The sequence below is a fragment of the Musca vetustissima genome, unplaced genomic scaffold, assembly GCF_032173495.1.
Source record: "Musca vetustissima isolate MV318-11 ecotype Yass unplaced genomic scaffold, APGP_CSIRO_Mvet_v1 utg6013, whole genome shotgun sequence".
In the NCBI taxonomy this organism is placed as follows: domain Eukaryota; kingdom Metazoa; phylum Arthropoda; class Insecta; order Diptera; family Muscidae; genus Musca; species Musca vetustissima.
In genome coordinates, this window is record NW_026889308.1 from 855234 (window position 1) to 927322 (window position 72089).

The following is a 72089-nucleotide window of genomic DNA, read 5'->3' on the forward strand; positions in this document are numbered from 1 at the left end:
TATAAATGCTTTGTAATTAAAAGAAAATAAATTAAAGTTTAAAAATATGGCAACCTACAATATGGCATGTGAAACAGCTGTTCATTGTTTTGTTGCAATTTGATGCAACAACTACAACGGAGAATACAACAACGAATAATGGAAAGAAATCTGCGATTGACTAAATTAATTCAGTTTATTATTTCACTACATACTTGTGTGTCTTTTTATTTAATTTCGATATTTATTTCCCCATATTCTTAAAGTGGCCTGCTATTTTATGATTTGCTCCTACTCCTTTATTTCTTTCATCAAATCATGCACACGACAATTTAAAAAAAACATATTTTTTTGTTCTTTCATAATTTTTATTTTAGTTTTTCACTATTAAGCGGCCCATCAGGCAAATTTGGTTTTTCCATAATTTTTAAAATTTTTTTCTTGAGAGACAGAGAGACAGATCCTCACCCAAAATGTCTGTATTTCGCCTCCAAAATGCATCAAACTCGACTTAAATAGTCTTTATTACAGGGACCGAAAATAACAGTTATTTTTTAAAATGCGAACAAAAAAATCTTCATGTTAGAGACATGGGACACCAATAGTGTCATATACCAATAGATTCGTGTTGAGGAGCCCATTAAGGATATTGAGTGATCTTGAGAAAACACTCTCAGTTCCCATGTTAAGGATTATTTTTTAACGGAAAAAATAAACGTTGATTTTTAACTGTTAAAAATGATTTTTATTTTTTCCGTCAAAAATAAAAGTCTTTTTGGGATTTTTATTTTTTCCGTCAAAAATAAAAGTCATTTTGGGACTTTTATTTTTTCCGTCAAAAATAAAAGTCTTTTTGGGACTTTTATTTTTTCCGTCAGAAAATAAAAGTCTTTTTGGGATTTTTATTTTTTCCGTCAGGAAATAAAACTCTTTTTATGTAAAGAAGTTTATACAACTTGTAATCAGTTATAAAATTACAATTTATAAATCTCTGTCCTTATTACAATAAGTGTACACATAAGTAATCAAGATCAAAGGTAAAAAATATTTGTTATAAATTTTTAAAAAATAGTCTAGTGTACCAAATCATGAATATAAATTAAAGAATCATTACCCTGACTATTAGTTCAAAGGTTATATAACTGGTACCAAACTCTATATGTTTATTTACGTAAAAAGACTTTTATTTCCTGACGGAAAAAATAAAAATCACAAAAAGACTTTTATTTTTGACGGAAAAAATAAAAGTCCCAAAAAGACTTTTATTTTTGACGGAAAAAATAAAAGTCCCAAAAAAACTGTTATTTTTGACGGAAAAAATAAAAGTCCCAAAAAGACTTTTATTTTTGACGGAAAAAATAAAAATCATTTTTAACAGTTAAAAATCAACGTTTATTTTTTCCGTTAAAAAATAAATAATTAAAGTGGATTTTTTTTATTTAGGTCACATAATAACAGTTATTTTTTACCTGATTTGATATAAGTTATAACCGTTACGGTCCCTGCTTTATTACCTTCATACATTCCTTGGCAATATTTGGTTCAGCATGCATCGTTTATTGGTTGTTTTCCAGTTAAAAATTGGCTTACTATCATTTATAATATTCTAAATCGTCATAGAATAAGTATTGTGTAAATATTTTTCATAAAAATCGTTATTACTTATGTTTTTGTAGTCAACTCCCTTTCAATTTATTAGCGAAAAATTTCGCACAAAATGTCATTTCATTCTCCTACTCCCTGTAATTCAGAATACCTAATTTTTCCCCAAAGCGGATTTTTTCGCTTTCGAACTTCATTCAGAATAAGGCGAAAGCGAGAATGCGAAAAAATTCACAGGACAATGTTGTTCAGAATAAGCCGAAGGGGAAGAGCGAGTAAATTCACATGGAATTGACATCTAGAATAAGGCTGGATATAAATTAAAATTGAATTGAATGTTGACAAAATATTAATATATTCGTTTTGACATCTAACTTATTTTGTATTTACATCTAACTTATTTTGTATTTAGCGTGCATTATAATAGCAGCTATTATATTGAACTTATAATTTTGGTGTTCTTGATTTATAAACAGAAGAATTTATTTTTTTTTTTCATTTATTTGTTAGTTGGTTTGTTCTCTCTAAATTAAATTATGAACTAAAAGCCATTAACTAAAACTTATGTAAATAAAGAATAAAAAGTTAAAGTTCAACGAAAAATGTCAGTGCAAAAAAAAAAAATAGCAGTTCATTCTATATTAGGTAAATCTAGGTAATATATTTTTTCTGTGTCAAATGTTTTACATTATTTCATATCTATGGCCATGGTACAATTATAAAAGGTAACAGCAAATCCCAGCTGATTTGATTCCAACGTAATACTAGTGTCAATATGAATTTGACAAATTATGTTTTTTAAAAAATCACCCAACAGGAAAATTGGGATCGCATACAATTTGAAATTGTTCTTTATTAAATGTGCTCCTGTATTCAATTTATTCAATCTGCCTGCTGGGAAAGTTTGAGGAAGCAAATCTTTCTTCAAGGAATAACTCGCTATTCCCAGCATTTTCATATGTGTTACACATATATATGGCAATGGCTCAATTATAGGAAAGATGTGGAATAGATAGAAATATAAATTTGATAGATTTTCATTCATGTTTTTCAATTTTTATTTTGAGGATTCGAAAATATTTCATTTTCAAAATAAAAATAATTTGATGATAATTTGTTTGTTTGTTTACATTTTTCTGTCAAATGAGTAGACACTAGTAGAACTTATAACAACAAATTTCCATGTGGTTGTTGTATCGTTTTTTGTACAACAACACTTGCTGTTACCTTCTATTATTATACCATGATCTATGGCTAGTATTTAGTAGAATATCCTTTGTTTTTTATTACAGCACTGCACCGTCGTGCCATAGAGTTTACTAAATTTTGACATCTCTCCAAAGGGATATTTTTCCATGCTGATTCTACCACGTTCTACAAATATTTTTCATTTGTTGGTCTAGCATTGAGGTCGGGAGATTGGGCAGGCCACTACATAACATCTATACCATTATTTAAAAGCCAGGCCTTGGCAGCAATGCTGGTATGCTTCGGGTCATTATCGTTTTGGAAAACCCATTTAAGAGGCATGTTCCACTCAGCATAGGGTTTCATAACATTCTCAAGGATATCGACATACATTTGGGCATCCATGTTTCCCTTTATCCAAAATAAGGGCCTGTGCCATAGTATGAAAAGCACCCCCAAACATTTCCATGTTTTACTGTCGTTAAAACATTTCGTGGATTATAATCCGTATTGGGCTTTCGTCTAACATATTGACGACGACCTTTAGATCCAAAAAGAACCACTTTGGTCTCGTCAGACCATAAAATGTTACGCCACTTAAACAAAGGCCATTCAAGGTGCGCTTTTGCAAATTTTAATATTATGAGGGTATGTATTTTTTTAAGTAGAGGTACTTTTCTGGGAGACCTAGCGTTCAAATTGTGATGCAGCAAGAGTCTCCTGATTGTACATGCATGAACTTCAAGGTTAAATTTTTGTTTTAATTCTGTAGCAGATAATTTGGGCTCGCTTCTGACTGTTCTTAAGATTGTTTTTTCATCAAATTGAGAGATTTTTCTATTTCGCCCACGTGTTTCTGGTTTGGGAGACCATTTTATGGCGTTAGAGATCATTTTTGCAGAACAGCCAACCACATCTTGTATAAATTTGTAAGTTTTTCCATCAGAAATCAATTTTTTTATGAGTTCTCGTTTTTCTTTTGTACAATGTTTTCCGCGGCACATTTTTGAAGACTTTTTCACATAAAGTGCACGTATTTGGATTTTTTATAATTATTTTAAACCACAAATATGTTGATCACAAAAATAATTTAAAAATCTGACTATTAATGCGCTTTTAAACGTTTTCACACTTCACTGCTATTATTTTGCAGGCGAACATAAGAGAAAGGCAAACAAAAAATAACGGTAAAATATTTCAGATTATTTTCATTCTATAAATAGCAATGCCATAAAGTTTAAAAAATATAGAAAGAAATCAACTGTTAACATTATTTTAAAAAATATAGCGAATATATTAAGAAGCTGTGTTGGACTGCTATTAATTTGCACGCTACTGTATGTATGTATAGGTTTCAAAATATGAGCAAACTTTATACTCACCTGGGGCGGACCTGTGAGTCCCATCTTTGGATTTGATCTAGGCTAGGTATAGTTATTACGATGTATAATGTTTGGATTATACTGAATATCGCGTCGCTCCATTTGACAAGGCGTCCGTGTATAGAGTATTTATATTTTGGAAATTATATAACGTTATATAACGTTGGCTTAGCATGTAAAGGCAATAAGTCGATATTAAGTACGTGTAAATGAGAGGCAAGAATTTAAACAAACTAAATGCAAAGGAACGTATCTACAGAAAATTGGAAACTAACAGCCTGTTTTTCTATTTCGAACAAAAATCAATGCGAAAGAAAGTAACTCACTCACTTTCGTTTAAAAAAGCGTTTGGAAGCTGTCGTTCGTTTGCCGACTAAATTAAATGTAAATTTTTACAACAATGTTCAATAAATGAGAGGCAAATGGGAAATGAGAACAAACTAAACAAATACAATCAAATATTTGAACAAAAAAGCAATTATCAAATGAAATTTTTCAGTATTTATACAATTTTATTTTCCAAAAACATGAATGAAAAATCCAAGCGATACCTGTAAAACATGTTCCAAAAATTTTTATTTTGTATAGAGATTGTGTTGTGTGAAAATGCTTCAAATTTTGGTACATAGTTCGCGATTTTGCAATTCATTCGAAAGCTATAAAGCAAGTGAGTGAATTTGACATTCTCGTTCGCACGAGGACAGCTTTTTCGTCATACAAAAACCCAATTTGTAAAGAAAAAAATATACGTTTACGTTTTCTTTCGAATTGTTTATCGTTCGACTTCTTTTGCCTGTAAAAAGTTTTTATCTGAACCAAAATTGATTTTCATTCGTAATGAAAGCGAAAGAAACCTTTCTTTCGAAATACATAAACACGCTGTAAGTTTTTGTGTTATTATTGTTTGTATTATCATATTTACACATAACATTTCAGACAACTTACCGCCAAAACAGTGAGTTTATAAATGAAAATCAAACGAACGTAACTTTAAAGGCATGTGTTTAAATGAAATATGTGTAGCGATTTTAGCCTTGTATTGAGTTGTAATGTTTTTAAGTTTTTATGTTAGTAAAACTTACTATACTTACGACTCGCTGTTATCACGATTTTAAAACATTTTTAATAATTTCTGGAAAATGGGGCTCCAAACATCCTTTTCGGCGAGTCAAGTGATGATTAAGATTGAAAGATTTATCAGTAATATTAGCTAAACTGCAGGATTTCAAGAAATCGTAATCCGAATATTTTCAAAACTCTTAAAAAATCCTTTTTTTGTGTCGCACAGTGTGATTTTTGTTATCCGTGGCTATTGGATGTATCGCCATTACCTTTGCGTTCCGCCCATTTGCAATAGGTTGAGGTCTAGCTGACTGCAACATTATTCGTAAGACTCCTCCAATTTGTTTGAATGAAACAACAATGGCAACAATTAAATGTTTTGTTTTCATTTTATTATTTCAGATACATTTTATTTATTTATTTATTGGTTTGTTTTCATTTTTTTATTTTAAGAATAAATTGAATTTGTTTATTATGTTGTAGTTGTTCTTTATGATAAATATGTATTTGTGGTTGTTGTTCTCCTCAGTTAGTTGCGTTAAATTGTATTGTAATTGGATTTGGTTAGTGAATAGAAACATTAACGTGTCTATAGATATGACAAAACAAAACAAACAAAAAAATATTAAGAAAAAATAAATAAAAACTGTATGAACGGTATCAATCTAATCAATGGAATTAGTTGTGTAACTTGATCCACTAACACTGACATTTACAGATCCAGATACAGATCCAGATACACTCGAAAACGAACATTGATTATGGAAGATTAGCTTTTTGAAGATTGTCGCAAGTGTAGTGTCATTTTTAGCATCTAAAACATAAATGGACAAATCTCTTCTAACAACTACAGTCCACATTAAACTGCGGCAAAGCATGCCGATTGTGTTCAACGCTAGATAATTAACATCCATTTATTGGCTCATACAATAAAATTTAAGTTAGTTTACGAAGAAAGCAGTTCTGAATCGATTTAATTGAAATATTCAAGCAAAATATTCCCCAAAACATTTCAACTACACGTTGCACAATAGTTCGAACATTTGTATCTTTTTCGCAACTGTTGCACTTGGCAAAAAAAAAAAAATGTCTTAAATAGTTATGCTAATGAAGTCCGAAAGGAGTAAAATTGTCTCGGTCCGTAAATCTAGTTTGTATTAAAAATTACATATTTTATATGGGAGTGTAAACACGGCTGCCGCACTTTAACGAGGTTGCGTGAATGCTAATAATTGTTTGCGCCTAAAATGCCGCCTCACTTTGTTGCTCTTTAATTGTTGCAGACAATCCCAGTCGAACACGAACACTGCACTACAACATTACAGGCGTCATCTAAATATACATGTCTTTAATTTCCATTGCGAAACATCGTCCGGCGTATTCCGATCAGTTTAAATAAAACAGTTGACAATTCAAAGGAATAACAATTATAAGAATAATGAGTCACGGCTGTGAACATCATTTACAACTTGTCATAACACACACGGACACTATCGAGCACAGTCAACACATCTGCATATGTTAGGTTGGTGTTTGGATTCCTTCTTTAGGCAACCCCAACAATAATTACAAGTCTCTTAGACAGACTATTAAAACATTTCTGGATGCTGGTATAAGGCCTAGCTGTATTGAAATAAAAAGAGTAACCACGATGCCAACACTATTGCAACTTCGGTCTGGGTTATATGCATGTGAGTATATGTCTATGTAGGAGAGTTTGAATGTATTGCTGTGTCAGATTCTGTTCTTTGGGGGAGTGTTTGTTTTGTTTTCGTTTTCGTTTTGGTTTTATTTATTTATTTTGTTATAATAAAAGGCAAAATATTGTTTTTTGTTTTATTTTTATGTTTTCTTTTAATTATTATTGAAAAAATGTTTCATTGTTTTCTCTTAAATGGGATTCTGAATATATTTCAGCGTGCATTATACCTTCAACTCCTCTACATTCCTACTGCTACTACCGTTTGTTTCTTACATATGTAACATAATAATAGTAATAATAATATTCTTCCTCTTCTTCACTTTTGTTGTATTAATTTAATAAATTTCCGCTTTCTTGGTTTCTTTACTTGTTTGTGTGTATAATAATTTTTAATAATAATGGTAATAATAATAATAATAGTGATAATAATAATGCTAATTAAAAAAGTTTAACCATTTTTTGTTTTTCATTTCATTTGTTTTCTCGTATGAATTTTTACTAAAAACTTAAAAATATATTTGTTTAACAATAATATATGTATATATACATATGTATGTAATGTGTATGTATATATAAATATATTCATATATATATATATATAAATTGTAATAAATCTTTTATTTTAATTTGTTTTTCTTTCTTCATCTTCATTTTTTCTTACTCCTTTATTTCTAATAACGTATGTTTGTGTTTATATATATATATATATATATGTGTGTGTGTGTGTGTGTGAATGTTTTTCTATATATTACCGTATAAACAATGGGAATCAAACATATTCGATGACAACACTCCACAACAATAACAACGGGAATTAAACAGAAAGCTTCATTGAAAAGAATGGATTGAACAGCGTGCAGCAGCATCCATGGAAATACAATTCAATTTTATTTCATTCTGGAGATATCTATCCAAGCCAAACTCAATCCATCAATATCCGAAGTGTGAAAAAAATAATATTACATATCATTCCATTTCGCATGACTCAACATTATCAATATTTAGATGAAATTCGAGATTTGAAATGATGCATTGTTGGCCGATATTCAAACATCTTATCAGTACGAGGCATTGGTCGCCCAACGACGAAGGCGTCTGAAAATAGACAACTTCTTCTGCGGCGCTAAATCTTGGCCAACAATCTAAATTCGTGTCATCTACGGTCATTAACGCAATTCCGAGCTCATTATATAGACATTTTTTATTTTTATTTTGAGAAATCAAAACATGATGCTTTCGACCAGGGTTTGTCCGAAATACATTGGCAATGGAAAAATTCATACTTTAGCATTTCATGTTTATCTATGGCAGTCATGTTTGCGAATATCGATGTGAAGTTGACATCTCGTCTGGTAATTTCGATAACATATTAAGATTCGCATGGTGTGGTCTGGGCAATAGTTAACTGTATTGCAAGGTTTGGTGGCAAAGCGGAAGTCGAATAACATTTGACTCCCACCGTCGAGAAGTGAATGTGTCTGTGGCATGTATGTTATATTGGATTTGTGTATGAATGTATGTGTGTGTGTGTGTGTGTTGTGCTGAATGACATGGTATATGTGGTAATTAGGATAACATTTGTGTGTGTGTGTGTGTGTTTGTTCGTTTTTGTGTATTAATAATCGCTTGCATTGCCATCAATCGTTAGTCAATTTCACAAAAAACGATAACATTAAAGTTTTTTCTTTTTCCTTTTTCTCTTTTTGCAAATGGTTTTGTTGTTGGTTGCTGCTTGATTTCACATAACATATACATTGTAAATGTAAATATATATGTTGTATATGTATGTGTATATAATATTAATTTAAATATGTATATATCATTGTTTTCATTTTATTTGTTTCTTTATTAATAAATTTGATTTAAACTAATCTTTTTGTTGTTGCATTAAGGCCAAAAATGTAATGGAAAATGTTAATGTAATGGAAAATATTAACTAATCAAAGAGACGAGAAACTAAAATACAGAGCTCGAGTTTCTGCTGTGTTTTGTTTGTGTGTTTTGTTTTGTTTTGTTTAATTTAAATTACTTTCTAGAAAACTAATTTTTAACGCTTTGTTTGTTGTATCCCTTTCGCAATATTTGTTTCGCTTAAATAGTGGTAAATAAATGTATGCATGTGTGAATGTATATATGTGGGTGTGTGGTGAGGGGGAGGTCTTGAGTCAGGTATTAGAACTAGAATAAAATTGAAATTCACTCGGTGTCCAAATGCATTTTTTCTTTTGAAAACTTATTTTATTCTCTCCTTGAAGGAGAGATGCAACAGCAAAGAGTTAACAGTTAAACAACATTTTTGCGTGAGAAGTAACATGTCGGTGCTGACCACTGACTGACCGGAAACTCTGATTTCTAATCTCCGTGCATTCTATGAAGGCTAGGCTAATGGAAACTAGTATTTCGCCAGGACCAGATTTTGTTGAATATTTCAGACTATTCTTGGGAAATCAATAGTTTTAAGTACTTATAGACACCGTTATGGCCCAGATCAAATGCCCGATAATTCTGGTCATCAGCAATGTGCATTTCTTAATAAAACTAACAATAGAGGTAAGACCCTAAACCTAAACGATTTGCTAGCCGAATGTCTGGGTAAATGTAAGGCTTATGCCTGCAAAGCTGGCTTGTCGTGTGATACCCCGCCCTAGAAGAAAACTCTGAAACACCCACCCAATACTTTCATTGGTCCGAGAGGTGGTTTACAAGGTGTCATTCGTTTGTGGGAAGGAATGATCTCTGGGATTTCAACAAAGAAAGTAATTATTCGAGACTGCTATTGCTGGAGATCAAGTGATTGTACTCCCGCGTGGAGTATTTGGTTAAACACATAAATAAGGGTATCACATGTTGAGATAGGCAGCTAGGGTAATTTAGGGAAATGTGGAATCAAAGTTTATGTAGTTGAGTGTGTGTGTGAGTGTTCTTGTATGTTTGTGTTAGGCATTCTGCTGGCCTGTAAATGAGCTTATTTTCTTTGATATTTTATAAAGATTTCTTAGTTTTTGCTATTGCTGTAGTATAAGTTGTTGTTGATGATGATGTTGTTGCTGCTGCTGAGCTTGACGTTAAGATTGTTGGTGTGTATTAATAGATGCTGAAGATGAAGCACAATGTTCCGACTGGGGGACTTCTACGATAGCTGTTGTTGCTGTTACAGATTCTTCTGCTAGGTTGTTGGTCACAGATGATGTTGTGGTCGCTGCTGCTACCGCTGTTGGTGTTGCTGTGGTGGTGGTATCATCGTATACCTGCTGCTGTTATGTGAGATCCTGGGGTGAGTCTATGGAGAATAGTTCCTTGTAGAGGGCAGGGAACACGACATTGGGATGTTGTTGCTTGAATTTACTCAGCGCTTCCATGTGCAGAATCGAAATGTCACTACAAGAGCGTTGTGTGAGTTATTTGGAAACCAGTCATTTGAAGACATCACTACTTACCGGAAATTGGGAATATTATTGAGTAATGTATCCAGTACCGTCACATCACCCTTGAGCGGAGCATGATTGGCCTCAAGTTCCTGCCTTATTGCATTCATACTTAAGTTGAAAAGCCTCTGAATTTCCGTATTCCCACGAACGCCATTTCGCTCTATAGCATGAAAAGATATATTGTTATTAATACGTCCAGCACAAGCCCGCTAAGTCGTCACTTACCTGGCCACAGCAGGACCAAACTTTGATACAGAGCCAATTCAGTTTCAGTCAGTTTTAATTCGGCTATGGACTTAGCCGTTTGGAAAATGCGTGACACTAGTCGCATTTCCTCAGAGTCGGATGTGTAGAAGGCTTCCTGGGGCAGCATAACATCTCCATACAGAACCGCATTCTGTGAGAGATCCAACAGCCGAGACATTCGAACAATCGCCAGCTCAAATGACCCCGTCTTTAATAGAAGGATCTGGACACAAGGAAGGTAAATAAAACAAGAAGAGGGCGTTATGAAAATTTTGCCTAAACAGCTAATGACTGTCACTACAAATCACCTGATCGTCCTGACTTAGACGCATAAAGCCTGGTATCAATTTGGCAAATTCGATGATATTCTGTATCATTTGAGTTAGCTTCTCCGCACAGTCCAGCCACAGCTCCTGTTGGCCCAGATTCTTATAATAAAGTATTCTTGAGATGTCCTGATAAACGAAAATGCACATTAGAAACATCCGAGTCAGTTCATTCTCCGACCTTGACCTACCTGTGGTTTCCTAAACATTTCGTGCACCACCTCCAGCTTGGTGTTGGTATTTGCATGGGCTTCCGCTAAGGTTTTTATGAGAACGTCGTTTATGTCACCGTCTGCTGAGTTGGTAACATGCAAGAAAGAAAAAAGAACCAATCAGAGTTGTATTAGATTACCTGTGTCTTTTCGACTTGAGGAAGTCTGTATAATGGGTTTAGACTCTATGCATCAAGACCAAGTCCCCGCATTGAGAGACAAAATCTTGGCAAAGATTCCAAAGATGTGCCCCCTATAGCAATGGGCATTGTCCTGCTGACAATGACGATGATGCTGATGATGATGGCGTTTTCCGATACACTCTGATTCCAAGTGTTCGTGTGTGGGTGAAAGAGAATAAAAACTACTGAAATTGTGTTAAATTGTATACTACCATGACTGATAAATTCGGGATCCATCATCGTACTTCGCGGTTCATACGTAGTACTGTCCACATAGTCTGCGGATATGTCGTATGCCATTGTTTGCTGAGGCGTCACCGAGGCCGAGTAGCCATACGGACTGCCATAACTGACTTCATTGCTCGAGTAGCCGTAGCTGGACAGAAAAGAGCGAAAAGACAGGAGGTTAATAAGGGCTTTGCAGGACGTCGATTATAAATACGTCTTACCCATTGTAACTGTGGTGCAACTGGTCGCTACTCGACGGCGTCTGTGTATCGAATACCGATGAATCGGGCGCCGCATCACTCTGTGCTCGCATCTGAGCTCTGTGAAATCTCACCTCGTCTTCGACTTTTTCTCTTTGTTTCTTTGACATTCTGCCGAATTTTACAGCTGGAAATGAATAAGTTAGTTGGCAATATAACCGATATATGAAGGACCGACTTATATTCGGTCTACCCCACCCTCCCTCACTTACCATCTCGGCTCATTCCCAATTTGAGGCACTTTTGCAGTCTACAATATTGACACCGATTGCGATTAACACGATCGACAACGCATTGCTTGTTGCGGGGGCACTGATAATTAACCACAGAACTCTGCGATCGCCTAAAGAAACCTTTGCAGCCCTCGCACGTGATAACGCCGTAATGGACACCTGATGACTTGTCTCCACACACTTTGCAGGGTATGATTTCAATTTGAGCTGTGTGAAAGAATACAAAGGAGGTATGAGTAAAGCTACAACAAATACAATACGGCATGCTAAGGAAATATTTCATCGCAAATATCGACATACGAAATTGCCGAACATTGTTGGCTACCTAATGAGTTGATCTTGTAAATTTTGAATTCCAAAGTTATTTGGGACTCATCTTTAGAGTTTCCTTTGTTTGGGACTTTAGAGTTTCCGAATGAGGAACCAAAAACAAAACAATAAAATCGAATAAAAATCGTCTCCAATAGCTCACACAGAAGTTTACCCTAATTCATGTGTGTGTGCGTGTTTTAGTTCTTGTGAGCGAGGGGGTCCAACGGAAGGGACGCTAAAGGAAAAACAAACATTTAATAACGAGAAAAGAAGAAATTTTGTTTCGTTTGTGTGTAAACGTGACAGATGATGAGTGTGAATGAATGTATGTACACAAACGAACGCAAACACACATACACACACTTATCTAAAGGCACTCGCATTAAAATGTATGTCGGTATGCTTGTTGGTGTGGCTGTGTGTACAAGTGTCGATGAACTTTTACTCAGAATAATATCCATATCATCGCTAAATGAACAAACAACAACAACAGCAACAGCAGCAGCAGCTACAACTACCACAAGCCCCCATATAAATTTCATTCTTGTTGTTGACGAGGAAAAACCTGAATAAAACAACAAAAACAATTGGCCCGCGCACAACAAAAACAAAAAGAGGAAGATTTACATTATTACATGATATTTCATAACTTTCTCTCTCGCGCTCTACCTCTCATCGGTATATGTTTACCTACATATATGTTTGTGGTTTGGGGAAAGTTCTCTTAGCATGTGAGAGCATTAGTCTCATACTGCGGCGTATGGCATAGAGCGCGGTAATGTCCCCAAATGTGAAGAGTAGTTCCACATATGCGAGAGAGATGGAGAGTTGTGAGTGTTCTGAGAACAGCGAGAAATGTTACTCCAAATGGGCTGCACGTATGTATGCCGAACGTCTCACGATTGTATTGACCATTTATTTTTGTGAGAATTTTGTTGTTGTTTTTTACAATAGCAAACATTGTTGTAATTTTCTTCCATTGGGTTTCTTGGATACATCATGATACACATTTATTTTGATATTTTAACGAAATGTATACTCGTATTTGTAGATGTTTCTTTTTATGGGTCTGAGACTGTTCTCAGTTTTAAGATGTATGTGCTAAAAACCCCACTGGATTATTCAGTTTTCAAACTAAAGGTTTTACCTATAAACATCACTTGATCGAATATTACATTTTCAATATTTAATCAGTTTTACTGCTTAAATGTTGAAAATCTTGTAGATGGTTTACTTCTTTGATTTGTTTCTGAATGCAATTGGAAAGAAACAGTAGCTGCTAGGAATCTATGGAGGGAAATGCCAACCGTAGTCCTCTACAATCGGTATTATGGCTAAATAAAATATTTTAGTGGATCCAAATAATTATTCTCAATAAATGTAGCTATATTCTCATTTCACGTATTTTTAGAAAATATTAAAAACTTCAGTAGTGTTGGCGGTTTATTTGGGATACCATTTGTATTTTGTTTTTGCAAAACAGTCTGGCTGAATCCCATGTTTGTTGTTTTTATAAAAAAAAACAACTATTTATTAGTGGGGAATGTATGGCATTGTTTGCCGAGGGGTAAGGCAGGGAAGACTATAGTTTCGGATCACGCCACTGATCCTCATCAGTTCCCTTAGTTTTTTGTTGGGATATTCTCCCCAGAAGCCTGACTATTTTGCAAAAACAAAATGCAAATGGTATCCCAAATAAACCGCCAACACTACTGAAGTTGTAGACGCAGGCACGGTTGAACTGTTTGGTTTGTTGCTGTATACTAGCAACACCAACAAAGTCGTTGTGTGCATTTGTCGCGATGTGACAACACACAACAGTGGGAAAGGTATGGAATTGTTTGTAAATGCCTTGTTAACCTCGAAGTGAGGCTCCAGCGAAATTCTCATACAGTTTATGTCGTTGGTCAGCTAAGTACTTCGCTTTGTTACAAGAGACATTTGGGTATGAAAGATTTTTTGTATAGAAGCAATAGCTTCTGGGGAGAATATCCCAACAAAAAACTAAGGGAACTGATGAGGATCAGTGGCGTGATCCGAAATTATAGTCCTCCCTGCCTTACCCCTCGGCAAACAATGCCATACATTCCCCACTAATAAATAGTTGTTTTTTTATAAAAACAACAAACTGGGATTCAGCCTGTCTATTTTGCAAAAACAAAATACAAATGGTATCCCAAATAAACCGCCAACACTACTGAAGTTGTAGACGCAGGCACGGTTGAACTGTTTGGTTTGTTGCTGTATACTAGCAACACCAACAAAGTCGTTGTGTGCATTTGTCGCGATGTGACAACACACAACAGTAGGAAAGGTATGGAATTGTTTGTAAATGCCTTGTTAACCTTGAAGTGAGGCTCCAGCGAAATTCTCATACAGTTTATGTCGTTGGTCAGCTAAGTACTTCGCTTTGTTACAAGAGACATTTGGGTATGAAAGATTTTTTGTATAGAAGCAATAGCTTCTGGGGAGAATATCCCAACAAAAATCTAAGGGAACTGATGAGGATCAGTGGCGTGATCCGAAACTATAGTCCTCCCTGCCTTACCCCTCGGCAAACAATGCCATACATTCCCCACTAATAAATAGTTGTTTTTTTTTTATAAAAACAACAAACTGGGATTCAGCCTGTCTATTTTGCAAAAACAAAATTATTAAAAACATTAGAAAAGATGTCGTTATGATTCGCTAGGCGAACTCGAATTCGAACTAACAAAATCAGTAGGAACCTGTTGTCGTCAAAACCCTCCAAATATAATTTACAGTAATATTGCTTAAGTTGGACATTTTAAAATTCCTTGAATATTATTATAAATTCCATTTTATTGAGGATAATATCAAACAAATAATTATCTATGTACAGGATGAAGATGGAGAGGATAACAGGTGACACGTGGTCAAGATGTATATGTTCTTACACATCCTAACGTCAAGTAAGCCATCAAATGTTGCTCCCAATTGTGAGTAGAAAAAACAACTCGAAAAGAAAGCTAGAATTCAAAACAAAAAAAAAAAAGAACACACTCTGTGCATGCACATAAACACATGCAAATGCGATGTGCTGTGTTCGTATATATATAAACTAAATGTACACAAATTCATCCACTCGTACATAAATGCCTTTATGTTGTTGGTAATCTGTACAACAACAACAACGACGACGAACAAACGCCAGAAACAGCAACAATGGCTGTGCAAAAATATAGGTCAAATTGTCTAAGAACTTTACTATGCTGCTGTTGTTGTTGTTTTCGTCGTCGTTGTTTTTATTGCTATTGTTGGTGCTTTTGTTGTTGTTGATGATGATTCTGTTCGAAATGAAGCCACAGCAAGTCTAATGCATTCGGCAGCATGTATGCCTGCAACCAACGCACATAGCCCCACTGCTTCCCCAATGTAGGTCTTTTTAATGCTTGTGTGTGCTGACTGCATCTGTGAATGTGCATTAACACACTACTACAGGCACGTTCATAACATTTCCAATTGTGTGTGAGTGTATCTGTTGTGTGCCAATGCATCGCTTGTGTTGTGGCTCATTCAGGTCTCAATGTACCGTTCGTTGCATCTTCTTTTTGCCACAGATATTGCCATCGACCGACCGACAATCCGATCGACCGTAACTGCTGCATTTCGATGCAAATGCCTAGTGGCAACGAGTCCATCCATACATGCCTACATCCCATTAAAACTGGAAAGCAAGGTTTAGCTTGGAGAAGTGGGTAGTGGAACATCAACCGCGGCCTGTCTGTGGGTCCGGCTAATGCAATCAAATACAAATGCATCAAATTGGCAGCGAAAACGAAATAAAAACAAAATGGAAAAACAACAGACATGAACGTGAACTGAGGAGAATGCAATCGCGCCAAGAGTGGGACGGCTGGTCAGGCACATCGTCAATCCAGCAAGAACGAGTGTATCTGCCCGAGCAACAACACTATCAGCCTGACCAGCAAACGAGAAACAACAACATGAAGAAGGATTGCGGTTCATCGTAACACATTTCGAGGTATCTACACAACTGTGCTGCAAACATTTGGTTCACACTCACACATCTGTATAGTGTTGGATAACTGTAAGTGCGTATGTGTATGCACTCAGCGATGTTTGCGAAAATTTATGAGTTCTACCACTTCAGCGCCAACAAGCAAAACACCTTCATCACTGCAGCCAGTGTTGCCACATCAGGCGTTTCAAAAAGCACGCATTGGATTTCCACGGGACGAAGATAAAGTCTAAGTCGCCGCAGACCACGTAGATACCGCGTTGTTAAACAAGTCGACTGGATATGGTGCAAGTGTTCTGTAGTTCGGCATGCATTAGCAGGCGACAATATTGTGTACTGACATCGATAGATCAAATTGTCTTTGTCGCCTTAATTCAATATGCTACCTAATTATTTAGACATGTTGATTGTACCACTCCTTCATACCGACGAAAGTTTCTAGTTTTATTTCAAAAAGTAGTTGCGGATTTTTTTAAGGGCGTGACAGTCGCTGATATTATACTTTAAAGAGAACATTTTCCTATCAAAAGGAAAGGATTAGTTCTTCCTTTGTGAAGTGTCATAATATTTAAATATATATTTGTAAATCATTTAATTTAATTAAAAATATAGCTTCCTGTAACAAAGTATAAATTGTATAATTGTTTAGGCTCGTGTCTAAATTCATGCATATGCGTTGGATTTTATTCGTCCCAAATGTTAAGTAGCTGCATTTCAATGAATATTACCCAAATACGCATTGCGTTTCAAAATATAAAGTTGAATACTTTTAGCATTGACAGAAGGTATTATGGATTTTTATTTATTTTTTTAACAACTCCAGTCAAGATTTTATTTTTAAAAAATGTTTTCACACATTTTCGCGTTTTCAATTCAACAAACCCTAGAGAGGAAGTGGGTATACATTATTTAAAAGTAATCAACTCTAATCTTATATACCTATACTAAATCATCAAATGGCACACTTTTAATAAACATATTTATTGGCTCGGAGACTTCACATATTCTCAGAATATTTAGATTCAGTAAAATTTTTGTTATTGTGAAATAGTCAGGCTGAATCCCAGTTTGTTGTTTTTATAAAAACAACTACTTATTAAAAATACTGGATTATAACGTTCAAGATATACAAATTCGACTTTCAAATTTGCAAGTTGGAGATTATTTGCTTCGGTCCAACTGAGGGGCGCTCAACCGATAAAAACAAGCTCCAGATTAATAAGGAAGGATATTCTACGGACTATTTTCAACTGTAATTACTAAGTCTCCAGAAGTAAACGATCGTATTAATTTTGATACCGGCTTTCTTTCTTTTTGACGACGTGTGGTAACTCTAGAAACACTAACACCACTACTCCACGACGACATCTACGTACCCAACCAGCACCATCATCATTTTGAGTGACGAGCATTGCACAAGCAAGCGACCAGCAAGCAGTAAAGCAAAGACTGGCTGTCAGCACAGAGTCCGATTCACCACATACCTACTTCGGCAATGTTCGCAAAACAACATCGTAAGTGGGTCAACGCGAAGTGGGGTCATTGCACCAACAGGCAGAAGCAGCGACAACAGAACACACAGCACCAATGAACCCAGTCCCCACAGTGCACACCGTAAGAAGCAACAACACACGACGAAAACAAACAAAGTGAGCAAGGCAGTGGGGACACGAAGCTCTACAATGGATAAATGCACGGATGGCTTAACTGTCGGTCTGCGTCGTTTGGGTAGGCAACTGACTCGGCAAGCCGCCAACCAACTGCAACATTTTCCTTCTTTACTCCTAGCTGTCTCTCCCCCGCCAGGTATATTCGCTTGCGTTGGTTGTTACTCTGGTCTGGTGCATGTATGTGTGTCTGAGTGTGCGTGCGTTTGTTTTCATTTTTGCATGACTCAATAAAAAGAGAGCCAAAGAGAGAGCATCTATGAACTCTTAAATATTAGTTTTTGCTCTCTGAGACTTAGTTCACTCACTTGGTCGGTTTTGTCTGTCTCTTAACTACAACAAAGGCCTGACAAAGAGCCCAATCTATTGCTTGCTGTGCTATCAAGTGGAGTGCAGATACTGTTGTGGTGATGTCTCGGTTAACGGTGTTTCACTGGAAATTGTGTTATACCACCAATCCATAACGTTAACATAACTCCGACTAACTGTTTGTGGCACTCAATTAACGGAGTCTTTCCTCTGTGTAACCTGTTCGTTCCTTTCTTGGCTTCAAATTGGCAATCAATTGGAAGAGTGAAGCGGAACATTTTTGTGACAGAGATATGACAGAGGTTTACTGTATTAGAAGACATTTGTTTATGTGAATGGTTGGCCCAAAGCAAAGCAATGTGCCGAACCAAATGATTTTGGACATTAGCTCAAAATGCGAATGAGAAGTCAACGCTCAACGCCAGGGAAGAAAGATTTTGTTTTCACGTTTACAGAATTCGCAGTATGAGTAATATTTGAAGACCCGAAATTACTCATACGTTAAGGTATTGCGTTTTTGAAACAAATTCAGCATAATCTAGAAGTAGTCAAACAAAATTCCCAAAAATAATTATTATTCTGTTCCCATACTGGAAGGAACTACTAATTATTACTGTTTGTTTCCAATATCAAAAAGTTTCAAATTTTATCGTATATTGTATATTCTTGCAGATGCTAGGCCAGACTTTTTATCATTCCAACATTTTGTACAAATATAGGCTACATTTAAAACACAGACTCTAAAATTGTAAGTACTCCGAACTAGGGCCAGATTGATCATAAATATGCAATCAAAAACATCAAAATTAGAATTTGTGTGGAACTGGAAAACAGAACAACAGACAGCAGCAATGGCTTCATCACATGTTCCCTAATTTTATTTCACTTAGTATTAATGTTTAAACTAACACTAACACGATTACTATCATATACATATGTACGTACATATTAACGAATGTATGCGCAAAGTTATATCCCGCCAAGTAATACAAGGTTTATCGCTTGATGGATTTCGCAAGAAGACCAACATTTCATAATAATAATTGCGATGTGTACTTACAAGCTTGTATAGAATAATTGTCTGTTGGTATTTTCACACGCATACACATGTGTGTGTTCATGCCCGAGGCCCATACGAACAAATGTACGTGGATGGACGGACTGACAATCAAGTTGTAGTCATCAATGACAAGCGGTTCAAAGACAACGACTCTAACAATAAATGCATTCCACCAAAGACTTCTAAACGGCACGCTGCACAGAAATATTGAATACATATCTATGTGCGCAGATATATGTATGTGTACATACGTACCTTATCGCCCATTGCATCAATCTTGGTGAATGAAGTTTAATTCGAAGTTTTCCACCCTAGCCCCGAAAATGAAAATAATCAGAAGCACAAAAAAGCTCTCACAAGTTCGAGGTACGATTTGATTAATGGATCTGTGGCAAAATAGATGTCATGCATTACATTACACAGACCCATACGAAGAGTGTGTGTGTAATATCGTGTGTGTGTGTGTGACGTTGTAACCTGAACTAAGCCAACTATGATAATAGTTTGAAGAAACTAGTTTGTCGTGTTGTCTATTTCGGTTTCGCCGAAATCGTTTGCAGAACCGAAACCCTCTGAAATCTTTCAGGGTTGTGTGTCTTTGCCACAGACAATACAAATACAACAACAAGAAAACTAAAATACAATTACAATGTGAATATCGAAAAACCGAAACTTTGGAAATTCTAAGAAAAATAAGTTCAACTCTACGTTTTAAAGCCCCAATAACCGACCGACACAGCGAAGCCAAAACGCATCGAAAAAAAAACTAATAGAAAAATTTGTTGTTTCATTTCGAGAGAACGGTGAGACAAAGGGGACGTCAGGACGGCCGTTTGGAAAACGTAGAGACAGACAACTAGTCATACAACCACCGATGTAAAATAGACAAAACAAAACCCAAAAGCACAACAACAAGTAGTAACATCCACAAATAGCCGCCACAAAACTGCAACAACAATGCAGACAACATTCAGTCAGCAGCGGCACCAACATTGCCAGCAACAAAGTACAATATTTTCCATTGTATACAAACGAACACACTCACACACGTGTGCGAGGTATGTGTGTGTATATGTTGTTTTGCTGTTTTCTATCTAATATCCGTCCTTGGCTCGTCTGTTCAACTTTGTCCTACTTTTGCATTAGTTGGCTCTAACAAAATTTACAACGACACACAGACACACATCCCCACTATTCCGACTAGAGCTGCATGCCATGCAATAGACACGAACGCCAGCAGTATCGCAACCGATTCGTTGAAATCTTAAACAGAAACATAATACACACATTCGCACTCGGCTGGCCACTCGTGCTGCAATCGTCACTGTCGTCATCACTACTATATTTGAAGCCCAATGCTGGTGCATGCCAGGCATGGAAATTGTGTTCGTAATCAGCTCTACCAGCAGATCGATTTGTACTACATGGTGTGGGCCAAATAACGTCTTAACATTTTCAAAAACATTTTTCGTTCCTATCCGATTTGGTCACCAAATTATAATTATGGATTCTAAAATCCCATCCCTGGCCATAACTCCTTCTTCGCGTGAATAGCATAGCATGCACACACAATGTTAATTGTCGATTTGCACATTTTAAAACGCACCAAAATGCCCGGCAAATGTACCGAGTGATTTGAACACCGCATGTCACTGTATATTTTCAACACATCAAAATATGACATCGAGAATATACACACACGCACACACAATGCTCCAAACAATGCTAGTGTTTCGACCGCCCAAAATTCACAATATAGACCCGCTTAGAGGGACCACACCCACTCACTCGATTTCAAATTTCGACTATTGTCAATGGGTTGATTAATGGACACACAATATTTTTAAGGTTTGTAACTTTACATACATACATATTTGTTGAAGACAAACTGTAAAAGAACTGGACCGACAGACCTCATTTACATGGATTCGCTGTTGAATACTCAATTCGCATCCATTTGGGTCAACCCGATTACTACCTTTGAGGGTTTCCGTGTGTACTAGACAACGGACGCACACTTTCAAATCGATTCCAAGTTGTCTGAACCTGTTTGGACAATAGACACTTGAGATCTTGAAACATCGCAAAGGATATTTTAAAAAAACTTTGAAAATCCATTTCACTAAGAGTATGTACGGATTATGTGGTGTAGCATGGTATCGTAATGTGGTAACTATACAATATTATATGCATTTATTTCAAAATGTATTAGAGCATTATTTTTATAAAACTACTATATAGACTTCATTTCCAGTAAATATTCCACAAGTTCATCATCCAGTGATGGATATGCTTAATGTTTTTTTTCGTTTTTGGGGAACCGCACCACAACTAAAATTTGCTAATTCTCCACAGCGATTCAATAACATTCACCGGATGCTTCAAAAATCCTAACTTATATATGCCAGTCTTGTGTTCTATCTTTCGTTCTTTCGAATTCTAGCCCACTTTATATTTCCCTTCTTTTTAGGATCAAATACGATTCAGACAAATTGGTATCGATTTACACATGTCCATCCGTATGTCTGACTGGTGCGAACGATAATTATTTCAATTTCATTCAAACTCTGCACATTGTAATATATCTTCCAAACTTAAATTAAGTTTCAAGGTGGGAAATATATGTTAAATCCTTCGGATAACTCCTCCACAAGGGGGTCAACATTCGGAACATTTGCAGATCCATTATCAATCGAATTGAGTTGTAAACTTTGTACATCGTTATACTTTTACAAAGTCCAAAGACAGGATGCATCGGTCTATTTCTTTTGGTACCTCTCCCACAAAGTGTCAATATTTTGAAAATTTGCAAATCCGATATCTAGCGAAAGGGATGTCCGTTTTGATCAAAATTAGCACTAATATATTTACCAAACCTTCATCGGGTAGCGTTTAAAAATATTGAACTTTCATATGAAGCTAGTGGTGTATTCGGGTTGATTCTTAAATTCACATCGCAATATTTTTACCAAACTCAGTTCAAGACCTAAAATGGCCAATATCGGTCCACTTCTTCGGGCATCTCCGACAAAAATTTAAACCGAGTATTGTTTTCAAATATAGTAGCGGGTTAAAGAAGCCGAAACAAGAAGGTGAAGTAATACATAAAATAATGTATTTAATTATTTACGGGAACGTGCGGAATAATAAGAGGTTCAAATCTCTTTCAAAATAAAATAATAAAGTGAAGTTTAGTATTGACATCGATAAACATTTGTATTTATGCAACCAATCGAAAAATAAATCTGATCGCTAGTAGTAACGACAAAGATCGTCTACGAGTAGTATTGTAGCCATGGTACAATTCTTTCCGAGAACATTATCATGTGCGAGAGGAGTGGGCATCGTCTTTTCAATCAATCGATCTTTCCCATCCCTCATCACAAATGGTCGCCCTCAAATCTCCCATGTTTGGGTTTTCGAATTTAATGAGGAACATCTATCCATGTAGGAACGTCTGTAATTGTTTTCCGATGCGATTGCATTTGTTTGAGTATCGTTTTCTCTTCGTTTGGACGAGCATTTGTGTGTGTGTGTGTGTGTGTGTGTTTGAGTTTTGTTCTTTTTCTTGGGTTGAATGACCCCCGAAAAGTAATTTTTTGTTGATTTTAGAATTTTACTATGTGTCGCTGCTTTGTTCGGCCGGTCACTCGGCTGTATGAGAAACGTAGCTGAGTATAGTCGATAGAGGAGCGTCGAGTCTGTGAGTTGGCTAGCTAGCAAGTGTTTTGTTGTTGGGCAAATGCGTGCGTGCTTTCGTAAATGTACTCATAGCAACGTAATGATGTGCGTGCGTGAGTGTATGGCTTTCATTCGTTGCCTTTCCCTTACCCGGCCGCTCACAACGTTCGGTCGTTCGTTCGTTCGGTCTGTTTATACATGTCGTAACTAGTGTTGTCGTTTAAATTCTGTTGGCCTCTCCCCGCTGACTTTCTTTCTTTCATCGCGAGTGCCTCTTTCTTTTCGTTATTTGTTTTTCGTTTTTGTTGTTTATTCATTTCATTATTATTTTGGAAACGATTCTCCAAGCGTTGTCGCCATAAACATTCGCATCCAGATATAAATATGTATGCATATTCCTGTCCCCCGCCTCCCCTTTACCAAGTCCCCACATACAGATGTTAATGTTGTTTCTCTCTTTCTCTGACAACGCATAGTAGCACGCACACACACGCACACAATCGTATACATGTCGGGGAGATATGTTCCCCGGGGTGGCGTGGGGAAGGGCGGTTAAGCAATCAAACCAACTAATGGCGTTTGATAGTGAAACTTTGTTGGTGTACGCTTTTATTTTCGTTGCCATCGCGTTTCAATTGTGGTCGTTTTTGTTGTTGGTATATTTTATGTTGATGTAATACGAAGTGCTTTTATCGCTGGCTGCCAGTGCTGTTGCCGTCACTATTTGAAAGCCCCCATCTTGAGTTTGCTATTTACGCGCTACAGAACTCTCACGGTGCCTGTGTGACTTTTGTTCGCCTGTGTGCGGGTGCGTAGCTGGGTGAGCCAACAAAGTCGTATCTCAGCAACAAATTCGTCACCTCCAAAAATGTTGGTGTGAGAGTATTTCTTTCACTTTCTTCGTGCTCATTATACGCATCCTCTTCGTTGTACGCTTTTTGATAGTCAGTTATAACCAGAAGGTTTTTGCATGGAGATATGCCAATATATGACAACCTTTGCCAGACCTATGTCCAACATTCACAATCATATGGCTTTGCTTTCTTCAAAGCACATAACTAACGCCTTTGTGTATGTGCGTGTGTGTGTGTATGTTTTGTTATTGTATTTTGAGTTTGTTGTCTACATTTCTCTCTTTCTCTAATATCTTTCTTGTATTGTGTTTTTAGTTCCCGATTTCTTGTTGTTGAAAACCAAAAACGTAATTTTCTGTTCACATCAGCAGCTACAGATGTCATAATAATGGACGCTGTTGACTGCGTCGTCGTAGTCGTCATCATCAACAGCCAGCCGACAGCTTAGCATATTTAGCTCAGCCCGCATGACTGATTAAATGCGTGAAGCGAGAATAACTGTAAACTGTGAATGGAATAGAAAGACGTGGCAGGCAGTAGGGAATCGTTCTGCAAGATGAGCCTAAATCGTACCTTTTCTTCAGCATTCCCAAAAATCGGAACAGAATTCAAATTCATTGGTGCACTTTCAATTGATCTGTTTGGATTTCTTTAGAAGACCTCGGAGTTTGGCCAAGAATTATCGAATTCCTTTAATCGGACACTGTGGAACTGAGAGGCGACCATAAACACGTATTTCACATCTACCGAAATATTTTGGAAGTAACGCCTATCCCGTGACCGATTTATAATGGTGCATTACCATATGTATTTTCGGGAGGACAAGAAATAATTATATAATTGGATGAAGTTATAACATGACGAACACGAGATGTAATAATATATAATTAAGATTCACTATGAAACACGTGTTACTCCCTCAATACAGACTTCCCTACCAAAGTCGTGATTAATTGAATTATTAACAAAAATGTATATTTTGGTTACAAAAACTTAAATTCGAAATTCCAAAATAAGAAATATTATTCAGATATTTGAAATGCTAATTTTATGGAAAAACTGAAATGGAACATTGAAATAGGACATGTACTTAGCACAAACTTGTTTGAAAGAAGCAGGATATAGCATAGGACATTGTCCATGAATACTCGACTGATTATGTTCGGATAAAAACTGATTAATATTATTAATCCAACAATTGATTTAATGTTTGCCATGTATCGGCATGGAAACAGCAATTTCGGTTAAAATAAAAGCATAAAAGAAATAATCAAAACACTGTACTTTGCTTTGTTGCTATTGTTTTTTTTTTCTTTTGGAAGTTTCCATTGAACTTCGTTTACGAGGGCTACCGGTATTTGGAGAAATTGCGACTTTCACTAGTTTGCGAGGCGGCTGTATGTGTGCGTGTGTGACTTTATGGTAAACTGCTTGCAGTTGTTGTATTTTTAAGCCCATGTTACGTGTAGCGAATTGATGTACAAAACTGTAGAGAGGGAGGTACGTTTGGTCAACTGCGCACATTGATACATACTTATAAGCCAGCAAAAGAAATGAACGAGGGTGGAGATTGTAAGTTGCGACCACTAGCAATCGACTTAAATTGGCAAAAAAATCAACTGACATGTCGTTGTTGATTATCTGCTACCGTTCCACTGTAGGAGGCTGTTATTTGTAAATTGGGATTTGCAATGGCGAATGACCTATGAATGGCACTGAATGATTTCAATTTAATTTGTATTTAATTTTTTCATTACTTTTAGCTACTCAGAGCTACCCAGTCTGATTTCTGTACTTTCTTATCCATTTACATATACAATTTGAAATCGACTTACGACTAACGAAATCCATATGTTTACACATACCTATAATTATGATTTAAATATCAGGCTCGAACCTAATCCAATGCGTTGCGCACTAAAATACCCACCTTTTCACTATTATAATGTTTGCTGAACGTCTGTATTACCCATATACGCAAGGACTTTATTTACATGTGTTTCAATTGAAATCAGCGAAAAATTATGATTTTTTTTTAAATAATCAAAAATGTTTACATTTATAGAAACACAAATTTTTCAATTCCTGAAATTCTATTTTCAAAAAATAAGAAATGCAAAAACGCATTGTCAATGTTGAAAATTTTGAACTTTATATTTTGGTAACATTTGGGTAACACTCATTGAAGGTGAATAAAATCGTACGCATACGCGTGAATTTAGGTACGACCCTCAATCAGCTGACGTTTGTTTGTATACATACAACATTTTTAATTCGTGCCAGAAATAGTAGAAAATACATGCTAAGCAAAATAATTCTATTAATTGGTCCGTTCCAGAACCTGCAAGAATGAACAATTTTTTAGAATTTTTATCGGAAACCACAAACAACTTGTGAAAACAGTTGGAAATTTTGGTTCATTGCGATTGAGATGTATTTTTTCGTAGGAAACCGAATTGTATTAAATTTGTGTGATTAATCATGGTAAATGTAGCCTGATTAATCATAATGAAATGTTATATGAAAACCCGCATTCATATTATATATATATATATATATATGGATAATAGTAAGGATAGCATTATTCTGGATAAGTTGCGATTGGGCGAGTTGTCGTCAACATCTATCTACCCATATTCTGCACCTGGCAACCTACCAGGCTGTCAATCAGCTAGACGTTTACCTTTTATCGATCCGCTTGAGTTATTTTGTCCTGGTGATTGTACATTGCTCTGTCCCAAGGTGTTTGCGTGTGCTTCCAGTTTGGATGTGACACTGTTCCACATATCAAACATACGTTGCGTATACATTATAGTTTTGGTTTGTGTTGTTGCGCGGCGTTGAACGAAAAACGAAAAGAGGCCGAAAATGATTTTATTTGTCACTTGTTGTTATTGTGGTGTTTGTTGGTTTTGATTGTTGATGTTTTACCGAAAAACGTTAAAACTGGATTTGGTTTGGTTAGAATGCTTTAATGTGGCGTATAGTTTTGCTGTTTCTGTTACAGTTATAGTTGTTGTTGTTGTTGCTGTTTTTGTTTTAATTTTAATTTAAAATTTTATTAAGGCATTGTAATTATTATTTTCTTATTTATTAACGAAAAAACAAAACAAATTTAATTTGTCGTATATATTCTCGCGTTATGTTATTTTGTATTATTATTTTTATTTTTTTTTTTTTTAATTTATTTCTTTTTATAAATAAATGCTGTTTAACTGTTGTTGTTATTGGTATCTTATTATAATATATGTTTTTGTTGTTGGTCTAAATGAAACATTTGATGTTTGTTGGTTGAATTTGAAATTTTCTAGAGTGGTTTTTGGGCCATTCGGAGGCCTTATAACATTGCACTTGTGTTACTTGATTGGTTGAATGAAGATCATCAAAAGGGGGAGGGGGCAGCTGGCTCAGGTTGTGTATGTGTTTGAGGGGGTGTGTGAACGTTTTGTTGTTGCCTTCTGTTGCGAATAGTGCCAATTCAGTCAGCGTTTGCAATTAGTTTGTGGCGTTTCAAACTGGCTGGTTACACTGTTAGATCTGACGTGAAATATTTATATCACAGTCCACTATTTATTTATTTATATGTATATAATATATATTTGTTTTATGTATATTGTTGTTGTATATAAAATTTAGCTATTTTTGTTTTTAGTGATAGGTACAATTTTGGTTTAAATTTTGTTTTCGATTTATGTATAATTTGTATTAAAAAACGCTAATTGTCTCCTTTTTGTTTATATAAATAATCTAATTAATAATTAGTTGTTATATTGTAATTAATTTTATTAATATTATTATTTTTTTGTATTTAAGACACTTGTTCTGATTTTTCTCATATATATATATTTTTCTTATTTTGTTACTTAGATGTATATCCTTTAATCATTTTCTAAATTTAAAGCCTTTAGTGAATTTTTATTTATTTATTTTTTATGATGAAAACAACAAAAACAATCAACGATAAATCACTTCTCCGTACAAAAGGATTTAAATAAAGGGTGTGTTAATTTCGGTTATTTTTTCTATTTTAGTTTTTTTTAATTAAGCACTTATTTATAAAAAAATTTCAGTTTCTTCTTCTTATTTTTATGATCTTTAATCGGTTTTTTGGATTGTGTTGTGTTGTTTGTTGTCGCACTTTTTTTTGTCTTTCTTTAGTTACGAAGTTTTAGAAAGTCTCAGCTAAATTTTGGTAGGATTTCAATTTGATTTTTCATTAAATCATTGAAATGTGGTTGTTGCTGCTGTTTTGTTTTGTTATTGCTCTGATCGCTATTGTTGTTGGCTATTACGCTGTGAGGATGGTTGTTTTTGTTGCTGTTACAGTTGTTCGCATTTAATGCTGTAATAGTTTTATTGTTATGGTTGTGTGTTGAGTTTTTGCACTTTATCACTTTCACTGCGGCGGCTGTTGTTGTAGTTGTTGTCGTGCCAATGCGTTTGGTTGTTGTATTCAAATGGTTTGGTTTGTTGGGTTGTAGGTTGGCTGTTGTTGTGTCTCCGCTGCTACAAATGTTACTGCTGTTTGTATTGTTGTTGTTATCATTATTGTTTAGTCGATTTCTCCGCTTTGTTTGATTCCAAATCAAAATATCCAAAAACACGAAAATTTCACGACAATTTATTCCGGAAGACATTTGGTGGAATTCGTAACGAAATGAAATAAAAATGTGTGTGTTTTTGGGTTTGTTTGTTTTCTTTTCTTTACGCTTTCTTGTGTGTTCACTCTCGTTCTCTTATACTTTCTTACTCATGAACCGAATAAACAAAACAAAAAGACGATGACGTTGCTTTCTTCTTCGCGAAACGCTTTAACACCCTTTCTTCGACTCGCAATGTTATTGGTGATAATGGTGGTGATACTTTCTTGTAGTTGTTGTTTTTCTACAAGTCTCAGATCCGGCACAATGGCATCAAGTGCCAACAATTCTTCGCATTGTTGTTAGTCGTTGACACAGTACAACCAGTAACGTTCATCAAAGAGCCCATTGTGAGTTCAAAATGTAAAAAAAGATTTGTTTAATTTTTTTTTGTTTTGTTTTGCAGAAGAAAAAATACACCAGAAATTGAACGCCAAAAATATGATATTGTCCACTATAGAAATTTTGCCAAAAAAAAGAGAGGAAGTAGAAAACAAAAGGGTCAGTCATATATAGATCTTTACAATGGACTGAAACTACTTTGGAACCAACTAATAACTGTCTGCTTAAATGTTATCATATCTAGCAGATTTCCCTTACGGACATTTGTTTGCTCTCAACGTCTGTATTTTCCACGATGTTCCCTCTCCCTACAGCGCATGCAGTGAAAATCATAAAATTTTTATTTCTTTGTTATGGACACCGAATGCAGAGGAGGTTGGTAGATTTGCCTCCCCCAGTGAAGTTCGTGCACCGCCCTGCCCTGCCCACTATACATTCAATGCTCTCAACACCCTCCACTAGTTACAGGAGGCCTGTTCTGTTTCTCTTATATATATATTTCAATATGTGTGTGTGTGTATAGGTTTTTTCTTTTTTGTTTTGTTATTGGTGAAATGGGAATGGAAAAAGTTCTATGACCCATTGAGCTTAACAATATTTTGTGCCGATGCCATTATTTCCTAGTCGTGTTGTTGTTTTGTTGCTGCTTTCACTGCTGAATGAAAATACAAACGCATGTCGCCACAGTGTATCGGCACAGTATCGAGTAGATGTCCCGAATTTGAAAACCATTTAAATGTTCAATTGTACGTTTCCCACTACTTATTTTTATTCTGAGACCTGGAAAACTGAAACCTATGGTCATGTGAAGTATGCCCAATAAATGCATTCGTGGGCCCAGGCGATTCAACACGCTTTTATGGAAAATGCTGCTACTTTTGCGAAGTTTTTGACGAAAGAAACAGTGATTCAAAGCACTGTTACATCGATACATGCCACATTTTTAATGCCACTGCATACCGGTATCAAAATCGTGCCTACATCGAATCACTCGCTGGCACATAGATACGGCCATTCATTCATTCCCATCCACCGACTGACTTACATTACAAAATATAAATAACCACAGCATGGCTTAGTGCGGCATGACAACGCCGATGATGACATACACACCGACAGGAGCGCTGCGGCGCAGCGTGGAATGAAAGGCATCGGCGAATTCCATGGTGGTGGAAAACTGTTATACGAAAACGTGTATGTACCCCAGAATGGACGCATGCATACGTCATCATTGTTTCGTTTAGACTTCATTCTCTTCCTATCTGCGGCAGAGACATTGCACTCGCCGGCATGAATTGCTGAGTAAATATACGGAAAAGCTATACATAACACCCCTTAATATGTGACAAAGACAGCAAGCGAAGCCCGCCACGATATCATCGGAGCCAAGGAAACGAAGATATTCCTGAGTGGGGATATTGCTTATTTTTAAATCGAAATTTAGCTGAGACAAAAAACAACAACAAAAAATATGCCAAGTTACAAACCTTAACAAGCATTGGTATTCATTTACCAGCCCATTTAAAATCTTAAAAATAAAAAATCGAGAATGGGGGGGGTTCCCTTAATATGGTTTTTTTTTTTTTTTAAATCGAATTTACTTTAAGAAAACTCTGTCCTTTTCGAATATTAATGGATGGCTTGGGATTATACTTTTCAATAATACATATACACAGGTGTTCGTCGGCAGTATCCAGTCATTCTAAGCAATTTGGTCCGTTTTAAAAATGTTACGTAACATACTAGATGCGTATCGAAATCATGATCAAGTTTGCGTTATTTGAAACCAGGAACTACTCTCAATATTTAATCCAGTTCCATGTTTATATGAAAAAATCAACCCTACATTACGTAGGTTGAAAGATGTCAGCAATAATCACAGAATGGTTGCTAAATCTGCGTACTAAACTCGAAAGGCATAGATTTGCAATATGTTCACGTTGATACAATTTTGAGAGTTATTAACATCCTGTCAGGATCACCAAACATTACTTTATTTAATTTTAAAAATGTATTCAAAAGCTAAGGAATTCGAACATAAATAAAATCTGTTGTAAATTGTATGTCTGTGATATTATTTGAGTCGTTTGTTTTGAAAGTGGTTTAAGCCAAGCTGTTCTTATATTGAGATATTTAAGGGTTTGTGTTTGATTTGAAAATATAACGTGATATGTTTTGTAAAATCTACTAGTGATCCGAGATGTCTACAAAAATATGAAATGGACTCAAATCACTTTCGAAATAGACGACTCATATCTGTGTATGTGTTTATGTTTTTTTTTTTTTTTGAAAAGTTTGAAGAAATGGTTTTCGTTTTGTAAAAAGGAGAGCCCGGAAAAAATTTGGTAGCAGAATTGAATTGCACTTGGCCGACATTGCTGTAAGTCTGATGTGCGGCTCTAAGTAAAATTATTCTCGAGTAAGAGATCTTGCTTTTCAATGAGAATGAAATTAGACAACAATGTGGATACAGAAGCTTCAGGATAGCTTCTGGGCAGACCGTTTTGTTTTCACACATATAAATTTACAATGACATACCCAATGTATACACATATGTACGTACGAAAGCGCTGAGCAATTTGTCGGAATATTCATATTCTGTTTGTCTTGCTGTTAGAGTAAAAACAAATAATATCCTATCTCACGACACATTACTTGGCAAAAAGCCTTTTCATGTACATATGGTGCAAGGGATTGAGGCAAAATTGGTCATTCTAAACGACACATTTATAAGAGATTTGTAAAAGAAAAAGCATGCGAATGCAATTGCAATATCATTGTTCGGGTCTCGTTTTCCAAACAACAAGAACAAAAAACAGCATTTCAGACAAACCAAAAATGAAGGCAAAAACGTTGCTCCAGTGAACTTTGTGAGCCATTCATGGCGATGTGTGTTCAGGCAGTGGTAGTGGCAACCAGCAAGTGTGTCTCTGTGTCTGTCTATCTGTCAGAGAAAGCAACCAAGTTTGCCAGAAACTGTAATAATTTCCCGTTAGATGGAAGACAGAGCAAAAACAATGCAGAAGTAATGAAGAGCGCCTGCGTTTTGGCTGCACAGAGTACGGTTTGCATGACATGTTGATGATGATGATGAACGGAATCGAACAGCAAAAGGAATGGCAGAAACAAGAGCATAGAACTGTTGTTTTACAAGAAGCCAGCAATGAGCGCCCACATAGGCATCGGCAGAATGACGGAGCCAGCAGCATATATATATATATATATATATGCTGCGCCGGTTGCCGGCTCCGTTACGTTGACAGAGCTAAGCCCCACATTTTCTAGAGAGAGGGGAGCAGGCGACTAGTCGAATGCTTGTTTGGCTGACACACAGTATGAATAGAGTGAGCGTTTGCATTTGTGTGTGTGTGTGTTTAGTATGTAACTATGGTAGTGTGTGTGAGTGTTTATAGTTAGAACCGATAGTCGTTCGTTGACGCCGAAAAAGACCAATGACCTATGCTGAGTAAGGTACTTGTTCTACTAACAGTAGAACACAACTATTCATACACTCACACGTACATGCACTCGTTCGCCCAACACAGTCATAGATAGTGCCGAGCACAAATCATAATAATAATAATGATATCGTACGGGGTTTGTCTATTTGTTTTTGTCTCTGACTCTATTTTGTTGTCGGTCTGTCTGTCTGTTTGTCAGCCACCACTCTCCCGAAAATTTAGAATTTACAAACATATGTGTACTTGTGTGTATTTAAATGTGCGTTCACCGCGGGGAGGGGTAGGTTTTGGGGAGCACAGTTTTGTTCATAGCTTTATGTTTGTTTCTTTTTGTAATTTTCACCGAAAATAGTGGAATCAGGGAAATGCCGCTATCACTCATTAAACAATAAAAAAATACATCCATCCACACATGTTTCCATACCCCCCATTCTTACAGATTACAGTTCGTGTTTCAGAAATGTCTAAGGGAACATCTGAAAAACATGGGAGCAAAATGCATTCGGCGATTCTAATGTTGGGATCCAAAGAAGTTTCAGTGGTAACAATTTCTGAAGTTTCCAAAGTTATCATTTTCCACAAACGGTTCATCGATGGTGGTGTTATCATGTGTATGTAGCTATTCCTTTTGGATTTATGCCCTAGTAGTTTTTCCTCTGGTAATCTTTAGTGCCAAAAATTAGATTTTTTGAACATCACAATAAATATTGAAAAGGTGTCCATTAGTGTCCAAAATTATGTTTGTAATTGTTTTTATGTGCACGTATTGTTCACAGAAAGGTCCGGAATATTAACTACTATATACATGCAGGCTCGTGATTTACACTAATCCATTTACAATAGCTATCCAAGAGATTGATTTGTCGGTTGATTGGTCGGTCGTTCCACTTTTAACTCGACAAGGAATATGTGCTTTTTCGTAGATTCACACGCTTTTCACAAGGACAATTAATTTATTCCAAATCAATATTTTTATAATCACATATTCCGGAAACGGTTAAACAGTATTCAATCGTCAGTTTCAACACTGGCAAAGAGATATTTTGAAATTCGCGCAAATGCAGGTTGGAAGGATGCAATGGAAGGCACGCTGCATCGAATTCCTTCGTCACTTGCACTTAGAGGACGAACCCGAGAACGAAATTGAAATTTAGTTTTCTTTGTTGTAGTTGGATTTGTGTTAAACTTATTTTTCCAATTTTTTTATTTATGCATTTTTTTTCTAATCATTCACAATGGACAAAAGGAAGGCATTACGTCACTTCCGTCATGCACTGGGCTTTAGTGTTGGTGTTGTTTTCTTTGTGGTTTCTAATGATTTTGGGAACTATTTAAAACAATCATATTTTATTTGTTTTGTTATTCTTTTTTTTTTTTTTTGATATTTTGCTTGCACTTGCACTAGTTTAACATGGAACAATTCCGAACCGTGCCCATCGACAAACCGTGAGGGATGTTTTTTCGTTTGAGTTATTATTACCGGGTATGTTTTTATGAAATGTTGTGTCTGGTTGGAGGTGACATGGGTTACAGTATTGTTATAGTTTTTACAGAGTTAGATTTTCCTGGTTTCGGCTTTTGCGTGGCATGCAGGCATCCCACTCTGGATGAAGAATGAGTAGTGGTGCCGCTCAAGTCGCGATATTGCTGTAGCTGATATTAATGATGATGGTGATGGCTGTGATGATGGTGATGATAATGATGATGACTACGACGACGACGACGGCAATGGTGGCTGGTGTGTAGTGCGACGATTGTTGGTGGTGGCCCGACAAATAGAAAAAGAAACGCGGCGTAGTGAAACACAAAACAACATAACCGCGATACGCTCAATACGAAGTGTAGCCAAAGACTGCCTCAAAATGTTATCGAGTTCGCTGTATTCCATCCATCCATCTAGCTAGCGAGCCACAGCCATTCATCCATCCTCAACATTGTTGGCTATTAGTTGGGTTGCTTTCGTTTGGTTGGCTCTTAGCTTACGTTGCTTTGCTTGTCGGCTGGTTGCTTTGCTTGCTTGTGTGCTTCGCCTGATTAACAAACAATCGGCATGGACGTTAGCAACCACATCGACGTTGTACTCTCTGCAGGTCTCCCATTGTAACAGAAACACCCGTCTCTTTGGCATGCCTTTGGAGCATTCTGAGAAAATAAGAGAGCGTCAGAGATAACAGTAGCCCCAACAATACCAGTCGCACGCATTGGTGTGAACGGCGTCTGTCTCTTCATTTTACTTAAACCGAGTGCTCTTGTGGTTTGAAATGTGCCAGTCAGTGCTCTCTTCGCCCAGAGAATCAAAATGAGAATCGTTGGCCAAATTATGGGAAACAGTCGAACCAGCCCCATCGTCTCGAATGTGTGACAATGGGCTGGAGTGCATGTTTATTATTATGCTGTGTGTATGTGTGTGTGAGTGAGTGAGGAAATGCAGCTGACCAGTGTTGCCGTCATATCACACGTCTGTCTGCCATACGATTTTCAGATGTCTTTGTGGTATCAACTTGGACGAATTTCGATTTAAATTACGAACTTTAAAATACATATAGAGTAACTTCGGACAATGTGGACTATGCGTCTAATGTGAACCAACCCCCAAATAGACCGGTCTCCTTAAATGGGAGCTATTCCTAAACAGGAACCATATGTTTTTGCATTCATTGTTACCCAAGATTGAAATAAATATAAATTTATCCTAACCAATCCACAACCTACCTTTTAACTTACTGGTCCACATTACCCACCAAGTTATTTTTATTCGCAGTCTTGATTTTTTTTTAATATAATGAAATAACATTATATATATATATACAAATATATGTATAGTGTTTGACCTGGAATATATTTAACCAACAGATCTACTATGTTGTGAAAACAATTTGTTTTTATGTTTTACCGTTGTTACGCCCATAATATCAAAAAAGAAAATGGTGGTCCACATTACCCGAAGTTACTCTAAATTTGGAAATTTGTTTAACTCTCGGACTGATATTTCGTAGTAGACGTTGCTGTGATTTAAATAAACGTTTCTTACGTCCAGGCTAACTCCATAAAAAGTGCATATTCGCTTTGTGGTGTCCCTTACGGCATTTAACATACTAACATTTGGATATGGGGAGATCAATACCCAAATGATGTCGCTGCCCTCTTCAAAATGTACATCCAGATTCCTAATTACATTTGTGGTGGTAACTCTGCCTCTGTCTCTGTCGCTGGTTGAGTGGTTGGAGTTGATTCGTGTGTTCTGTTTTTTATTCCTTTGCATGTTTTATTCGTTCATAAAACTGCTGACTGGGTATATGTGTCTCTGTGCCGATTTTTTCCACATTTTCTTTTAAACGATTTTCCTTCCACTGGTGTAACAAGCCGCCGAGTGTTTATCAGTTTGTTTGGCCTTTATGTGGATGTGGTGGATGTGTGTTTATTTTCGAGCATTTCGTTGCTGAGTACGCGTACGTGTGTGTGTGTGCCTGCATGTTGTATGCTTCTCTGCCAACAGAGTTCGTTCACAGTTTTCCCCATCGCCTTGTTGGGTATATTTATTCAGAATTGTTATGTTGTTCTTTGTCGCATTGAGCGATAACATCAACACAAATCAGCTGTTTTTAGTTGTGGCCGATTTAAGGGAAAATATTGGTGAATTTTGTATCTGCGCTCTCCGTCCGCACGTCAAGGTGAATAACTTGTAACCGTAAACAATACGAATCGGGGCCACGAATCTCAGTTGGTTCATCTGAGGTGCTGTTTCTCATCATTAGCAGCTACTCGTAGTAGCTGGCAGCGACAAGGTGCTCATTGTGGTTCGTTGTGCTCAACAATACACAGCAATAAGTGCAATAAATTATGCTGCCTGCCCCCCAATCGTATCTATGTATGTTTGCATATAACTCTAGACAACTTGCATTGCTTTTGTTGTGGCGATTAATTTGTCGAAATGTCGTTCGGAACATGCAAACGACGACCTAATAATTTGCAGCATGGTGCATTCCCATGTTGAGGATATGTGTCATGACGTTAGTCTGTCATTTATTCTCTGGGGGCCATCTGCTGAAACTACAATACCGCTGCGCGTGAATAGCATTGAAGTGCATGCCATTTCCTAATGATTGTAATGTGGAGAGAAACACTCGTCTGCAAATATTACGTCGACATTTGTATATTTCCCACTATAAAATTCGTATACGCGATTCCTATTTTATATTGGGGAGTCCCAGCCATACTGATTACAAAAATATGTAGAACAACAAAATCGAAATATCAAATGGACAACGTATAGCCATAAATATCAAAAGTTTCCAATTCTTTTTGGTAGACACAGCTCGTATATCCCTTTGTCTTTTGAAACAATGTCCGTTTCCAAAGCAGTTTCAAAAATATAAAGAATAATTACGCAAATCATATTTATTAAGTATAAATATGTATGTTTATGGAACAAATTTTTTTATTGAACGGTTTTCATACTGAAAACTGTAGAAAAGAACTATATTTTAATTTTTTATCATTATTAGTATTTCATACAAATCCAAATATAAATCATTTCAGTTTTTATTTCACTGTTTTTTGGATCTGGCAACTTCTGGCAAAATATTATGATATTTCAACTTCTTGTAATAAACAAAAAATATAAGATATTTTCAAATGTTTTCTACTTATGTAGCCACATTTGTCATTTATAATTTTTTTACTTACTAAGATTTAGATGGTTTTATAATTTTTTTACTTATTTTTAAAAACAGCCTTTAGCCATCCTAATCCAAATAATATATTTCAATATGTAGTTGTTATTTTTTATTATAAAAAAGTATTTGGTCTGCTCAAAACATTTGCAACTATTTAATACACTTTCATTATTCCCTTATTTCCACAGTTTTATGACTATAGAAAGAAGATCGGCTATGGTTGCATGATATCGTAACAAACTTATCGGCGTGGGCCCAAGTGCTATATTTCTGAAAAAGTCGACAAAATGGGTGGCAAAAAATGAAAACACAAATTATCGACGATTACACAAAAAGTGTGTCCCAAAAATAAATATCTGAAAAGTATAAAGTCCACAAATCAAGAGTATTCCGTGTAATAGAAACCGGGAACGCCAAAACAGACTGTGCATAGTGGAGGAAGAAAACGTACGACACACCAAAAGTGGATGGGAAAATAAAAAGAACTAAGGGAACTGATGAGGACACACCAAAAGTGGATGGGAAAATAAAAATAATTATACAACAATTTCCTCATATAACATCCACAGAAATAAAAAAAATAATTTAACTGAATATGAAGCAAACGATCAGACGTAAGGCCGAAAAAGTCCGACTCCGGTCATACATAACTGCAATTAAATGTAATTTCAAAGAAAATTATGTTAGCTCGCCTTAATAATCAAAATTTAATTTGCACAGTTCGGATGCAATTGTCTGGAGCTTATGCCAAAAGGCGAAATCTCAGCCCAAGATATACAATGTTCTCAGTAAAACATAGTGGATACAACATTATGGAATGGGCGTATTTTTCCGGACAAGGAATTGTCCTGATGCATAAAATCAATTGTTATGTTGATTACCGAAATATTTTATCTGACGTAATGTTGCCTTAAGCATCTTGAGGTATGCCTCTTTCATGGGTGATAACACAATGGATATCCAATGGAAAATGGTGTGTGCTTGATTGAGCTGCTCCGTCCCCTGACCAAAATTGCATAGAGAACCTTTGGGAAATTGTATAAAGAAAAATTGGAAATCAAATTTAAAAACAAATAGGATCACCTGAATGATCAGAGGAATAGCATCTGAAACGACATAGCCATCGATAACTAACAAAATATTGAAACTTCGGTGACACATAGTATAATTTGCAAATGTTTTGAGCACATACAGCACGAGTTTTTACGCTATTTTGTTAATTTACAATAAATTCTTGTTGATATAAAATTTATGTTTTATAAACCTTATTGAAAAATTGTTTCAAAATTTTTAATTTCAAAAAAATTGCGGGTTTTGTCTTACAGAGGACTTTGTTGCAAATGTTGTGAGCAGCACTGTATATGTACTATTTGAGGGACATTTTGCGTTTTTTGAAAAGTAGTAATCATAGAAAACTTCGAATAAAATCGATTAGCTTCGTTTTGGCAACGAACTACGGAATTCTCCTTTACTTATATATTACGAATGTGTGTTGTAGGGAAAACATCCTTTCCGTCTAAATATCGGGTACACGTATACAAATGTGGCAAATTGCCTGTCTATGCGAATTTCACAAACATCCCGGCCAATGAACAAGAGATTGTCTTAATTATGGAGTTGATCGAGACCTTGAAAGGGTTTGACACATCACAGCAGCAGTTTGCCAAGTATTCAAAGTGAAAGATCATTAGGGGTATGGTTGCTGCTTTTGCAGATTTTTCCACAAATATTGAATTGTAAGCTCAAATTAATTTTATCTAAAACACAACAGGCAACAACGAATTTTTGCAATATTGAGCAATGCCGTTTTTTGGCAATCAGTCCAATCAGTGGTCAATGTCTGCTAGCGTTTTGCTTCTTTTGAAAAAAACATCAATATGCAATAGTGCAGGTGGGACAGCCGCACGGACGGAACGTCAAACGGAGTGGATCACCTAACGAAACATCAATACATCTGGCCATCACCGATCCCATCCATTTGCGTCTACCTCTGTATATTATCTAATTTCTTATTAGTTCGGTCGTGTGTTTGTCAGTTTGTGTCCGTGTGTATATTTTATGAAATCATAGAGCAATTATCTATGGTCTTTTGCTAAAATCAAATTATGTGTGTTTTGTCTGGAGTTTGCAAAGTTTTTATTTCTGTTTTGAATTATTTTTGCATATTTAAGATGTTACGAAATCTCATCGGCCAACGATAAAAAAAGAAAAGAAAAAAGCAGAAACAGATTACTACAGTTCATTGGAAACTTTCAGATGTGTGTATATCACAGAAAAAATAACAACAACAACGACTATTTTTGTATAATAAAGGTGATAGTGCAAAACAAAAACACAACAACATTAAGCTGACTGCTGCTTCAATCGCCTGCAAAAACACTTTTGTAATAACCCACAGATTGTGAAATGCTGCGTTTTTTGTTTCCTTCGCCAAAGACAATGTCCAAATGGAAAAAAGCAAAACAGAGGAAAAAACAACCAATTGAAACAACAACACCAAAATTCGCCAAGTCCAACGACCACGTTCAGGGCCACACGAACAATATTACAAACCAAATCGACCGATCGACCGCCTGACCGACCAACCAACTGCCGAACTATTAGCTAAACAACCAACAACAACGCCATACACCACACTATGCCAACCACATCCGAAAGATATTTTAACCACCCAACTTACCAACTTCCATTCCATGTCAGTTACAATGTTTTTTGTTAACATTTTTTCTATGTTGAAGATTTGTGTAAATATTTCGAGGTATTGTTTTTTGTCTGATTGGCTTGTTGATAAACCGCGATACAAATTTGATGCGCCGACGCAGGCAGTAATGTCTTCCGAGGCTATGCCTAGATTGTTTTAAGTAAACTGTTCAAAATTTCCCTTACCGGTCCCGCAAAGTAGTCCGTACAAAGGGAACAAAAGAAATGTCTTTGCGTTTAAATCCAAAATCATACGTGAAGGCATTGGATTCACTAATTTCCGTGTAAATAGGGCTGCTATGTTTCATATATCATATATTATCAAATATGCCCACAGGATTCATATGCGGTCTAAGCTGTTTTGCAACACTATTTTACAACCAATGCCTAGCAACGGTGACAGTGTGTTTCGGGTCGTTTTCTGGAAGAGATTTGTTATAAATTTGTTTCTTAATATCTAAATAGTCTTCACTTAGATTATGCAAGTTTACTTGCGGCAATTTGTATCGTTCTTTTTTGGCGATGGGCGCTTTGGTGATGGCTCACCCTTGTAACTACCATTCGTCGATAAATTCATCGGCAACATTCCAAGTGCATCATTCATTTTTTATGTTCAAATTTTAACCACTTTTAATTTAATAGTGGCCTAGTTTCAAAACAAAGGCAAGAAATATAAAAAAAAATAAATAACCTGTAAACAATTTATAACATCAAGTTAAATGTGTCCATTATATGCATTGTACTACTGACAATATACACTGGTGGCCAAAACCAAAGCAACGGAAATTGCAAACTGAATAAATGGCCTGTACCTTTTTTAATGTTTTTCCAGAAGTAAATAGGTAATTTATTCACTCAAAAAATAACAAATATAAACGAAAACTGTATTTTGAAATAAAAAATAATCTATGGAAAGCTAAATTGACCCTTGGTCAAAACTAAAATAACTTCCTGATTTACTTTTTTTAATTTGAGGCATTGAATTTGTAAGACGCCTTATTTCATCCTAGGATATACTATTCCTCGCATCCTAAAACTTAGGGAAGAGGTTATGCTTGTTTTTGAATCGCTTTTGATTTTGTTATCTATGATAATCCAAACATTAAATACTAAACTTTAATTTATCAGAGAACATATAATTTCTGCAATGAGTCGGATTCCAATGACAGGAAATGAATGACCTGTTACCGCAGCTCTACGATCTGTTCTTGAGGTTATAACTAACAAAAACTCTCTCACCAATTCTCAGACAATTTGTTGATTAATACAAACTGGTGTTCTTTTGCAGCCTTCCTCCGTGATAAAGAAATATGTTTAATTTTTTTTAATAGAGTTCTTGTTGAACATTCAAAGAAACGGCAATATCACAAGAACATAATGAAATGTGGTTCCAAAAAAAAAAAAAAAAAAAAAAAAAAAACAGGACCGGCAAATTTCTACTGTTAATTCTCTAAATAGGTTTGTTGTCAGTGGTGGCGTAGGCCGGCATTTTTTACCAGAGAAATCTAACAGTTGTTGGCTTATGTCATGTGTGTGTGTGTGTGTGTGTACCTGTGTTGTAACGAAGCATTTGCACATACGCGCTCACAAAAAGACTCATCGAATATTGGCAAAATGTCGGTGAAATTTCACGAGTCATTAGTCAAACGGTTCTCCGACTCGAAAATATTTCAATTAAAGATAAACACCTTCATTATCGCATAACAGCGGATGGAAGCCTCAATGAATGGCGACGACGATGGGTTGAGCCATCGCCACAACCCGCCGAGTCAAGTTGCAAACGATTGGTGGAATCTTACTTCGGTTGCGACAACGGCAGCGGTTCAACTCAACAGTTGCTCTTGACAAACATCAACTGGCCCAACAACGTTTAGCCGTTGTTGTTATTGTTACAAAATTAAAGTAGCGGTTGTACTGGGGGCCTTGTGTGTTAGTAGTGTCTAATTCAAACTAGTCGAAGAACCAGAGGTAATGCCGAAGAAGAGCAACGGTAGGCAGTAGCATTAGAGAAATCGCATTAAGCCACTTTGACAGCGACTATTCGGCGGCTATTCACCTTTTGTCGATGTTCTGTGTCTGTCTGTAAAGCTTTTGAGCGTCCCACTTTCCACCACCGAGAAGAACAAGAATAGCTGTGGCGGCAAAACAGGGACGGGTAACATAAACAGATTCTAGATTCTAAACATAACTGGCAGAGCACAGAAACGTGTTCCGACACAGTAAGCACGACGACGCGCTGCTACAGCGAACGAGGCAAGGAAAACAAGACAAAAATTACGTAGAGGAATTGTGGTAGATCATAAGTGGATTTACCGATATTGTGACTGAGCTAGGTAAACAGTGTAGGACGACCCAAAATATTAATTTTCCCGGCAGCGTCATAACTCCCTTTGTATATGTTGAGATTATACATACATATTTTCATACCACATCAATGATTTCTGGTTCATTAGGTATTAGGAAAGATGTCCTTAATCCGTTTGCGATCATGAAAAGAAAATCTTAAAATAACGCTGTTTGTTATATAGGCCAAAAGCGTTGATATATGGATTCCTTTGTGAATTATGAATATGGAGATATTCCAATAATTACGAATAAGTTGTAAAGTTTCGTGAAATATGAGGAAACTAACAAAAACTAGGATATTAAATAATCATTTTAAACATACTAAAGACATATGTATACCCTACTAAAAATTAGTTAAAAAATATCAACCAAGATCACAAAATCTTTGAAGTAGTTTGCAATTACAGCAACAAAAACAGGGTGTTGACAAACATTTTTTGGTTCGAAGAAATAATGTCATAATATTTATTTCCTAAATTAATGCAATAAATTTAAAAAATAATCACTTCTTGTGTACGTATGTACCGCTTGCGGATTTCAAAGAGACCCTTCAAATAAATCGCGAGGTCCTATAGACATTATGTAATCTTAAACTAATACTGTATTGTGAAATATCTATTGATAAATTACCCAAAATTGCGCAATCCTCAAAATCACTTGATGTGCATTCGATTTCCAGGAAGTAATGAAGGTTATCTTCCAATCCATGTATATTTTGCGAAGTTTCATTTGACGGCTAAGATGTAGTACACATAGCATTTAATTGTCCAACGCATATCGGGCTTCGATGTACACCCTAAACAAATACATCGATAGATACATATTTCAGTGCTGTTCATCAAGAACCATTGATATAGTACCTAACACTATATCAAGGGCTGATCTTAAAATTTTTGCCACAGTAAATGTTCTAATTAAGTGACCACCACTGTATATAGTCAACGCCCGGTGTAACGAATGATATATTGTCCCACGTTTTAGCGAAAGGGGCGTTGCATGCGATAGTCAGTGTAGAAATTCCAATATTTTGCTCATTCTTTATATCCCGATTTCGTTGAACTGAGTATTCGTTATACCGATCGTTGACTGAATATATATATATATACATATATATTTGGCCCATTTTGGTAGATTTACAATCAGCAATCGACAATCATTTGACAGCTCATTGCATCAACAGCTGTTCTGACGCGGTTACCTTATTAAATCTACCTTGCTCTTGGGAATCAATGACTTGTTGCTTTTGTTCGCTGATTTGTGTTATGTTATGTGTGAATGTGAGCCACAGAGTCATCAGCAGCAACAATAGCTGTATTCTGTTGTTGGTTCTGGCCAGTTGTCGTTGCCTAATTTTTTCCAGTTACGGCTTTAGCCATTTCAACAGTGGTCTTAAGTTTAATTTGTATTTCTGGCAGAACGTTGCTATTGTTGTAGCTGCGAATACCAACATACATATGCGCATGTATGTAAGAACAAATTATTAAATCGTTGTGATGTACATATCTGTGTCAGAATTTTACCGTACTACGAACCTTAGCGGTAAAACCGTCAACTACAAATTATACAGTTATAATACGCCGGCAGAGAGACATAAACATGGACAGATATGTATTAAAACACAAACACACATATACATGTACATATAAACATGGCAAAGGCAGTAGAAAGATTGGTAGGTAGATAGATACCAGCTCATACCATAAGCTTCAAGAACATGAATGTTGCGCAAGAACCTGAAGTTAAAAAAAAAACACACAACATAAAAGTTACGAAAACCTATACAGCAACAAAATAGACTACGAAGACCAGACGAACAGACACATTGGACATTAACAGAACTTTAAGCACATTCGCTGTGTTTCGTTTCTAAGTTCTGACACGCTAAAAACATTCTAAGCCTCATATAACGTTTTGAGCGCCAAGCGAAGACTAGTAACAGTACTTCCACAGTTAATCATCTGGCAGAAGCATCGACTGGGGGGCAAGCCAACAATATTCGTAATTTCAAAAGAACATCGTTCGATCGTTCGCTTCGTTGCAGTCCCGATCAAAAGAGTACAACAAAATATTTAAGAGCACATTTATATGGAAGGTTTGTTATGATACATCATCTTTAGTCGTCGTTTAATTTGTCATTTTCTTTGTATATGTCAAATGAATGACGATGCTCGGTGTAAATGTACCCTAAGAGAATTGTAAAATTCGGTTTTCTAAATTTCGGCTCGATTCGTTAGTTCGATACCAGTTATATATACATATAGTCCATGCAAAATTCCGGGCAAAAGTTTTGAGTTGATTTACGTATGTCCGCCAGACTGTCAATATAAACATGTATATGAATTACAATCCACATTTATTATCCCATTAAGCAATGACCGTGTAATTAGCCCAAGGACGAATCCTACAGAATTGAGGCATGAAAGACCCAACTCCTGTTAGTGCAAAGAATTTTTCCCCAGAAATTAATGTTGGTTGTATGTGGTGATTGTTAAAAGTTATTTTATATTTGGTGTACACTCTTCATAGAGTTTTTAATGAAATTTGGGATAATTCCTGTGTTTCGAAAACGAATGAGGAATGTATATACATATATATAGCGTGATAGTTTATATGTTGTACTAACCTGTCATTGCTCCACTTGTACTAGGGCCGGTATATGGTGGTTCTTTGGACGTGGATGCAGCCGATGTTACAGTAGAGGCGCCATTGTTTGTCATAGTCATTGTACTGGCCGATGTCAACGTTTTCGAATCGGTTGTTGATGTGGTTGCTGAGGGCGACATTGACGTACCTGATGACTGTACGGACTTGGACACCGTTTGGCGTTTGATAACAATCTCCGTTGGGATGTCCACCGTCATGGGTGAGATTGTTGTTGACGTGGTACTGGTGCTGGTGGCTGTAAGCGCCGACACCGGTTCAAAACAAACGTCTAACAAAGTGGTTCCCGATGATGTCTGCAAGCCGGCTAGATCCTTCAGATCTATCCAGCTAGCGCCCACTTTGTCACTGTCCGTCAGCGGTAAACTCAGAACTCTGGTGTCGTTTTCATCGACGATACGAAAAGCTTGAGTTGGTTCAATCTTTACAATGATCGGCTGATTGGAAATTATGTGTGGTTGTTGGCTTTGTGTTTGTTGTTGGGGCGACGTCTGCTGTAAGTGATGTCGCTGGGCCTGGTGTTCGACTTCCTCGAGCTCCTCTGTGTTGGCAATATGGACCGCAGAGCTGGGTATCACGAGTGTGGCCTCCCCACCCAATGGAGAGGACGACGACGATGGCGATGCGGTGGTTGGAGTGCCCACCGCAACTGCATGCGACGCCAAATGAGATGGCGATGCTGTTGCAGCCGTCGTTGTTGACGATGACTTGCGGACGACATCAAATTTCAATATTGTGCATTTGTCCGTCTGTTGATACTGGTGCTGTTGTTGAGGCCGTTGCGACTGTAACACCAAACCGGGAACACTCCTCACTAGGGTTGTGGTCTTCGTCCCAGCGGATGACGTAATGAAGGCGAGAGGTGGGGAAGTTGCCTTATTGGCCGTTGAAATTGTGCGCACGGTTGTTGTCGTGGGCAACGGAAAGATTGAAATGGACGGCACTTTAGTAGTGACGAGCCCACCACTGGCAATAGCATTCGCTCGGACCTCGCTTTTAGCGGGTGTTGCTATAGTCGTGGTTACGACGCTGTCATCCCCACCACCACTTGAGCTTGTACTTACTGACGTCGTTGCTCTTAGCGGCCCTATAGGCTGCTGTATCAAAACTAAATTTGTTTTCTCCGTCGTGCTTTTGTTTGTGGGCCTAATATCACCAATCTGGGGTGTATTAGCTGTGTGTGGCCTAGTATTTTCTCTAAAGCAGAGTCCTGCTCCTGGACTTTCGGCTATTTCCACTTGCACTGTGGAACAATGTGAAAAATCTGGTGCTAATTCAGTCGAAGACGATGACGGTGGTGATGCTGATGCTGATGATAGTGGTGAAAATTCGATTTCTGAGTTCGACTCCACTTTGATGATATTGTTTATTAGCCTTAATTAAGTCTTTTCAAATTTGTGCGTTTTGTTTCGTTTCGTTTTGTTTGCTTGGTTTATTTATTTTTGTTCACTGTTTGTTTTTAATTCTAGACTCCAATCATTATTGATTTGAGTTGTTGTTGCAACTTTTTTCGATTATTCAATATGTAGAGAATATATAATATTCAGGATGTTCACTTGCAGTACTTCTATATTTATTGCATTTGACCCAATACACCGCTGTACACGCATTGTATTACTTTGTAAAGGCGTCCCTAAAGATTACCGGAAAATATGATTGACATATATTTCAAAAATATTCACATTAATTGGTCGCATCCGTCTTACAACCTTCTCAACATTGGGTTAACTTAACAATCGGCATACATTTCACTCGAATCTAATATAATCGGCATTCTCTTTGCTAAATAAATGTGAGCGAAAATGTAAGATGTCCACAACCCATGTTTATGTGTTGTGGATGCCAGTAGGGCATCATCACATCCTTGTTCATGCAGATTTTAAATATATTTATATTAGTATGTAAATAATTGATAATTATTTAATTTAATTGCCACACTTTTATATTCGGAAACCAATTTCTATTGGGCTGTTGTATAGCTAAATTTCCAAACATCCTAACCCAGAAACATTTATCTTGGTGCGGCTAACATACGAGTTATTACGTCATAAGTCAGACCTTAATCCACGATTACTTGTCCAGATCTGTCGGAAATGCTGTAACCCAATGTTGATCAGTGCTCGAAAAGAAACGGAAATAATATTTTAGAGCACTAATATATTTTAGAGTCAATGTTCGAGACACACACACTGTGTTACTGCAAGGAGCACAACCATAATCTTGGTGTTCCACATGATACGACTGTGGTACCCAAATACCAGAACACTACGCACAGTGGGAAAAAATGCATATCTAGCGCGCAGAAAATAAAAGTAGATGTTTTACTGTATGTTTATCGATATTTTGGCTAAGAATAGATTTAGATGCTCAATTTTAATTATTTTATGAAAAAATTTGGCATTTTTTTTTATTAACCCATTAAGCGCCGTTTTTTTTTTAGAAAAAACTTAAATTTTTAGGTGAAAATTACTATTTTGAAGCATTTGAAACATTTTATAATAAGCAATATTTTTCGTTATAACTAATAGTACTCCTAAAATGGGAGCTTCTTTTAAAAATTCCGAAACATCTGGAACCTTAGGACTGACATTTTGAACTTGTTTTTTTCTTATCTGCTATGCTGTGATCTATTCCAAGTCATATTTGATCAATTATATAAAAAAAATCACAAATTTTTAATTTTATTTAAACAAAATCTTAAAAAAAGCTTCCTACACCAAATTGGCTTTTTTTCACAAAATGACAATTTTTCCGAGAGTCGCAGGAAGTCGCAGGAAAAAATTTAGTATGATGTTCTAGACAGACACACATAAAAAATAAATAAAAAATCAACGCTGAACTCGACTGCACTCCATACTAAACCCCTATTTTAATTGAAGGAATTTAAAAAAACGGACCTTACATACATTTAGCCCGAAACACCTAAATTAAAATAACTTATGGGTTATATAACTATACCATTTAATTAAATACCAATACTATATACCAAAAGTGGACAAAATTTTATAATAATATATTCACAGAATGCACACGACCATCTCTATTTTATAGCTAAAAAATACCATTTTTAACATTGGAAAAATTTCTTTTTTAAATGTACCGTTATTCCGTTCTAGCTTATTAATTCGGATTATTTTATACGGACTTAAGTACTCTCAACACTCTACTTTAAAACTGCATTAATGTTTTAAAGTTTCCTTCAACTTCATTTTTTGATTTTCTGCGCGCTAGATCGGTATTTTTTCCCACTGTGCTACGTACCTTATCGAAGTGTAGATATCCATCCTTGGTACGGTACCAGAATGTTTTTTTTCGAACGCTTGTTTTGATGGATATCTGTTTTGTATTTTGTGCGAAACTATTCTCGGTGATAATCGCATGTCTGCACAAACTCTGTCGCTCACAATATTGCCAACTCTGTGTGTTGTGCATCCAAGAGTTAACCATGCATTGGTACTTGTAATCTGCTAATGGTTTGTACAGGACTCACTATGTTTACTGTTGACAATTATCCGAACAGGAGGTACGTATGGGCGTGTAAACACACATGCACAAAACACTCTTGGGTTATTGGGGGGTTGTCCTAAGAGGATATCCCATTTTTTTAACGCGAATTGTATTGGATTGGGGATATGGATTTACGTTCATATTGTGTTCCAAAGTAGCGTTGTATTTTTATTTTCAATTTTTGTTTTTTTTTTCGTGGGGAGAGTGTGGAACAAATGCGTTTCGAATTCGAATATAACTTAAAAATTAATCGTATTTGTTATTTTTAAAAATCAGCCTTTTAAGTGCACTTATATAAATAAAATTGTTTACAACGATAAATGACGACAAGTCCCGGGACGAGGAGGCGAATGTTTTCGTTTGGTTAGATTCGAATGCGAATGAAAGATTGCTTTAAAAATAAAGAAATTGCTTTAAGTTGTTCGTTTGCACAGGACCGCAATCGAAAGCGAGAGTGCGTTTGTCCGCTTGTTCGTGACAGCTTCGTTTGTTCCGAGATACACTTTTTCTCGACGACAAATTTCCTAAATTCGAACCACCGATTTGAACCGATTTAAGTGTGCCTTCTGATAGCAGCACTACGCCGATATCTTAATCCCGCATTTACGTTTATTTTTCAATACGAGTTCCATTTGTTTCACTTTGATTGACTTGTAATTGGGTCGTTCTTCACTGTGTCCGGATTTGGTGTTCTATTTTTGATGTGGATTTTTTAAATGCAATCTTTACTTTTCTGTACTGCACAAACACTAAAGCAGACTGGATGGATGGCTTGATGGTTCTTTGGGTGTGTATGTGTATCCTGCTGCAACTGTGCGAATTGCAGCCACGAACTGAGTCAGCGTATGCGCACTTCTTCGGCAGAGGGGCGAGAGGGACGGCATTCATTGCAGGCCACTCGTGTGTGTTGCTGCTGCTGCTGCCTGTGGCGGGCGGGGGTGCTGAACGCAAACAGTGTCAAAGTAACGACAACAATGGTCTCGAGGCACATCGCTGGCTCTCCTTTTGTCCTTACGTTCATCCTCTCCTACTTTTGAAGAAAATCCGTTTTGTTGCACAGTGTGTTGTGTGGCCGCTCGATGCCCGACGAAAAATCGATATTTTCGATTTAAGCGTTGCCACATGTGCTTCAGTCTCAGCGCTTAAACTGGGCGAGCAAGTGACATTTGTTTTGTTTGTGGACCTTTGTCCGCCATCAGTTTGTCTTGTGTTGTTGGTCGCTTTGTTGTGCGGAAATTTTCCTGTTGCCTGTGCGTATGTTTTGAATTTGTCTTTTAGTTTCCGCTTTCAATGTGACTCTATGGCAAGGATACAAACAACAGAATGCAGCGAACACTCGCACGAAATTCTACGAAGCATCAAATATTATTCCAGTTTTTCACCCTTCCAGGATTTATTGTAAAGCACACACATGTCCGCACTCACACAAGGATATATGTATCATCACACGTTCATTTAGTTTTCACTTTCCTCTTAGTCCAATAACGTCGCCGTCACAGTTGGCCTAAATACGCTCCCCAGAAAAAGTTCCAACAAGCACAACGCGATAGCCCAGCCACCGCAGCCATTCCAAAAATACATTGGCCCTCTATACCTCAATGGTAGTTGGATGAGGCATTTGTTAACGTGGTAGCATAGCATGCTTCGCCATCCCCAACTACTGGTGTTTTTGTGTTGTTTTCTTTTTTGTGAGGGAAAAACAACAACAGATGAAAATAGGACTCACTGCTGGAAAATAGGGTTAGTAGGCATAATGCCAAGTGCATGCACTGGAAATCTACGAGTGTACACAGATGTCTGCATGGCCGTATTTTTTTATTTATTTTCAACCCCTAAATAATACGGAGGCTACTCTCTGGCTGGATGGATTTTCATATCTCTCTCGTTTTGTACTCAGTATCCACAGTAAAGAGCCAACGAAAGTCAGGAGCAGCCTGCAAGCCAACATTGTGTATTAGGTGTGTTTTGAGAGATTTGAATCGTTTATATATTCATATTAAAATCGAGCCATTGTCATAACAATATCGAACACGTCGATGCAATTAGTACATACAGACCTGTACAGGAAGTGTCCGAAATATGACAGAAACTTGATTGTTCAGGAATGAAAGTATATAACACAATCAAACATTATGAAAAACTCAATCGTTTCAAAAAATCATACAAAAGATATTCAGAATAACTTCCCATAGGACAAATTGATTAATATAATAGTTCATATTCGTCATATGCAGTGCAAAATCCGTAATTTTATTGAAATTAAAAATTTGTAAACAAACTTTTAAATGTAAAAATATTATTTATTCAGTTCTTTATTGGAGCTTTAAAACATTTTCATATCAACAATAATTTGTTGTAAATTTACAAAATAAAAAAAATGTTTTTCTATGCTCTAAGTGTCACCGATATGTAAAAAAGTTTCAATTTTTTGTTAGTAATCGAAAGCATAACCACGTCGTTTAATGACTTCTCCTTGGCATTGAGTGGATTAAATGATCAATTATTTCGTTTGGGATGTTATTACTCTGATCATTCAAGGCAACATAGAGATCTTCATTTAAAAAGAAATTATATCCAATTTTTGTATATCCTAAAGGTTCTCTATAATAGTACGTTTACATTTAACCGGATTTCGTGAAACTAGTGTCAATTCCTTTGCATATATCTCAAATAAATCCTCATAAAGTAGGTTAACCCGGTAAAAAGTTTTAATGTATATGCCGTTTAATATTTAAATCATATGGCTGAGAGGCTAGTCAAGCACACAAAATTTTTCATTGGATATAACAATTTGAACAATTGAACAATTTTTTTTTTGCATTACAATTCTGTTTGTTTGAAGTACGAATTCAACGAACCTACGACTGATCGTTTGCATGGATATATCCAGTTGAAATTATATTTGTTTTTATTTCTTTGGATATTCTATGAGGGAATTGTCGTATAGTTCATTTTATTTCCTGATCCACTTTTTGTGTAGTCGTACGTGTTCTTCCTCCACTGCGTACTGTCTTGGTGATTCCGCTTTCTATGACTCGCGATAATGCAGATTTATGGACATTAAACATTTCAGATACTTCCTTTTGGAGTACAGATTTTTTATAATCATCGATAATTTGTTTTTCAATTGACTTTTTCACAAATAAATCATTTGGGACCACATATAAGTTTGTTAGGAAATTTTGCAACCAACTCAATAAAATTGTTAACGTCAATAGGTCCTATTTTTAGCCGATCTTATTTTTATAGTTATAAAAGTCTCGACAAATTTCCATATACAAGAGAAAAATTAAAGTGTTTTAAGTAGTTGCAAGTGCTTTGAGCAGGCCAAAACACGTTTTTTATATTCTTGGGGATATAAAACCACATATTGAAATATATTATTTTTCCAAGTATAACTAGAATTATGCCTTATTAATGTTTGTTTTAAATCATAAGTAAACATTATACAACCATCTAAATCTCAATTGTGCCTCATTTTATTATTACATTGCAGATCTAGTTGCAAATGTTTGAGCAGCAACAGTGTATATATGTATATTCATAAATATACATATATATATATATATAGTCGGGATGTAATCTCAAACCCCAATGTTAACAAACCCAGATTAGGTACTATGGGATTTTACATGGAATGGTAACATTTTCGGATGTTATGTTTTTATATTTAGGAATGGATTACGAAATCCCGAGCATCAAAACCAAACCAAGTACAAGTTCTTTACAGCATTATGGAACAATTTTATGACAATTTTATAACATTTCGGGAATGGCTGTTTTTTTTTATTTTTTGTTCTCTTTTTAAAGTGAAATCCATAAAAAGAATGTTCGACGGAAACCATCTAAGGCAATGAGTAGGAAGGGAACGGCGTGCAGAGCAAGGCATTGTGCATTCCAAATGTATGCTTCGGAATGCTCGTCGCTGTATGTAACTGACTGTCGGGAGTACACTGCACCGTGTATTGTTGTTGTCGTGCTGTGGAAAGTATCTTCTGCTTCGTGTTTGCACACTTTTACGACAAACTCGTTTGCAGCGATGTGAAAAACTGGCAACGAAAACAATTACTACGCCATAAACACGCATTACAATAAAAGTCCCGTAACAAAGTCCCAGTTAAGTAAAAATACAACACAAACCTGTTGGAAGAAGTTGGAGTCGTTTAATACAACGACCATGGTCTTTTGGGAACACTCACGCACACACTCGGCGGCAATTTTACGTTGACTTCAATCTAACCAGGTAACAATTCGGTGTGTGTGTGTGTATGTATCTGGTACGGTATTATGTTTGAGTCGAGTTTGCAAGCACTAACAACATGTCTAATTCTATGTTGCGCAACGGTGTTGCAATAGTTACGGTGTTGCACCACCGTCACGACACAAACGTATGCGTGAGTGCAACATCTTCTGACTTGGCCCAAACCACATACTGGCTGAGCAGTATGTGGTTACAAATATGCATTTATGAAGCTACGTACATATGATGTGCACATGTATGAATGTATGTATATTTTTGATGCAGAAGTTAATGACGTGAGATCTTCACAACAAGTGCCTTAGTTTATAGACAAAATGCTCTCAGAAATCGGACAATAACGGTTATAGGGTCTGATGTCTGGGAACAACTGATCTAACGGACCCAAAGATGAATTTCGCCTTTACATGTATGGAAATCGAACAACGGAGCACAAACTCACCTCAATTGCATTTGGTAACGAAATGTTGCTATCTCTTCTAGATGTGTTGCAAGAAAATTATCGATGTGGTAAATTGAAATGTCCTTACCTCTTATCGTACTGGGCATTGTTTTTTAGCTTAAAGTTGGTGTATGTATGCATGTATGTGTTAGGCACTCGAAGCTGTTGCCCGGCATGGGTATTATATTATTTGCAATCGTTTTATTCGTTATCAACCGAGACAAGCACACACATACATATGTTGTGCATTAACTGTTCTTCTAGTGTTTTAGCCACATCGAGGTAAGCCACGAAAAGTAAACCAATGCCACAAACTTTGTGGCAATAACACCAAACACGACAATGATGCTGCCACCACAGACAGACATGATCCAGTTTCTTCTAAAGGGGGATAGACAACACCTCCGCCACCACTGACGTCACTTGGCCAAGAAGTATGCGGCAACGGCCTTATTTGATTTGTTAACTCACATAAATGTTGCAAGTAGATATTGTTATTGTTGTCTTTCGCGGTTTCTATTCTTACTTATCGCACACATGAGAAATATTTACATTAACAGAAGCAAGCTGATTGCAACGGCTGGACTAACGGTCAGAAACTGAGACAACCTTTCTTTTTCGCCGATCGCTAAGAGGAGCCGAACCAATACAGCCTTGACTAACGGCAAATGAAAAACCGACAGACAACCAAACTTTGCTACATTCAACTGTGATGCATTTGCGCTTAGCCTTTTGCGAATGAAACAGAAACTTGATTTTGGACTCCAGCAAGAGCAGCTGATGGCCAGAGCACAAATAAGTAACCGGACAAACAACGAACGGCAGGCAATTAGCTCACGGTGTGTACTTCCCCATGCAAGGGAGAGGCCAAGAACAGGACATATCAATTTCGCATCAGTCACTTCGAATGCTGAAGCACCCAGAAAATTACCGAACTGCTACTTACATGTACATATGTCCCTTTCCGCCGGGCTTATGGTCGCAGTATAACCGACAATTATCGATAACTGAAAATTTGCAGTCGCATGTCATTGGAAACAAAAATGTTTCCAAAATGTTGAATTGTTCAATGGATGATTTTTCACCCGTCTCCTCTTTTACTCTTCCGATTTTGAGAATTGTACGGTCATGTGGTGAATTGAACTACAAATGTTCTTTTCGATGGATCGTTCAATTGAACTAGTTCGTTCGTTAATGCTCTCAATATTTTACTCTCTGAGCGACTGGCAACATTAAAAAATTTAAAACCTATAGGTTCTGGAGCGGAACCGTATGACTTTTGTTAATTGTCTATGATAGTGGATTTAAATGAATCCTCAATTGCTGGCTTAAAAGACGGGACCTCACAACATACCAAATGCATACATATTTATTTATTTATTCATTACAAAAAATGCAATTTCAAGCCACTAAGGCCGATTTAAATTAATTAAATTAATTGCAAACTATACAACTCCATGCAACAATAATTCCTTATGATATCTTAGAAAGAATTATTCCACAAATAATACTATTTTTGAATGTTTGGCAAGTGTCTAACTACCCAGGTAAGTTTATTAATATCACATTATCAATATATAACAATCAAGCATATTATTTAATTTTGTATGTTATAGAATTTAAATGTGTGTTACAAAAAAAGTTGCCATGCTCTTATTAAGGTAGAACAATTTAGATCTGCTCCAAAAACATTGGTAAGTAATATTAGAGTTTGCTTAGATATTTTAGACATAAAACACTTAAGCATCCCCGATTTTCCTTTTCGAAGGTGTTGTGAAAATGGCTCAATTTAAATGTGCCACTTGATAATGAAAATTGATTTAGGGAATGAGGGAGGTTATTGAAAGTTTTTGGAATTCCCACCTGAAATGATTTATTCATCTGACCGATAGCTCTTGGCACAATGGTCAAATCTTTTAAGCGAATAAAGAGAACGAGTTTCTTTGCATATGTGCAAACAATTAAAAGTTTATTAATGACAGTCGGTATAACGAATGATATTCGTCGGGTCCATGCATTATTTCGCGAAGTTTTTAAGTTGTCTTCTAATTAAAAAAACTAACAAGATTATAACATGTTAACATACGTTTCTAAGACAAACTCATTATTGTAATGTTTATACGATGAGTGTGGGTGGAATAAAACTATGTTTGCTAACACTGATGTTAATATGTATGCAATATTGACCCTGGTGGCCATATCAAGCGCATATACTGGACGTCATTCCGGGAGGGCCGCTTGTGTTACACACATATTGTGAAAAACTCCATGGGGGCTGGGCTCCCCTCTGGCGACATTGTCCCTCATTGATCCTGGGTAATACCCATTTAGTAGTAGCCACGAACGTTAGGTTATGTTTGTTTTTGGCATTGATGTCGTCGTACAAAAGAATGTTAGCGGTTGTGCATACAATTGTGTTGTTTTTTTTTTATATAAAAATGGTTCTTCGTAAATTTGAAATCAATTGTGTGACAAAATACAAATGCTTTGTGTGACCCTTCGTTAAGTTGCAAATGTATGGTGACCCTCCTTATCTTCCTAAAGAAGACGTAATATAGACCAGCTATGAATGGTCTCAACGTAACGCATGATCAGAACAAACTTTGGTTAGTTTTCTAACACGTATACATACATTCAAACATACGAACGCAATCAAACTGTAGTTGTTTCTTTTTTAAGTTGGCTCCGGCTATTGACGATTGCATGACGATGAGAGTTTGCACTGTGTGCGTCGGAGTTTAGCGGCAAAAAGTATCATCGAATGGGGCAAACGAAACCAGTTTCAGAGTACCGCTATTTGACTGACTCAGCAATGCTGGATTACGAATTCTACCGAAGCGCACTTGCACACAAACTCACATTCAGTCACGCCAAACATTGCTTATACACACTCACACACAGAATATCTCCTCATGTTTTGTTCTCTTCGCCCGCTTCGTTTTATTTGGAGCGTTCTACGAACACTGCTATTACTAAGCAGCCAAGCAAGCTACTTGGGGTCATCGAACGTTCTTCCACTGCTGGGTTGAGAATTTTGTACTGTTGCATTATGAAACAGGATGCATTGTTCGAATGCAAAGCAATTAACATTTTACGTTTTATTTGAACAGCGTTAAGCAGCCAAGCAAGCTACTTGGGGTCATCGAACGTTCTTCCACTGCTGGGTTGAGAATACGGGAATCAAAACAATCGAACGAAACGAATGACAAGAAGTAAACAGAATGTGTAAAAACACAACCGAGGAAGAGAGAAAGAAAGCAAAACACACCAAAGACGCAAACGGGAATCCAGCTTAAGTGTCTGCTTAGCGCAGTAGCGATCGTGACTACTGCGGTGTGTTGGTGAATATAACCAAATAGGCACATCAACACGAAAGAATGCTAAGAATTACGTGTTCCACCGTCCCGCTTCATACCTTGAAGCACATGCTTATCAGCTCTGTCCGCTTGCCAACTGTTAAAATGCTCTTGTCGAAAGAGAAAAGGCTGGAGAAATAAGTGTTTTTGTGTTCCCCGTTGCACCTAAGAGAATTTGAACAGGTCCAGGATGAGAAATTAAATCCGGGATTGTGCTCTCGAAATAATTCATTGTTGTGTTGTTGTAAGACCCGACCATTTGTTCTCTTAAAATTGTTCGCGGTTAAAACCAAATAAACAATAACGAAAAGCCTGCCGTAAATGTTTTATGAAGATATTCTTTAACTAATTCAGATGTATTTGACGTTTTAAATATATTTAATTAATTAAATTCCGCAGAATAATCCTTGTGTTAAATTTCCCAACCAATTTTTAAGAGTAATTTTGCACCAGCATTGTTTTGGATACAAAAACATCAGCAAGGTAGGTATGCACGGAGTTACACATGTTGTTTCTGTTATTTTTATTTATTAGAAATTTTTATAATAAATTAAACGCTATCGTAATGGTCTGCTCATAGCTGATTTATGCCCAAATCCGATCGTTAGCTTAAATTTCTCTTAAGCGGTGTACTAGTACTTTGGAGTGGCAGCTTTTTTTTTATCGATTACTGACTGTCCAACAAGCATGAATATTTTTCGTGATTTTCTGATGAATGGCGGTCATGAACGGTCGCACTATCGAACAAAGTTGATGTTGAGCCTGACTGTCATCCAAAAGTGATAGTCTGTTCTCGTACTGCGAGAATTTGCCACTTTTTACGACGCTAAGATATTTTATAATATCAGCTATGATAAAATTGGCAATGTTGCCCATTAAGACGAAATTTGGAATATCATACCACATTGAGTCTATAATGATGTTTCATTGGGATATGGAGTAAGTGATGCAAATATGGCATAGGTAGGTATGTGGTATAACCACTTTTTTCGAAACCTATTAATTTCGTAATAATTGAAACATGCTCATTAGTTAACAGCTCTCATAAAATGAGGAATGCAATTATTTATATAATTTATGTAAATTTCGTTAAGAATTGGATGAAGCCGACTTTATTTCGGTTTAAATTAAAAACTAAAATTTTATTTTACAGATGTATTTTATTTATTTATTTTTTGGTTGGAGTATTAAAATAATTGGTAAGTACTAAAAATCGGAATATATGCGCAATTAGAAAATAATCTCACAAATTAGAAATTTCTACAGTAAACATAAGTGCAGGTAATGTGGCACACTTTAAGCCAGCTTGAAAAAAGCCAGCACAAGACGAAATATCATTACGCCTTGGTAGATTTGTCCTCTAATAATATTGTGAAAGCCAATCTTGAATCGCAAGGAATTGCAAATATGTTTTAAATTGTGGGTTTAATTTTATTTTCAAATTGATTCATGGAAAGACAATTGAAAGAAATTGGGTTTAGAATTGCATTTCTAAGTTCAGTTGAAATCGGTTCAGATGTAAATGTTGTTTTTTTTTTATTATTTATTGCATTATAACAAAAAAGTAAAGAAAACAAAATCAATTCCAATGCACGTTTGACAAAGCTTCCGAAGTTTTATATATGTATCTTAAGGAGTAATTATATAATTTTAACCAATTTCACTACAATTTCGAATATCCTTCCAATCACCTCAGATCCGCTGCTAAAATTTTTCTAAATTCAGTAGTGTTTGGCGGGTTATTTGGGATACCATTTGTATTTTGTTTTTGCAAAATAGTCAGACTTAATCCCATTTCTAAATTAATTGCTGATTGGTTCTGTTCCACGCGTCTTTTCACGATTAACCACAAATTATCATTTGGATTGAGGTCTGGACTTTGTGCTGGTCACTGTGTCGATTGATACTTTTGCCCAGCAAAATATTTGCTCATGATACTGGGCGTGTCATGGATCACCATCCTGCTCAAAATTATTTCTTCTACAGGATAGACGTTCTTACCCCCAAAACGTTTGAATTGGGGTTTGTCTGATCTGATTTCAAGTCTCTAGTCGACCACTGGGCAACTTTTCTGCTCGTTGAATACACATTTTCCTGTTGATTTTTACTGCTGCTATAATCAATATCGGGAAGGGCTCTTCAGGCCATCCGCTAAGCAACGGGTTTGACAATTGCTGGCGAAACATTTATTGGGGTTAACAACTTATCTATCTACCAATTGTTGCTTTTTACTGCTGCTATAATCAATATCGGGAAGGGCTCTTCAGGTCATCCACTGAGCAACGGGTTTGACAATTGCTGGCGAAGCATTTATTGGTGTTAACAACTTATATATTAACATGGGTACTTAGAAGCGTTTTACACCCTCTTATTTCAGATTTGGAGACAACGGAACATCGTTTTTGTACCCTTATGGCCACTAATTGTCATCATTTGTGCCATTTTGCAATCCAGATCCGGATGGCCTTTGGTCTTGGACTTGGTGAGCCTGTAATGCGTTGTAAATTTCGGTGAAACCGGAAACAGCGGTGATACCGCGTACCGAAAAAATGCGGGAATAATGTGCAAAATTTGATTGAAATTGATTAGGATTTAGATATAGCTCACATATATCTAAATCCAAATTTACATATAGCTCTTACAGCTCTAGTACACCAAACACTCTGAGTCAGGGCAATTGTCATGAAATATATATCAGAGTGGCATGTGTATGGATTGATTAAAATGGTTTCATATGCAGTCGAGTACGCTTATAACGAACGCCGGTTGCAACGAACTTTTTATACCGAACACATGTCCTGGTTCCCAAGTTTTAAGACGTGCTTTTCATACAAATCTTTACTCTTATAGCATATTACGGATATAACGAACTATTCGGTCCCAACATTCAGTTTTTATATAGGTATAATATTTTAATTTGGTTATAAAGGACTTGCGACAAATTACGTAATACTGAGAATGAGAATCCTCACAAAAGTTAATTTTTACGCTAACGCTTGCAACATTTGCAGAAATAGCACTTGTAATGTCAGATTCATCAAAGAAAGAGAGAAACAGATAAAATATTATCAAAAAGGAGACAAAACCTACCAATTTCAATTGAATATGCATGTAACGTTTATTCTATCGACATGTCATAGTGCGTATACGACCAAAATTATTATATCGGTATATATCTTCATGTACCTTATTACGCAAAAAACAAATAAAAGCCGTTTTAATCCCAGAATCTAGTTTTCGGGTTTCCTTCAAATTCCATGTTATATCGTAATTCAGTTTACATTAAAATGTCTGCGAGAAAGAGATTATTGTAAGTGAAGGATTAAAGTCTTGTATGAAAAATATGTCTCAAAACTTCGGGACAGGGAGATGTGTTCAATATAAACATACTGGACTGTATTCCAGTTTAACATTTATTATGGCGACATTGACTCGGCAAATATATCCAAGATCGAAATTGAAAGATTGTCGACAGCCATGTAAACACCAATCACGTCACGTCTGACAGAAAGTCAATAAAAATAAATAGATGTTCGAAAATAAGCTATAAACTGCCACAGTCGCCGCCGCCACCACCACCGCCACTAACGTCAACAAAACGGCAGTTCAATAGCGATGAGCGGCGAAAAAGAAATAAATTCTCACACACACACACACCGTGACTGACTAATACAAACGCTCAGACAGTCGTTGAAATCGCCGAAAGTATGACTGTTTTTTTTTTTTTATTTTCGTTCGAGTTGGGGTCATTGAGCTTTACTTACGGGGCTCTACGGTATTTCGTAAGAATACCGCTATATTATGAGATTCTAGAAAAACAACAACAACAACAACATGTACGGCAGCAATACCAACAGTGACAACAACGTTCACAGAACAAAACATTATGTCAGTTTTGTTGTGCTTGTTGTTGTTGTTATTTTTTTTTATTTGTATTTAACATGTTTGTTTACCGGAATGAATGAAACGCTGAAAAACGATGAACGCAACAGCAAAACCGAAACATCCCACTGAACAGATCACATTCTCAGCCAGTCAATGCACGCAGACTGAATTGTGGCTATAACTGATTCATTTTTGTTAAATCGTCTTCTTAAATGAGCAATGGCACGGGGTTTGAAATATTTCGTACATACCCACCCATATACAGGAGTGAAATAAATATTTTGACAAAACTCCAATATAAGGACCTAAGGCCTGCATATGATGGAACATGTTTGTGGATATGTATATTTAGATCCGATTTCTGCAAGAACATCTAAAATCTACAACAATCCAGAAATTTGTATCAGTATATAAAAAGCTTTTTATTATTATTTTTTAGAACAAATCATTACATAACACAAGTCTGGTCTTTCTATAGCTGCCATTGAAGCTAACAACATAATAAAAGCGACTCGGGCAAGAAACCACGTCATTTTTTGACATTGCCTTCAATACATTCTCCAGCAATATTCTATGTAATATATGGTCTTTTATCGTCCTTATCTCGCAATAGGCGTATTAACCAGTGATCGGATCCGTATAGTCGGACGGGCCGACCATATGATCCCCTACTCAAGTACCTCTGAACTCTAACTTTCATTGGATCTACATTCCGAGTCTGGGGAATATATCGAGATATACGCATATTGTTGACCGAGTAGAGTTTAACAGAGCATCTTTCTAGACTGACAATTTTTCCAAATCATGTTTCCAGGTTTTAACGTTTACGCCAGAAGATTAAAAATTTGTCACACAAATGTATTGGTTCATTTGACCCGATTGGAAAAATTATTTAAATAATAATTAATAATAATCAAGTACCAGTTAGTAAACATTAATATAAATTGCCATAACTTCCAATGGAAATCATGCAAACCCATGGAAATCTTATTACTCAATTTCAGGATTCCAACTCTATCGGTTAGCTTTTAATCCAAACTGTACCAAATTTAGTGCCATTTAGTAGACATTTCCAAAACTTCCAACATAGCCCAATCCTACACCCCAAGAGTAATCCTAACTTCAAATTTCAAGATTCTAGCTTTATCGGTTTACTCAAATCCTTATTTGGTACCATTTTGTACACATTGGTACAAATTTCCAAAACTTTCTACATATCCGAATCCTATATCCTAACAGTAACCCTATCTCCAATTTTCAGGATTCCAGCTGTATTGGTTCACCAAAAATTTAATTTGTACCAAATTTAGTACACATTAGCACGAATTTCTAAAACTTTCTACAAAGCCAAACCCTACACCCCAACAGTGTTTCTAACATCACATTTAAAGATTCCAGCTCTATCGGTTCACCCAAATACAAATTTGCTACCATTTAGTACACATTAGTACGAATTTTCCCATAAGTATGAATTTCCAAAACTACATCCATACCCCAATCCTACACTTTAACAGTAACCTTATTTTCAAATTTCAAGGTTTTCAGCTCAATTGGTTCAGTTAAAATTTAAATTGTACCAAATTTAGTACACATTAGTGCGAATTTCCAAAATTTCCACAAAGCACGATCCTACACCCCAAAAAGTAATCCGAACGTCAAATTTCAAAATTCCAGCTCAATCGGTTCACTCAAACCCGCATTTGGTACCATTTAGTACAAATTTCAAAACTTCATCGCATCGGTTCACCCAAAAATTTAATTGTACAAAATTTAGTTCAAATTACTAGGAATTTCCAAAATAGCTCAATTCTACCCCAACAATGATCCCAACTCCAAATGTAAAGCTTCTAGCTCTACCCAAATCCACATTAGTTCGAATTATAGTACGATTTAGTACTTTTCGTACACATAAGTAAAAAATCCAAAACTACATATATATCCCAATCCTACACTTCGACTACGTATATATACCAATCATACACTTCGACGGTAATGTTAATTTAAATTTTCAGGATTCCAACTCGATTTGTACCTCCAAATTTTACCGAATGTAGTACCATATAGTACTTTTCGTACACGCTTCCAAAGTCAGCTCCTTATATCGACCCTGCTTTTCAACTTTAATTTGCATTCCAAATTTCAAGTTTTTAGCTCTATCCATTCACATGCTACGAAATTGTACATTTTAGTACTTTTCGCATATTTATAGTTCGAATGTCCAAAAACCCTTTGCTATATCTATTCTACACTCCATCAGTGACTCTCATTTAAAATTTGAGAGTTCTAGCTCGGTTCGCCAAATACAAATGGTATCACGTTTAGTACTTTTGGTACCGTTCTAGAACGAGTTTCCTAAAACCCAGCCTTTGGACCAAGATTGACCCTCAACCAAAATTTCAAGATTCTATCTTCAGCCGTTTCGTCTGCGCGTAGATGAATCGTTAAATCAGGCAGTCAGTCAGTCACTTTACTCTTTTATTAGTATAGATTATTTAATGCTTGTATATATATTTTTAATTTATCATTTATTTTTCATTCCAGGTTTTTGATGAATTATATATGCTCTAATTTGCGTATGATGACAATTGAAAACGATATACAAATTATTTGAAAATATGGCAGGCCCGCCAATAACGATCCATATATATTTTGGAATTATCCTCATCTCTCAATCATAAAATTCCACAAGGAAGGATTACAATAGAATATAGTCCAAATAAGTGGGCTAAGTGTTAAGAAATTTATTTCTTAAAAATTATATTTAATATATTTTTTAAATGTATGCATATATTTTTTACAAAAAATATTGAATAATAAATAAAATATCGAATAATAAATAAAAATACTATTTGTTTTTATTTACGGATACAACAAATATGCTAAGTATACATGCCCCTACGCATGCGACATAATTTGTGTGATGACGTCACAATTTTTCATTCACCTGGTTGTATGAATTTTTGCGCAAATTTTACAAAAATACCAGGTGCTCAGAAGAAAATAGAAAGTAGCCCGCCAAACAAAAAAATTGCATCTGGTAATGCTGTGCAAAGAAATTACAAAATTTGTAGCACACTTTTAGGCATTCGAATTTTTTTCGCGGGTTGGGTGTTGCCAGACAAAAATTTTCAAATTTTTTTTATTTTTTGGCGGGCAACTTGTTTCTTTTTTCTGGGCGCCTGGTATTTTTGTGAAATTTGCGCAAAATTGCACAAAATTTTTGGGATTTTTGTTTTTCAAATCCATTGGGAGCCGTTATTGTGACTTGTTACTAAGAAACTAATATTGTGAACCCCCACTAAGAGATTTTTATACGTCCATAAATAGACACACATATTTAGTATTTTTTTAAATCTGTTTATTTGTTTTATTTCAATAAACGAAGAAGTTACATAAAGCAATAACTGAACTACATACACTATTTACTTAATAGTACTTAATACGATGGTAGTGTAAAGGAACAAATTGATGAACGGTGTCAGGCTCAGCTGGATATTTTCTTTCAGAAATTGCTCAAACCTACCAGGCATCCACAACAGGTGGATAGAAAATTTACCAAATTGGCAAACTGCGGGCTTTTAGCTCCGTAGCATGCACCATGTTTGATATTCGGAACAACATTTTTGGGCTAATATTAGGAACTAGATTTCAAAAAAATTCAACATAACTGATTTGGTAGTCCTTAAAGAGAGATGGCTGCTATAAAAATACACTAACTAAATTAAAAAACGGCGATGGTTCCCATTTTCATCGATAATCTTACTTCGGTTCAATGTTTATTGAAATAGCCGCATTTTTATGAAGCTTTCAAAAGACTGATTTGATTAAAAATATTTTTTCGGGAATTACATTAAACTTTAGATAAACATATATTTTTTAAAGAAACATTGTTTCGAGTAACACATGAAGTCGTGGGTTTTTAAACATGTTTGTTTTGTCATTAAAAAATACCAGGGACCACAAATGTAAGTGGGTCTCACTCAGGGCTGTCTTTCCTGACGCGTAAGGTATCATAATGAAATAAAAAATTGGTCATTGGTAGGGAAACGGCAAATTTTATTTCGAAAATTAAAATTTAGTTAAGGTTCTAAATAATTTTTCACTGCGGTCGCTAAATTACCAGGTCGTTAAGGAAATTTAAATCGGTATATATCTATATTAATATAAGAGTAAGGAATAGCCGCTTAAGTGGGTCGATTATACAGCCATAACATTGAAGAAACGGGCTGTGAACCATTTTAACAGAGCACGCATTTTTATAAAAAAATCAATGATTTAAAAGGGTTGTTTGTTAAACAAATATATATAGCCCGAACTGAAGATGTTTGGCAGTAAACCAATACACGAAATATATGTAAACTGTTACAAACAGTGTTTCCAACAAGATAATAGCTGAAAGATCACCCTTTATAATTGTAAAAATATGGAATGACAGTGTGTAATAAAACTTCAGAATTCCCTCTAACCATATGTGGAAACTTTATAAAAATCGGTTTAGTAGTTGCCGAGATATTTGCATTTCAATTCAACGATGGTCCGAAATACACCTTCTGCTCGATTCTGGTCGCCTATTACCTGAAAATGAAAAACCACACAAAAATCGGTCTTTTAAAAAAGGAAAAATTTGTTTTCATAATGTCTGCTGTTGGATGACAATTATAGCATACTTGAAGGGACAAAGGTGCAATTTCTTGTTGCTTGATATGTAGGTGTGATTGTATGTGATTTATGCACATATGCAATGTAAAATATATTTACTTACACATACACACACTGTAGCTGTATGAAGAAAAATTTCCATTTTTGCAAGATCGACTTTTGTGGTGTTTTTCATTTTTTGGTAATAGGAGCCCAGCATGGAACAGAAGGTATATTTCGGAGCATGGTAGAATTGAAATTCGAATAACTCTGGAAATACTTAACCGATTTTTATGAATTTTGCAGCAATGGTTAGAGGGAATTCTGCAGTTTTATTACGCAAAGCCATTACACATATAAAGGTGATTTTTTAGCTATTATCTTTTTGGCAACACGGTTTTTATCAGTTTACACACATCTCGTGTTTTGTTTTTCTGTCATACATCTTCAGTTTGGTCCACAATTTAACGATGAATCATCATACAAACGATCAACGCTGTCAAATCCTTGAATTTCATAACTAAAATTTTCAATTTTATTGCTGTATAATCGATCCATTGAAGCGGCTATTTTTTACTCAATTTCATATAGATAACTATTACAAAATATATCCATTAAAAATAAAAAAAAATATTGTTAGAATATTCAATTTCCTTTACAAAGAAATTTTAAAAATAAATTCTCTAATAACAATTCATATTATTTACTTTATTATTATTTTTTTTTTTAATTTGTAGAAAACTTTAAACACATATCGAACATGCTACTTCGTATGCGGAAAGGGAATACAATTTGGCTAAAAATCTGTTAGTGGGTATTCTCAATCAGGGATGGTCCGTATGACGAATTTTAAACGAATCGACATATATTGATGACGTAACTGGAAATTTCATAAATGTAAAGCATACGCAATTTCCAAATTCATTAATGGAAATAGCTATTTTGTCAATCACCTAATGGTTTTGCGTGGGTTTCCGACGTTTCTGACGTATGTATTATACGTCGGAAATGTATCTCATTTACGTCACTGTTTCTGACGGACCATCTCTGTTCTCAATATTAGTGGCCTGTGGAACACTACGATTTTTAGTGTTCCGCCAAGTGGAACACTACGATTTGCTTTGTGCTCCAGAACAATAACACTAAAATATTTTTTAATGTTTTTGTGTACCGGAACACTAACGCTATTTTTCTTTTTTTGTGTGTTCCCGTGGAACCATTATATAGTAGGAACACTGCGCTTCATTATATTTGCAATCTCCGGTTAGGATTGTCCATCAATGCGCAGATCTATTAAAATTGTTCGTTGTTCGTCTAAATGTTCACATGATGTTCTACCCATATCGAGATTTCCGAACTTTTTTTGTAAAAGTTGCCCCTACTTTAATATATTTTGATAAAACAGGACAGGCACAGAAATAAAATGTTCTTCGCATATCCTGTTAATTACAACAATAGCATATCGTTGTCATCTTCACAAAATATATTGTATTGCTGGAACATGCAAATTGAAATACGTAAGAAGGGCATTCCCAGCATTAAATCGGATCATCGTGGCTGTCCTGTTTCTTTTTATTCGAATGCAGATGTCGGTCATACGAAGTTGTTGTTTGCGAATAATTGCGTAAATTAGTGCCTGTCACGCAGCATAGGGATAAATCCTTTTACACATTTCACATCGCATCAATCTTCTTCCTAATTCCCTAGCTCAATTGTCGTGTGGCAACGCACAAATGCCCACACGTCCTAGGCTTTCGGTTCGTTTCTCATTGGTCATTTAGTAGCACACAATCTTCCGAAGGATTGCAGCTCCTTACTCTAACTGCGTGCTGTAATAAAGACGATGTGTGTCGTCGTTTAATGTTACCCATCCCTGATTGGCTTCTACAACTTGTTGTTCTTGTTCTCGCAGTGGGGTTGACCAATGACAGCAGAGCAGTGATGAATCAACTATGTGTGTAGTAGTTATGATGTTTACACTGACACACATACACATGTTATAGCAAGGATACAGTCGTACTTAGAACAGTGGCTATAAAAAGCAAGTCCTTGCAATGTGCCATGTTCAGTTCCCGTTTACATTTTCTTTTCACAATTCGATTTTAAGTTTCGCGCCAGTGTGTCTAGTCAAACAATCTGTAAGTTCGATAAAAAGAACCTTAAAAATCCAAAATTGCGGCTGTTTGAAATGTAAGAACAATTTTAAATTTTAAATTTGCATCCAGATACAAATGAGATATTTTGATATTAAAACCTCAGAGTTTATTATATAAAGTTACGACGAAGTTAAAGTACGTCTTACAGAATGGAACGAACTATATCGAAGTGCTGAACCTCACATTCGGATGTTGTTTAATAACTTGAACATTCTTATATGTGAATTTATAAATATATTGTACAATGGGCGTTGTACTAAAAATCACGATGGAGTTTTCCGTAATGTAATGTAAATGTTTACCTTTTGGTCCCACCACTTCCACGAGAGTCGAATACACATATTTTAGTTATGGGTAGTCACATGTCAAAGCCCAACATCGCCATACTTGGCTCGTACTGCTAAACCAATCGGCAGCATTATACAAAGGTGTGTGCATGAATAGTAACAAACTATTGTTTAAAAAAAAACCCGCATTACTGTTCTGGAATAAGTCCTATATTAGGTTCCCGAAGACGAACTGGTTAAATGAATTGTTGAATATTTTTTTTTTTTTTTATTGTCAGCAAGGACTGCCAAAAATATTGTGTGAAGATAGAGTAAATCAAGGCCTAATTAAAGTCGGACACTAAGGACATCTGGGTATTAAATTTGCTGTCAAATAACATTTTGAAACATATGCATACACACACATTTATATCGTCTTTGTGAAGCACGTTCGGAATATTTCAAGATTTTAAAGACTATTATCTTACAATGTAAATTATCTTACAAATTATAAATTGTGCTGTGTTTTGGGTGTGTTTTTCATTTAAAGGCGAAACTATTAGTTTTCGCTTGGGAAATCAAATTGACTTAAGTTTTCTCCGTGAATTCGCGACCTTATATAGGCCTTTCGCCTTTTAAAAAAACAAACATTTTTTAATTACTAAGATAAATTGTATTCCTTTGGGGTTGCATCCTTTTTTATGGATTCCACGCAATAAAAAGTGCTATTAAAATCACATCATGTCAAAATCGACTTTACAAAACGTTGGGTTACTTCAACATGTGTTAAAAGTCTGCTCAAATTTTTTCAAATAAATAAACAAATACTTAAGAGAAACTAAAAAGAAACCCAAATGTCTGTCGAACAGTGTTGTTGTCGCATTTCTTGCAACAATGCACAACATATGTATCTGTTTATATGGCTGTTTCCATTTTATTTTAAGCTGCATTTTTGCAGAGACTTCAGCCCACCTTTATCTGGCGTTTCGTGTTTGTGATTTTCTGATGTTGAATTTTCAATTCGAAATTAAAAGATTCCCGACACAGTCTTCGGAACGGTATGTAATGCAAAACGTCTGAATTTTACATACATGTGTACATCAATTTTCATTCATTCGGCAATGTCCAAGTAAACAACAATCCAATTGATGTTGCAATATATATTCACTTTTTAGTTTTTACCAAAGTTCTCGATTTTAGTTGAGCTTTCTGCCAAAATGTGGATACGCAGAAATATACAAACATTACTTATTTCTTTAAGAAAAGTTGGCCAAATCTTATTTGATTTATAAGGTTAACCGGTAGGACCAGCTGAAGTCTTCATTGTCTGTCAACAGCAGAATAAACAAAAAAATATACATATATTTTTTTCGAAAAAAAAATATATGTATGTACATGCACAATACTATCAAGGCCTATATAAGGTCGGACAGTAAGGGCAGCTGAGTATTGAGTTTGCTGTTAAATCATATTTGGAAAGCTATATTATGTTAGACGTCCATTATTTTTATATGAACTATATGACTTTATTTAACATGCTTCGGAATGTCCGATTTGGGCCAAATATGCATATGTTTTGTTGCCTGCTCTCCATTTGCAAAAAACTCTAGTTATCGATTTTCACAATCCTCCCTAGATACAATTTTTTTATCATTAAAGAAATTTTGCAATGCAAGAAAAAATATGATAATCGCTTAGTGCCAAGCCCGGACTGTATGGCGGGTGTATTAAAACTTCCCAACCAAGCTCCCGAAGTTTCTGGCGAGTCACTGTAGATTTTATCGACATTTTCGACGACCGTCTTACCTGTGCGACGTGCATCTTTAACATCAAAAAAATCCTGAACGAAATCTACGAATTGGCTGTTACAGCATCGGAACCATAACCACCATTCATAATTTCAGCCGTTTGGCTTGCATTTTCGCCTTTGTCAAAGAAAAACTTAAAATGTACCGAATTTTCTCTTTGTTAACTTCCATTTTTAACAACCTATATCTCTCAACTGAATGCACTGAATACTTTACGAGAAATCTATCAGTACAGCCATCTGCCGAACAAAAAATTGGATTTCATTTTCCCCAACCTAATATTTAAAAAATTTTGCGATTAAAAAGTTGACAGCAAGAGAAGACTAAGGCATGAATCGCTTCCCTGTAGGCCTTTTTATAGGCAATGTTATTGATTTATAGGCAATGGTATTGATGATACACAGAAGTGGATCTAGTTCCTGAATTAAAACAATTGAAATGATTCAGATTTGACGCCCATTTTGAATCATTTAGAATTGTAATAATCAAGCTGTACATTTATATTGTCATATTTCCCTCGTATCTGAACAATTTTATTATTTATTTAGCTTTCAGATTCGTATCACTTTAACGGTTCTACACCATTCAAGATTGCTTACGTCCTCTTTTTTAGAGGACAATCATCTATTTTAACTGACTGTCATCTATAAAATTCTGTCATCAATTTCTATATTCTGTCATCTATATTTTTAAAACCTTGATCAATATTTATTTTTGTAAAATAAAACAAATTAATATATTTTATGAATTGAATTGTTGGTATTTTTAGGGATCCTGGACAGGTTTTACAACCACACTTGGCTGTTATTTCATATTTTGGGTTCTAAGCTTCTAGGTGTCCCCAATATAAAGAAACCCACATGTTCATGTTTTTATTTTTATTTTACAGAAATTTGCCATTAAAAGTGAATGTAATTTACATATCCTTGTGGCCTATGGGTTGCAAAATACCATTGGAAACATAGTCGGCATAGGTTTACTTCTTCCCTATGTTCCTTATATATGAAGATCCCAAGATAATTCGCTTAGGACCAAAAATTTGACACGGTCGTAATTAACGACTTTTTAACTCGTTTTATGCCTTTAAAGGCAAATCAAATGTACGTTTTATACACATACTATTATTTTTATTAAAAATATACTTTTTGTCATCTATTTTCATTTTCAAATACATTTATTCAATATTCAAATATATTTAACACTCTTACACGTATGGACTGTACTATGAGGTTGGGGGACTCGTGTATTCTGCTTTTCTCTGCTAACCCCAAATGTGTTCGAAGCCCTACAAAAACAAAATTTCTTTTCTAATTGAAATTTGTTTTCAGTCAGCAAACGAAATCTATCCGAAAAGGTTCCAATTTTCTAACAACATAGGATATGAAAAGTGCCAAATTGATTCGTTAATGTTCGAATTAGTGACTCAAAATAATATCACATGATTCCTTAAATATTCTACCAATAATATAAAAAAACATACATACCATAAAAATAAATATATTTTTTTAGCCTTCAAACTGTGACAACAAGAACCCCGCTGACTTCTAACGACCCAGAAAAGCAGCTCAGTCATGGATTTTACAGAATATCGTCAACGGGGTAAGTAAAGAAAATCCTCCAGTTGGACAAATTCAAATGCCAGCGACCGTGTGTGTCCTTGATAATGCTTTTTATTATTATTATTTTTTTTTTATTTGTTTTGCACAAAGAATCTAATGTTATTATCCTTAAAATCAGTGTTTTATTACCCAATGTGTGCAACACGCCCTTCGACTGTGGTGTTGTGTATGTCATTGGTAGTAGCATAGCAATTTAGTTGAGCCACATGGGATGTCATTAATTGGCTCCGCATCCGCAACTGACGTTAAATATAATAAAGCCTATTACATAGAATCCTACAGTAAAAAAGTGACGAACAAGCTACTGTCTGGTTTTTCTGGTTTTTTCCGTAAACTGTTCATTTTGTATATCGGACACAATTCCAACCTTAAATGAAAATACGTTTTGCGAATACTTTTGTAGCGTATATCGCCGAGACTTTGACAATAGTTTAGTGGCGGTAACTGAGGACAGTGCCAAATCGTATGTAATTAATACAAACAGAGACATAGCAATTATTGCATGACCCACAACAGTACGGAGGGTATTTGAAATTCGCCATTCCGTTTGGAAATATACATCGGAGACTAAGCAACAGATCAAAATATAATATTTCTTCGGCCATAAGGTAGAACGAAAAATGAATTTTATTACTGGCAATATGTGTTCGACAATTACAATGCACAGTGGCATTTGAATCGTATCTTATTTTCTACTTACATATGTATGCGTTGAATTTCACATTCGCAGGCAAGGAAATGGTGGACTATATTGCTGATTATCTAGAAAATATAAGGGATAGACGAGTTTTTCCCGACGTTAAGCCTGGGTACATGAAAAACCTTCTACCAGATTCGGCACCGATTGAAGGCGAAGAGTGGCAGAATATATTCGACGATGTGGAGAGGGTAATAATGCCCGGCATTACCCACTGGCAGAGTCCGCACATGCACGCCTACTTTCCCGCCCTGAACTCGTTTCCATCATTGCTGGGAGATATGCTTGCAGATGCCATCAATTGCTTGGGCTTCACTTGGGCCAGTTCGCCAGCCTGCACCGAATTGGAAATAATCGTTATGAACTGGCTAGGAAAAATGATAGGACTGCCCGATGAATTTCTCAATTTGAATAGTTCCAGTCGTGGCGGAGGTGTTGTTCAGACCACAGCCAGTGAGGCCACATTGGTGTGTCTGTTGGCAGGCAGAACAAGGGCAATTCAACGCTTCCATGAAAAATGCCCCGGCTATCAGGACGCTGAAATAAATGCTCGATTGGTGGCATACTGCTCGGATCAAGCACACTCCAGCGTGGAAAAGGCTGCACTGATAGGTATAGTTTTTGCCCATCCAACGCGAACTGAATTAAAACTGGTCTATTTTTAGGACTCGTTCGAATGCGTTATATCGAGGCCGACCAGAATCTCTCTATGCAG

The 72089-nt window shown here is 36.0% G+C and overlaps 2 protein-coding genes across 4 annotated transcripts in view; one reads left to right on the top strand and one right to left on the bottom strand.

The window, feature by feature from the left end:
* Positions 1–10040: 10040 nt before the first annotated feature.
* LOC133337055 (probable nuclear hormone receptor HR3) lies at positions 10041–44784 on the bottom strand. 3 transcript variants are annotated; one of them, XM_061545321.1, is made up of 9 exons: positions 44705–44784; positions 12010–12237; positions 11759–11924; positions 11522–11685; positions 11107–11210; positions 10898–11044; positions 10569–10812; positions 10353–10503; positions 10041–10293 (listed from the first exon to the last, which is right to left on the bottom strand). In XM_061545321.1, exons 1-9 carry the CDS (start codon positions 44709–44711, stop codon positions 10173–10175), a joined length of 1332 nt encoding a protein of 443 aa, XP_061401305.1. In that variant the 5' UTR covers positions 44712–44784; the 3' UTR covers positions 10041–10172. The 3 variants fall into 3 exon arrangements, with proteins under 3 accessions (XP_061401305.1, XP_061401304.1, XP_061401303.1); XM_061545320.1 differs by lacking the exon at positions 44705–44784 and adding an exon at positions 26600–26792 and having other exon boundaries at positions 11107–11207; XM_061545319.1 differs by lacking the exon at positions 44705–44784 and adding an exon at positions 26600–26792.
* Positions 44785–71415: 26631 nt separating this feature from the next.
* Positions 71416–72089, top strand: part of LOC133337058 (histidine decarboxylase) — a 2855-nt gene continuing 2181 nt past the window's right edge. The window contains exons 1-2 of the mRNA XM_061545325.1: positions 71416–71986; positions 72040–72089. The exon at positions 72040–72089 is cut by the window's right edge and continues 60 nt beyond it. Coding sequence (XP_061401309.1) covers positions 71416–71986; positions 72040–72089 — 621 coding nt within the window. The remainder of the gene's footprint in view (positions 71987–72039) is intronic.

What these genes read in the sequence shown, in the direction of transcription:
- LOC133337055 (XM_061545319.1), bottom strand. Translation starts at nt 26,726, where the DNA reads ATGTATACGCAACGTATGTTTGATATGTGGAACAGTGTCACATCCAAA. An exon ending in TCCCGAATTTATCAGTCATG is followed by an intron (nt 11,211 to 11,521) that starts GTAGTATACAAT and finishes TTACCAACTCAG; the next exon opens with CAGACGGTGACATAAACGAC. An exon ending in GTCTAAGTCAGGACGATCAG is followed by an intron (nt 10,813 to 10,897) that starts GTGATTTGTAGT and finishes CCTTGTGTCCAG; the next exon opens with ATCCTTCTATTAAAGACGGG.